This window comes from Eschrichtius robustus, chromosome 13 (assembly GCF_028021215.1).
Source record: "Eschrichtius robustus isolate mEscRob2 chromosome 13, mEscRob2.pri, whole genome shotgun sequence".
In the NCBI taxonomy this organism is placed as follows: Eukaryota; Metazoa; Chordata; class Mammalia; order Artiodactyla; family Eschrichtiidae; genus Eschrichtius; species Eschrichtius robustus.
In genome coordinates this window covers 45804650-45873099 of record NC_090836.1, presented here as the reverse complement: position 1 = coordinate 45873099, position 68450 = coordinate 45804650, and the positions used below count along the sequence as shown (strand labels likewise).

At 52.7% G+C, this 68450-nt stretch overlaps 4 protein-coding genes across 5 annotated transcripts in view; 3 read left to right on the top strand and 1 right to left on the bottom strand.

The window, feature by feature from the left end:
* ITGA5 (integrin subunit alpha 5) overlaps nt 1-8209 on the top strand; it is a 21107-nt gene extending 12898 nt beyond the window's left edge. The window contains exons 13-30 of the mRNA XM_068559605.1: nt 1-125; nt 344-389; nt 561-662; nt 859-914; nt 1050-1204; nt 1517-1654; nt 1786-1853; nt 2215-2365; nt 2451-2543; nt 2689-2768; nt 2907-2987; nt 3100-3205; nt 3738-3890; nt 4793-4879; nt 4990-5103; nt 5704-5805; nt 6359-6481; nt 7120-8209. The exon at nt 1-125 is cut by the window's left edge and continues 67 nt beyond it. Of these exons, the coding sequence (XP_068415706.1) occupies nt 1-125; nt 344-389; nt 561-662; nt 859-914; nt 1050-1204; nt 1517-1654; nt 1786-1853; nt 2215-2365; nt 2451-2543; nt 2689-2768; nt 2907-2987; nt 3100-3205; nt 3738-3890; nt 4793-4879; nt 4990-5103; nt 5704-5805; nt 6359-6481; nt 7120-7203 (1864 nt within the window). The 3' untranslated portion in view covers nt 7204-8209. The remainder of the gene's footprint in view (nt 126-343; nt 390-560; nt 663-858; nt 915-1049; nt 1205-1516; nt 1655-1785; nt 1854-2214; nt 2366-2450; nt 2544-2688; nt 2769-2906; nt 2988-3099; nt 3206-3737; nt 3891-4792; nt 4880-4989; nt 5104-5703; nt 5806-6358; nt 6482-7119) is intronic.
* A 14485-nt stretch (nt 8210-22694) lies between these two features.
* ZNF385A (zinc finger protein 385A) lies at nt 22695-31984 on the top strand. Of its 2 annotated transcripts, none has more exons than XM_068561337.1 (7): nt 22695-22823; nt 25879-25989; nt 27341-27503; nt 29411-29659; nt 30028-30197; nt 30406-30501; nt 30646-31984. In XM_068561337.1, the coding sequence occupies exons 1-7, from the start codon at nt 22794-22796 to the stop codon at nt 30874-30876; spliced, it is 1050 nt and encodes a 349-aa protein (XP_068417438.1). In that variant the 5' UTR covers nt 22695-22793; the 3' UTR covers nt 30877-31984. The 2 variants fall into 2 exon arrangements, with proteins under 2 accessions (XP_068417438.1, XP_068417439.1); XM_068561338.1 differs by lacking the exon at nt 22695-22823 and adding an exon at nt 25289-25615.
* A 3816-nt stretch (nt 31985-35800) lies between these two features.
* On the top strand, nt 35801-36991 carry GPR84 (G protein-coupled receptor 84). Its single transcript, XM_068561652.1, has one exon. It carries the CDS (start codon nt 35801-35803, stop codon nt 36989-36991), a length of 1191 nt encoding a protein of 396 aa, XP_068417753.1.
* Nucleotides 36992-47533: 10542 nt separating this feature from the next.
* On the bottom strand, nt 47534-67062 carry COPZ1 (COPI coat complex subunit zeta 1). The gene is made up of 9 exons (XM_068560200.1): nt 66992-67062; nt 55973-56041; nt 54598-54679; nt 53878-53969; nt 52605-52660; nt 51226-51303; nt 51021-51072; nt 49762-49800; nt 47534-48946 (listed from the first exon to the last, which is right to left on the bottom strand). Exons 1-9 carry the CDS (start codon nt 67007-67009, stop codon nt 48899-48901), a joined length of 534 nt encoding a protein of 177 aa, XP_068416301.1. The 5' UTR covers nt 67010-67062; the 3' UTR covers nt 47534-48898.
* Between the last annotated feature and the right edge of the window lie 1388 nt (nt 67063-68450).

Below are 68450 nucleotides of genomic sequence, written 5' to 3'. Positions count from 1 at the left end.
CCCAGGGGGCCTGGCCTCTAAGCCTTCCCAGGTTCTGCTGCCCCTGTGGGCAGCTGGCCACACGCCGGACTTCTTTGGCTCCGCCCTTCGAGGAGGCCGAGACCTGGATGGCAACGGATACCCTGGTGAGTTGTGCCAGCGGCCCCTTTCACCTTAGAATTCCCTGGTCACAGAACCCCAGCCCCTCTAATGCACTTTCCTAAGCTCCTGGGTGCAGTTCTAGGATGATGCCACCAGATGGCGGTGTCCCCTCTCTTCGGCCTCGAACAATGCAACTAGAAGGGGTTGGGAAGGATTCTGATTTGGGGCTTGCTGTAAGGGGTAGTTTCTTGACTTCTTGCAGATCTGATTGTGGGGTCCTTTGGTGTAGACAAGGCTGTGGTGTACAGGTATGAACTTGGGCAGGGGGCAGCCTGGGAGACGTGGGAACTGGGGGATTTCTCAACAGGGCTGAGTTTGGGGAAGTGTACAAACTGGGATCCTGGGGCTTGGGCATCAGCTTCCTGTGCCCAGTTTCCTGAGGAGTCTTAGTTCTTTGACCCCACATCCACTCTTGGCAGGGGTCGCCCCATCGTGTCTGCCAGTGCCTCCCTCACCATCTTTCCCGCCATGTTCAACCCAGAGGAGCATAGCTGCAGCTTGGAGGGGAACCCTGTGGCTTGGTGAGTGCGGTGCCCAGGAGACTGTGGGGATGGAGTCTGGGGGTGCTTCATCTGTGCCTGGAAGTGGGGAGGGAGACCAGGTCTTTGGAAGTGGACAAATGGGACTGTCCCAGTCTGGGTCTGTCTGGGAGGCAGGTAGGGAATAGGATGCCTGTTCCAGTTGGATACACCAGCTTCCCCTTTGGTCTTCCCCCAGCATCAATCTCAGCTTCTGCCTCAATGCTTCTGGAAAACACGTTCCTGACTCCATCGGTGAGGGAGAGACTGCCTGAACCTTCCAGGGACTGGGATGGGGATGGAGGGGCTGGGGACTCGGGGACCTCTTATCTCTCTGGATAGATTAGGAGGGAGGGGCAGATGCTCCTTAACATACGTGCCCGGCTGCAGGCTTCACGGTGGAGCTCCAGTTGGACTGGCAGAAGCAGAAGGGCGGAGCGCGGCGGGCCCTGTTCCTGGCCTCCCGACAGGCCACCCTGACCCAGACCCTGCTCATCCAGAACGGGGCTCGGGAGGATTGCAGAGAGATGAAGATCTACCTCAGGGTATGGGCCCGAGGGCAGGGTATGGACTGGCCTGGGAAGAGTGGCCACGTAGAACTGGAGGCCCCTCATGAAGGGAAAGAGACGGGGAGATTCCAGTGAAGGGCCTGGGACTTTGGGAGGCTGGGGAAGGGGGGCCCTTCTGTTGGAGGAGCTGGGGACCAGGCTGCCTCTGAAGCAATGAGCATGGTCGAGTTTGGACACCTGAATTCTTGAGGGTCCTGAGTGGACACAGGGAGATGTGAGAGGATGAGGAGCAGGGCCACCAAGTCCCCTGTGTCCCCTGAACTTGTGAACCCTCCCCCCTGGCCCCAGAACGAGTCAGAGTTTCGAGACAAACTCTCCCCGATTCACATCGCTCTCAACTTCTCCCTGGACCCCCAAGCCCCTGTGGACAGCCACGGCCTTCGGCCCGTCCTACACTACCAGAGCAAGAGCCGCATAGAGGACAAGGTGAGGGCAGGGTGGGGAGACGGGCTGGGAGGAGAGGGGCCTGGGCCGCCAGGGGTGGGGCCCTGGAGGGGGGAGCCGACAGCTTAGGAGGGGGTCGCAACTCCCCCTCTCAAGGCTGCCCTGCTCCCCAGGCTCAGATCTTGCTGGACTGTGGAGAAGACAATATCTGTGTGCCAGACCTACAGCTGGAAGTGTTTGGGTAAGTGAAGGCTGACGTCAAGCTGGGGGGTTCCAGATGCCAAGGTCTCCTAGGAGAACATGTGGAGCTTGGAAGCACCTGGCATGTGAAAAAGTAGAATAGGAACATATTAGCTGGCTGTGTGACCCTGGGAAATTATGTAACTTCCTCATCTGTATAGTGGGAATAAGAGCATCTATTTATCTGGCTTTGGGGAAGGATTAAATGAAATAATCTACATAAAGCATCTAGCCTAGTGCCTGCCATAGAGTTGGAACTCAGTAAACGGTGTCTATTATTATTATATCGTTATTGTTATGGCCCATTGTCTTGGTTTGCGGATTAATTCCCCAGTGTCCCTGACCCTGTGTGTCCCCTCCAGGGAGCAGAACCACGTGTACCTGGGCGACAAGAACTCTCTGAACCTCACTTTCCATGCCCAGAATGTGGGTGAGGGCGGCGCCTACGAGGCAGAGCTTCGCGTCACGGCCCCTCCGGAGGCCGAGTACTCAGGACTCGTCAGACACCCAGGGGTGAGAGGGGACTCTTAGGCAGGGCTTGGGAGGAGATCCTGCCAGAGGGACACCAGAGCCTTACCTGCACCCACCCCACCTCCAGAACTTCTCCAGCCTGAGCTGTGACTACTTTGCTGTGAACCAGAGCCGCCTGCTGGTGTGTGATCTGGGCAACCCCATGAAGGCGGGAGCCAGTGTAAGTCTGGGACAGGAGAGAGGACCCTAGGGAAAGCAACCGGCCTATCCTGAGCAGAGCTGTGGGATAGGGAAGGAGGGCTGCAATTGGGATTTGGCAGACGCGCAATCTAACAGCCCCCTTGTCCTCCCTCCCTGTCCTACAGCTCTGGGGTGGCCTTCGGTTCACAGTCCCGCACCTCAGGGACACGAAGAAAACCATCCAGTTTGACTTCCAGATCCTCAGGTAGGGAGTGGTTGGGGCCAGGCTGAGGCTGAGTTGGGGGCGGGGCCGAGCAGGGTGGGGCAAGGGCGGGGTCTGGTGCAGGTGAAATTCTTCCTGGCTGGGCTCCAGCACCACCTGAGCCTCTCCTCCATCCCACAGCAAGAATCTCAACAACTCGCAAAGCGAAGTGGTTTCCTTCCGGCTGTCCGTGGAAGCTCAGGCCCAGGTCTCCCTTAACGGGTCAGTGCCCGGGCAAAATGGGGCCTCTCTGGGAGGCAAGATGGACTTCTAGGAAAGGATGCATATGGGATGGGGTACCTTCCGCTGTCCTCTAAACCACCCTCCTCTTTAGTGTCTCCAAGCCCGAGGCAGTGCTATTCCCGGTGAGCGACTGGCATCCCCGAGACCAGCCGCAGGAAGAGGGGGACGTGGGCCCTGCTGTCCACCACGTCTATGAGGTGAGGAGGGACAGAGGCAGGGAGGCCCTGGTCCCCAGGTGGGCTACTGGGAGTGGAGGGCCGGACTAGAATGAATGACAGGGAAGGAGGAACTGTATGAGCGACAGATGGCTGGGACCAGCCTGAGGGATTGAGAGGAAGAGAGGGGGAGTGGGGAGTGAGAGGTAAAGGTCTGGGCAGGATCAGTGTGAGAGACTGGCCAGTTGAGCAACTTAGAAGGGAAGGATGGGGACTTCCCTGGCGGTCCAGTGGTTAGGACTCCGCGCTTCCACTGCAGGGGGCATGGGTTCAATCCCTAGTTGGGGAACTAAGTTCCCGCAAAAAAAGAAAAAAAAAGGGGGTGGGGGAAGGATGGAGCCATCTCCTCCAGGAGGGTTGGCTGGAGAGGATTTCGCCTCTGCCCATTGATTTCCTCCCTCACTCCTGAGATGGGAGACTCGCAGCAGGGAAGAGCGGGCCACCAGGACCTGGGTTTCAACAGGGCAGAATCACTCCCTCCCTTCCCACGATCACTGTGCCCTCCTCTCCCCAGCTCATCAACCTGGGCCCCAGCTCCATTAGCCGGGGCGTGCTGGAGCTCAGCTGTCCCCAGGCTCTGGAAGGTCAGCAGCTCCTCTACGTGACCCGGGTCACAGGACTCAGCAACTGCACCACCAGTCACCCCCCCAACCCACAGGGCCTGGAGGTGAGGGGCCTGGAGACTGGCCTGGGGGTGAGGGGACCAAGTCGAGGGTGGTTGGGGAAGGTCGCCGGGAAACTGGAAGAGCCAAGTAGGATGTGCCGGAGCTAGGACTTAGGCCACTGGAAGGGGGTCCGAAGGCCCACAGACACCTTGAGACCCCGGGAGGGAAAAAGACTGTTTTACGTACTACACTTCTGTCTTTCTGCCTGAAGTATCCTTCCCTGACTTCTTGCCCTGGCGTACTCCTAGGGCCCAGCTCAGCACCATCACCTCTGGAAAGCCTTCCTCAGAGCCGCTCCCCTGGGCCCCAGTGCCTGTTTTAAAGTTCGTTTACACATAAACAACAATGCACTGAACCATGTTACAGGCTCAGGAAAGATCGCACCAAACAAAACTCACAAGGTCCCCACTCTCATGGAGTTTATGTTTTAGTGGAGGGTAATAGACAATAAAAATTAAAAAGAGAGAGAGAGAGAAACAGGTATTGAGAAGTGTTGAGAGTGCAGTGCTAAAATGCTAGGGCAGGGCAGGGCTGGGAGCCTGTTTGAGTCATCAGGGAAAACCTCTTGAGGAGGGAACAGGTGAATTGAGGCATGAAAGACAAGGGTGAACCTGTGTGTGAAGACTCGAGAAAGAGCATTCCCAGCAGAGGGGACAGCCAGTGCAAAGGCCCCAAGGCAGGCACGGGGCCCTAATTATTTATTGACACCTCCTCCCTGTAAACTCCAAGGATCAAGTCTCACCCGTTTCGGTATTTCAGTGCTGAGGTCGGTACCTTGCCACAGGAGGTGGTCAGTTGTGTGGATGGAAGACCAGGTCGAAGCTGCTCTGGACCCCAGATGCAGGCTGACTTAGGGGCTGTAATGAGGTGAGAGAGGCAGCTAATGGTCCCTTTCCTCTTCCAGTTGGATCCCGAGGGTTCCCAGCACCACCGGCTGCAAAGACGGGATGCTCCGGGCCGGAGCCCTGCCTCCTCAGGGCCTCAGATCCTGGTAAGTCCTCCTGGGAATGAGGTCTGGGCCGAAGCGTTGAGTATCTATTTGCATCCTCAGAGCCACCAGCAGGGCGGAACGCCGCATTCAAGCCTCCGCTTTCTTCCCAGAAATGCCCGGAGGCCGAGTGTTTCAGGCTGCGCTGCGAGCTGGGGCCACTGCACCGGCAAGAGAGCCGAAGTCTGCTACTGCATTTCCGCGTCTGGGCCAAGACCTTCCTCCAGGTGAGGGAGCCTCACCTCAGTCCTGACCCCCGACCTTCGGGCCTGCCTGGACTGACGCTCGCTTTCCGCACTGCCCTAGCCACCCGCTTTGGTGACTGGGACCCAGGCAGCCGCGCTCCCCTCCCTCACCCTTGTTTGGACAGGGCTGTGTATCCTTGGCGCCACCTAGTGGCCACACTGGGACCGACAGCTTCCCTTTCCTGGCCCATTCAGAGGAGGGAGGGCTGGAGGGAGACCAGTGGCAGAGAATGATAGAAAACAGAGACGGAAGACATATCCATCACGGAGAGGCAAGCAGATGTAGGAACAGTGAAGAGCAGTCATTTACTGAGTGCATCCTATAGGCCAGGCATCATCCTGGGTGCTTCACCCATATTCATGATTCCAAGACAATGCTTTTTCTATTGAACATGCTGTCATCTAATTATCATAACTATTCAGTTACACATTTAGTACCTCATATAAGGAACACAGAGAGAGATTCAGAAGAGAATGAGTCCAAAATAGGGAAAGATCCTAACCAGAGCCAGACCATGGGGAGCCCAGTGACCTCCTAGATACCATAAGAGGCCACCCTGAACACCTTTCCACCACCCACAGCGGGAACACCAGCCATTTAGTCTGCAGTGTGAAGCTGTGTATGAAGCCCTGAAGATGCCCTACCGAATCCTGCCCCGGCAGCTTCCCCGAAAGGAACTGCAGGTGAGTCCCGGGCCAGAGGTCTGGGCCAAGGAAGATAGAGTGCTGGGCCTGGCACTAGCACTGGGATGCGACGGGGGCTGGCCTGATTATGGTAACAAATATTGATTGAGCATCTACTGTGTGCCAGGCACTGTGCTAGGTCGTGGGAATACAATGATAAGCAAGATGGACAGGGCAGTGAGAAGACAGTGTGACAAGTGCCAGCATGTTTATGGGAACACATCATAAGGACACTTGAACACAGGCTTGCAGAGTCGGGAAAGGCTTCCTGGAAGAAGTGATGTTTAAGCAAAACCTGAAGGATAAATAAGATCTACCAGGCTAACCAGTCAGGAAAGGAATATTCTCTGGGGAGAGGGAATTAGCAGGTGTGAAAGCCCAAAAGTAAGAGACAATAATGCACATTTTAGGAATTTGAATTTTGAAGATCAGAATTCTGTTCGCCCAAGATGGAAGGGGAAACGTGGGTCTAGGTCCAGTGGCAAGTGGGAGCCAAGTGTAGGGTGGGAAGAACTAACGGCTTTTCAGTGACCTCTCCCGACTTGCTCCCCAGGTGGCCACAGCCGTGCAGTGGATCAAGGCAGAGGGCAGCCACAGCGTCCCACTGTGGATCATTATCCTAGCCATCCTCATTGGCCTCCTGCTCCTAGGTCTGCTCATCTATATCCTCTACAAGGTCAGCCACACCCTACCTGACTTGGCCTCTCTCTCACTAGGTTCTGCCCTTGATGCAGCACAGTCCCAAGCATCTGCCTCCAGACCAATTCTCCAGCCACATGTCCCCACCTCTCCCTGGCCACATGCATCCCATCTGGACACGGCCTATAGGATCCTTTCCTTCATTCCACAGCCCCTAGCTTAGAAAAAGTTCTCTTGACTCAAGCTGATAAGTTTATTTATACTTTCAAAACCAGTGTTACTCACAAGTGGCCAGTATGTGGCATTTGTGCTGTCACTTCCTCCAGAAACCCATGGCAGCCAGCACTAATGGTTCATACCCTAGAAGTAGCCTCAGAATCCTTCTCAAGAGGCAGCCATTACTACGCAATGAGACTTAGAACTTGACTTCAAACCTATTTGCCATCTCTGGCTGAACTGGGGGCATTTTTATGGCACCAAAGCACCCCCAACCTTAGCCCTCTTAACCCACTGGACCTCTTGGAGAGGTAATCTTAACAGCCTGAATTTGGGCCACTTTTGCAAGATGGGGAGATTGGAAGCACTAGAGTTATCTTCATCCCCCCCTTGGGATAAGATCTGCGGAGAAATGGGAACCAGAGTTAACTCAACTCTCCCTTCTTTTCCCCTCATTAGCTCGGATTCTTCAAACGCTCCCTCCCATACGGCACCGCCATGGAAAAAGCTCAGCTCAAGCCTCCAGCCACCTCTGATGCCTGACTCTTCCCGATCTCCCAGACTCCCAATCCTGAAGGTCCAGTCCCGCCACCCTCAGTCTACTGACAGGGAGGGGGCTGGGCGCTTCCTGAAGGTGCTGAGGGCCAGGGAGAAGCTCCTCTCCCCAGCCCAGAGACATACTTGAAGGGCCAGAGCCGGGAGGTGCGGAGCTGGGGATCCCCTCCCCCCATGCACTGTGAAGGACCCTCGTTTACACATGCCCTCCTCATGGATGGGGGAACTCAGATCCAGGGACAGAGGCCCCAGCCTCCCTGCAGCCTTTGCATTTTGGAGAGTTTCCTGAAAACAACTTGGAACCAGAACTGGGGGATCCAATCCCAGTTCTCCGGCTCAGACGTGCCACCAGGACTTCCTGTCCAGCTCCAGCCTGCAAAGATCTGTCCTCAGCCCTGCCAGAAGCCCCCAGTTAAGAACCTGGAACCCGGGGAGCGAGACATGGCAGCTCTGGACAGCCCCCACCCCGGTGGGCCAACAAGGAACAATAACCGTGGATGGTGCGCCAGGCCCCGCTCAGGACAGATCCCACACCAGGATCCACGCTGGCCCAGAACCAGCTGCAAGGGGAATCAGAACTCGAACAGGGCCAGATCGAACCTGGGGCCTGGGGTTGATCTGGGACCCAGACTCAGACATTGGTAACCGAACTAGGCAGATCCAGGACTACATTTGAGCCTGCTCCAGACCTGGGCCTGGAGGCCCAATCCACCTCTGACTCAGGAGAAGTCAGGAATTGCCCAGGACCCTGAAGGGGCCACGATGGCAACAGATCTGGAACCTTAACACTGGCCGGACACAGGCCCTACCAGTCCCCTGGAGAAAGGGGGAGCCCGCTGTCCCCGGCCTGCAGGATCTGTGTTCGGCCCGCCAGCTGCACTGACGCTGCCCCTCCTCTCCCTGCCCAACCCTCCCCTCGCCTTGGCTCCGGACACCTGGGAATTATTTAAACTCTGTTGCAAGTGCAATAAACCCGGCCCGGTGCCCCCACTGACCAGAGCTGGAATCTGTCCTATCCCCACTCTTTCCAGAACTTTCCTGGAACCAGACCGCTTGGCGGGTAGGAAATGTGCGTGTTTCTTGCAACTTCTTTCCACCGGGAGCCAAGAGTATGACCCCCAGCAACTGTGGATCTAGTTTTGGGGTTCCCTTTTCTTAAGTGAAAGAGATGATGGAAGGGGTGAAAGAAGGGCTTGACTCCTGTGCTTATCACCCAGCCCCGCCAGATCTGGTCCCAACACCTCCAGGAGAGAAGGGAGCGGAATCCCTTCTCTTTGGGTTTGAGGGTTAGGGAAGAATACAAAGGGGGAGGTCCAAGTTGAAGGTGGGGGAGGATGGTCCAGAAGACTCACCTGGGCTTTCCTAAATCAGAATAATGAAATGGGCTGCGAGAAAAGGCCACAGAACTAAATCAGAAGAAAGCCAGTTGGGTTTTTGTTTTGTTTTCATTGCCCATTGTATTCTGGTGCGTAGAGGGAGTGTTAAATAGTTTACATACAGTATCTCATTTAATTTGATAGAAATTAAATGTGTGAAGTAGGTACAATTAACCCCATTTACACAAGGGGAAATTGAGGTCCCGAGAAGTTATGTAACTTGCCCAAGGTCACAGACTCAAATTCAGCCTTTCCTGACTGTGAAAGCCCTCATTCTTAACCAACATGGCTTTGAGGTCTTTGAAGAGAAATCAGAGTGAGGGAACCCCTCAGGATCCTCTGTCTCCTCTAGGACTGTCCTAATATCCAGGAAGAGGACGGAGAGGAGTGCTGAAATGCTAGCGGGATTGTTAGAGGCAAAGATGTTCATGTCCTGCTAAACCAGAGTTCAGCCACCAGAGGGCAGCAGAGCCACAAATTCATGGGAATTTGGGGAGGGGAGGAAATGAGGTCCTCCTCACCTTTCTTCCCCCATCAACAGGGCTATTCTTATTAACTTAGGCTCCTGCCTATCAGCACCCGCGTGGTCTCAAAATTATCTCTCCTAGGAGGCCAAGCCTGCTCCAATCTGTGACTTCTTGATAATTCCGTAACTTGGGAACTTCTTCCCAGCACCCATAAATGAAGAGGGACTGACAGGCAGGGTGAGACCTGATGAGGCAAAGAGCCACGCAGTATTTCCAAGGATGACAGCTGTGGCATAACAAGGCACTGGGAATTCTCCAGGAAGGAAATCCCATACTTGCCCTCTCGGGGGATGGGTGGGAATGGCATCAGCCAAACTCCAGGAGCCAAATCTGAGATTTCTTATACTATTATGAGGAGGAAATGAGGAGGGGAAGTGGGCTGTGAGTACTGGGCTAGTATCATGGGCATGTCTGTATAGTGCCTGTACCTTTGAGTCTCAGAGAGTGACAAGGTCTCTCCCGAGGATGCACAAAACAAGATAAGAATTCCTTGGGCTCAGCAATGCTGCAGATGTAACCCAGCACCAGCCTCTCTGTCCCTGAACTGTAATTCTCAGGCTCTGGTCTGTTTCCCCTTCCCAATCTCCCAGCCCCTCCAGAGCATGTCTGCCTCCCATCTTGAGACTTGAGTGATGCAAAGGGACAAGAGTGGAAGGGGAAGGCCTGAGTCCTAGCCTCGTCTGTGTCAGTGGAGATGGAAGGGAGGCCCTGGGAAGGCAACAGAGCAGCTGGGGGCACAGAAGGGGGAGGGGGCTCAAGAGAGGCAGCTGGCAGGCGGGAAGCTGATCTGGGGGGTCTCAAGTTTCTTGACATCAATTAGAGCAGCCGGCCTGGGCTCATTAGTAGCCCAGGGTGCAGGGCTCATCAATAATGAATTCATCCCACACATTGTCCCCCTCCAGCTGCCTGCAAGGTCACCCCGCCCTCCAACCAGCTGCCTCCCCTTGGTGAGCTAAGGAACCCCTCTTCTAAGACCTCCCTAACTCAGGGTCCCTGGGGGCAGAGTGGGAGGATGGACAAGGCTGAGGGCAAAGGGGTCTCTATCACTGATCAGCCACGCCTGATGCTGACTCTGGTTTGTTCTCTGAGTCCACCCAGGAGAAAGAATGGGAAGAGGCAAGGGGGGTAGATAACAAGGTCTGGGAGAAGCAGGCTTTGTGATACTAGGCTCGAACAGCATGGTGGTAGGTCGGATCTGGAGCAAGAGAACCTCCTCTGATGGGCTCGGAGACCCTACCTTCTCCCCCAAGGCCAGATTCAGGCAGCAAGGCCACAGTCCCCTGAGATCTCTGGGTCTCTGGATCAGAACAAGACCAAGGCATTAGCACCCCCAGAATTCACTTGCCCTTGAGCTGGAGCATCTTGGCAGGTGCAGAAACAGATCTTTTTTTCAAACCAGATCAGTGGGGTGAGGACAAGAGACTGCTGAGACCCAGAAACAGGAACTTGAACTTCCTGTACTTTAATTAGCCATATGGTCCTAAATTCCCTGCAGAACCCAGGAATGCCAGTCTTCAGTCCCCTTCCTCTTTCCTAGACTGTTCCAAGACTCCAGTGCCCCCACCCTTCTACCGACCTCTTCCTCCCTGCCTCCACTGTCCCTAAATCCCAAGTGTTCTAGTTCCTACTCACACCTCCTTTCCCTCTGGCTGGGGTTGGCCTGAAGCTGGCTGCTTGGCATTCTGGGAAATCCTCCTGCTGCCCTCCCTCTTCGGGCAGGTACAGACAGGTCCAGGCTGCAGCAGCTGCATCTTCCCCAGACACCTCGTAGACTCCCAGACTCCAACCTCGTGCTGCGGTCCCAGTTGCCTGCCTTAGAATACATCCTGTTGGTCCTTAGAATACATCCGGTGTCCTGTACTCCGCCTCTCCCCTGACGTTCTCCCCAGCCCATACATTCTGTCCTATCCTCCATCCTCCCCTCCACCTCATCAAAGACACCCTACCAGGCCTCTTCAGTCCAAGTTCACCTTAGTGGGGAATGCCCTGGATAGATGCTCCCATCCCCACACCAATCCAGGTCATCTTTACAAGGCTGAGCCTCAGTTCTTGATCTTCTGTCATCTCTGGTTGCCCTAATGATCTCAGTTGCAAGCTTCTATTTCCACCTCTTTGGGTCCACTGATTGCAATCACTTCCCTCAGACCTTCCCTAAGGACCTAGGCATTCAGACCCCAGCCAGAGATCAACCTGGGGTCCATCTTCAACCCCACATTTCACCTCTGAGACCCAGCCCCCAGGCATCCTGCTCCAGAGCCAGGGAAACAAACTAGTACCCGAACATTCTCTGCCCCACCGTCCGCTCCGGCCCAGCCCATCACTCTGGAGAGGACTCAGGTGTCCCATCCAGCCAGGTCCCATCCCTCCCCAGAGTACTTAGGCATTCCCCACCCGATATAAGCCTGTGACCAGACTTCCCGCCCTCAGACTCAGCCCTTCCCGGGATCCCAGGCATCTTAGTTTCCAGCTTCCTGTGTCAACACACACCATCCTCTAGATGCCTTGTTCCCCCAGCCCTGGCTGCAGTGACACCGTAAATCCAGGAGGCCCAGGCAGCAAGTAGAAGAGAAAGCGGGAGGGAACAAGGAGCCGTCAGGACGCCCTCTCCTGGAGCCCTGTGTGCCCGGGTCCCCCCTCCTCCCGTCTTCACCTGCTGCGGGCTCCGCCCCCGCTCCGCCTCGGCCGGCCTCTGCTCCTCCCCCGACTCCACCCCCCGTACCCCCAGCCCGGCCAGAACGGCCCCCGGGACAGAGCGACGCGGAACCGCGGGCGCCTGGGTCCCCAGCATGATCCTCGGTGAGTGGGCTCTGCGGCTCCGCGGCTCCAGGCTCCTGGGTCCCTCTCAGTAGGTCACCCCCCCCACCTCCCGCACCGCGGTGACTGCGGCCGCCCGTCAGCCACCGGTTCCCCCTCCCCCTTCATCTGGCTCCACATCTGGGGCCCCCTCTTTCCCTCTTCCCCAAACTGCCGCTTCTTCTCCCGGTAATCCAGGGAGTGGTAAAGGGGGAGACAGAGCCGAGTGAGACCCCCGCCCCATAATGAGAACATTGCGTATTCATGAGGCTCATGAATATTATATGACAGTCTACGAGAGGCTGGGGGAGGGGCTGGTCCTGGCCTGGTAGAGTTGAGCGAAAGGTTCTGACCCGTCCCCCCCTTCCCCCGCCCCCTCCCCGGGGCCTTCCCCCACCCTTAGCTCAAACACTCCGACATCCTTCTGGGCCCAGGATAAGAGGGAAAGGAGGAAGTGAGGGGCGGGCGGGGGGAGAAGATGGTGGGTGTAGCTTCGAGGTGTGTGGTGGGAGGTGGGAACCTGAGGGCTGAAGATAAGGGGTCTGGGGAGAAAAAGGGGTGGGAAACTGTCCATCCCAGGGCCCCTGCGGCACGGATCCTGTCTCCGCAGCCATCCTGCCCCAACACGCCGGGACCTGCCCCTCTCTCTCCCTGCTCTGGCTGCCTGGGCCCTTCCTTCCCGGCTGCCTTCTTCTTCCTTCTTCCCCACCCCACCCCCACCGCTGCCTTGGGCCGGGGGCACCAGCAGAGGAAGGGGCCCCGGGGAGCACAAGGATGGCGGAGGGAGGCTCCCGCGGGGCTCTGACATCCCTTCAGCCACAGCCACCCCAGCCTCATGACCTACATGGGAAGGAGCCCCGGGAGGGGGAGGAAAGGACTCCTCATCAATCGGGCTCCAAGCCCCTGCCTCCACAATAGTCCACAGGCCTGCTCTGTCCTCTGACCTCTGACCTCTGCCCTCTGTCCTGGCTAGGCCGGTTCCTGGGCCCTGTTTGTGGTGGGAGACCCCCCACCGGGCCCAGACACCTGTGGTCTCCCTGCCCCCCACGGGGGACACCTGGCTGCATGCTGGCACCCCAGGGCTCGCCTGGCTCCCACCTCAGCCCTCTGCTGGGGCCCCCTTGGCTCTTTTGCTTTTCTTCTTTCGTTTGACCCCTATTGACTCCCACTAGGTGGCTCTCTCCCCTTCTGCCCTCCTTCCTCCATCTCTTTCTCCCCCCGCCCCCCGTAGCTCCTCACTCTCACCACTCTACATCTGCCCCCCTCCACCTGGCACCCCATCAAATCCATTAAATGAATGAGCCAACAGAGGCACGAATGACTGGTTGCCTGCCTCCTTCCCAGGAGTGTCCCTAGCAGGAAAGAGACTCCAGGCCCATCTATGAAGACTGTCCCGACCCTAGCGTGACCCCCACCAGCACACTTGGACTCAGGTCCCCAGAGCACAGGCTCCATATTCCTCCAACCTGTGCAATCCCTGCACCCTGGCCCCAGCCTGGGCACGGGCCCCAGAGGCAACATCACGCTTGTCCAGGACAGGCCAGTTTGAGCCGTGCTTCTCCGGGTCAGTAGGCCTTGGAGAGGACCTCGGGAACCTGCTCGAACCAACGCAAGATCCCACCACAGGAGGAATGCCAGGGGCCACCAACTGGACGCCCACCACACCTCCCTGAGGACACTGCAATTAACTCCCTCCTTGTGCCCAGCCCACAGAGGGGTGGGAAGCCTGGCGGGCCACATACCTTAACCCTCTTTGACGAAGGAAGGCAAGAGGGAGGCAGCTGCCGGCCAGGCCTGAGGCCCATTCTAAGGTTTTCAGGTTCTGAACGCTGAGGTCCACTGAATCTGTGTGCAGGTGCTCTGCCCGGCAGGTGAGGCCCAGCCTGCCTGCTCAAGAGCCAGACTGTGGGCCCAGGTTTAAGGTGGTGGTTCTGGGCTCAGGTTCACCGTTCTGAGCTTTGCTTACCCTCCTCTCCAACTGGGCCCTTGGTGTGGTGTGCGGGGCGGGGGCATTGAGGGAGGCTTTCCCCATCAGGCTGGGGAAAATTCCCCAGGGGTCTTCCTTCTGCCTTTCCTGGCCACCTCCCTGCTTTAGGCCCTGCCCCCGCCCACATCTCCCCCGGGGTTATTAGGCATGATGTTTTGAGTAGTTGTTCATAATCATCCCCTTGTTGCTTTCATCTTTGACTTCAAAGCCTTTCCAGCACTCAGCCTGCCTCCTGCCAAGAAGGGGGAAATTGAAGCAGAAGGGGACAAATACCTCAAATACCTGAGACTTGGTCAAGAAGGCACGATCTAGGGGTTCCAGGCTCTCCCATTAATCCCCCAGTTTTAGGCATTTCTGGGGTTAGAAGAGGCCAAAAGGCCTGAAGTGAAAAGGGGATGGATTAGAGATGAGATTCCAGTCCAGACGCCAATCTCATTTCTCCTTGGGCCCCAGAGCCTAATTCCCATTTTAACCCAGTGCTGACCCTATGTTTTTCACCACCTTGGGCCCTAACGCTACTTGCAACCCTATCCCCAATACCTCTCTGTGATCTGAATCTCATCTCGGCCCAATCTCCAGACCAACACTAACCTGCAGCCTTACCCTAACATCCTTCCTGGCTCCTGTTCCTACCCAGACGCTGCCACTCCCAGAGCCAGCTCACAGCAGACACTCCCATTCTTTGCCACAGGGGCTTCAGGCCCTAGGCCCGACCTGAGATAGCCGAGGCACTGGGACTCCCACCTGGCCAGAATTTCTGGGGAAGAGAGGAAGGAAAAGACCAGCTCTGAGTGGGATGGAATGAGTAAGGAGTCAGACCTGGCTTGGTTGTGGCCTGGTGCTGGGGGGATACCTGAGCAGGATCAAAGGGCCTAGGTCCAGGTAGGGTGCAGAAATGGACAGATGGCCGTCCATCCAAGGGACTGAGACTTCACCCCCCCTAAAGTGGTTGGGAACTGTCTTTAATAAAGCATTTGGCAGCTCCCCATGAAGCTGGGTGGGGCTCTATCTGCTCGAGCTAATGAGCTTCCCTCTGGAGTGGCCTGTCCCAGCCAGGCCTCAGCTCCTCCCTGCCATGCTTGACACGGTGTGCAGACCCACACGCATGCGCGCGCGCGCACACACACACACACACACACACACTCCAGTTTGCTCTCCACCTCCTCCTCCAAACCCACCTGAAGCCCTCACCTAACCAGCCATAAGAAGCCCTGGATTTCCTACTTCATTTCCTCCTTCACAGCCCTTATTATATTCCTGCCTTTTCCCCCCTCCAACCCTAGGAAAGTGTGGTGCCTGAAAGCCCTGTCTGGAGCCAGCCAGACAGGTTCAGATCCCTCACTAGCTGTGTGACTTTGGTCAATTAACTCGCCCTCTCTGAGCTGATGGTCATCTATAAGATGAGGATTCGTTTATTTACCAAACATTTATTGAGCTTTCTTTGTGGCAGGCCAGCACTTTACATGGATTTGTTCAATCCTTTCAACAACTCCACAACGCAGGTACCGTTGCTCTCATTTGACAAAGGAGAAATGAGACAGAGAGGGTTCGGAAACGAGCTAGTCACCCAGCTAGTGAGCAGTAGAGCCATCCGCGGGGGCGCGTATATGTAAAGTGCCTGGCATACAGTGGGCCCTTATTATTCTCAGGATGGCGGAGAGGGGACTGAGGCGTGGGCTACCTGACACCAAGGGCCCAGCTTCTCCCCACTTGGTCCGTAAGTTGCCATCTGCCCCCTCCCACCTCAGATCTCAGTGGAGTGGACCCAGGAATCTGGGAAAGAGACACATGAATCTCCAGTTGCCCACTTTGGTTCCTTGCCTCACTCCATCCTTCCTTCCTTCCTTCCTCCCACTTCCCCTTCCCTCCCCCGACCTCAGGGCTCCTGTCAGTGGAAAAGATGAGTTGCTAGCTAGAGGGAACTGGCTGGCTGCTACCTGTTTTCCTCCAACTCCAGGAAGGACATGAACTTGTTCTCCCCTTCCTCTCCTTGGACAAGATGGAAGCCTTTCTCAGATCTCTGCTGAATTCAGAGTTAAATTGGAGCCCTTTGGGGTTGTGTAGCAGAGAAAGAGGGTGACAGATCTTGATGGAAATCCCAGCTCTGATATTTACAGGCTGTGTAACATCAGCCAAGTCTTTTTAAGTTCTCTGAGCCTCAGTTTCTTCAAGTGTCAGATGGTTAAAAACTAGTATCAGCTGCCCCATAGAACAGTTACCTCAGAGATTAAATGTGCTACTACTCAGAGTGCTTTACCTGAAAACATTCTTTTTTTCTGTTGCCTTTTGTGGAACTCATCTCTCTCCTCTGAGGTGGTTGTTTGAGGGGTGGGGGCCTGGAGAGTTCAGAGCCAAGAAAGGGTCAAGGAGCTGAGCTGCCTCCCTCTCTGGGGCCGGAGCAAGTGCCAGCCCCGGACCAGCTGCCTGGGGTGGGTGCTGGTTGCCGGGGACTCTGGGAGCGCTCAGGTTTCTCTCACCATTCCTGATTCCGCCTGGGACTCATTAAGGCTGCCCTGGCCTTGTGTGCCAGGCAGGAGGAGGTGGGCACAGAGGGGAGAAGCCATGGGGGGACAGAGGGGAAGGGGAGATGGTCGCCCTGCCCCATCAGTCTGTCGGTCCCTCTCTCTCCTCTCTCCCTCTCTCGTTCTCTCTGTTCTCTGTCCTCTGGTCTTTCTGCCCTTGTCTCTAGCTCTGTGTCCAGCTTCTCAGCAGTGTCTCTGTTTCTCTCTCATTTCACTCTCTTCATCTCTCCATTGTCCCCTGTCCTCTTCTCTCTCAGTGTCTATGTCCCTTTTCTCCGTCGCCTATTCCTGCTTCTGTCAGTCTTTCGCATTCTATCCCACTCACTTTTGTCTGTCTGTCTGTCTCTCTCCTCTGCCCCCTACCCCATCGCAACCCCGAGGTGGCAGAGGAGGGAACGGACATGACATACGGACCCCTAGCTGTCCAAGGGCCAAAGCCAAGCATCCTGCCCTTCTCCTTCAACCCTTAGATGTCTGCAGCCCAAGCTCCCAGCAGCCTTGACCCCTCTCTGCCTCAGGCACCCTGGCCACCCAGTCGTAGCAGTGGGTGGAAAAGACAGACCCCTCCAGACCTTCCTGGACCAGCTCCCTGCCCCCAGCTGTGCCTGAGCCCTCCCTGCCCCCACCCTCTCGCATCCGATTCCCCTAATCCCTGCTCCCCCGCCCTCCCCTCTGCCCCACTTTTCCAGGACTCTGATTGGCTGATTCTACTGACTGGACTGGGGGGGAGGCTGGCAAGGGAGGGGGCAGGGGGCAGAACCAAGGGAAGGGGACGCTGTCAGGCCCAGGCCCCTGGGGGGCCAGGGCCAGGCCACTGCCTGGGGGCAGCAGGCACCAGACACTGAAGGTATGAAAAGGGGCCCTCTCTGGAGGGAGTAGGAAAGGATCCCAGGGGGACCCTCTGCCCCAGTAAGGTCATGGGAGGACGGGGCTAAGCTTGCAGCCTCCTGGGTTTGCCTTTGTTCCTGGGAACCCCTGTTGCTGTCAGGGAGTTGCTAGAGCCATGAAGGGCAGCCAGAGTTCCCTGACTGGTTGACAGAGAAGTCGCAGAAGGGAGCTGGGCCAGCAGAAGCCCAGAGGGGTCCTGAGGGCCTCTGGGCCAGCCCTGTGGAGCCTGGCAGGGCTCCTCCCGTGGCTCTGGGGTAGGAGGAGAAGGTTTCAGGGACGGTAGTGGAGTGGCTAGCCTGGAGTTTCATTTCCCCTTGGGGTCAGACCCAGGCGTTCCCCTCCCAGCGGCTGGTCGCAGTTCCTCCCGCAGAGCCTGAGCTGAACATTCCCGCAGCTGACAGAGGGACCTGGGGAGGACGGGAAGGTTGGGAGAAGGGGCTCTGAGAATGGCCACAGGCAGTCCACCTCCCAGATCGAAGGCCACTTTCCTACCCCGAGACATCGACAGTTAATTAAGAATTACGAGTGGGACAAACTCATAACTCTCTGGGGAGCCTGAAAGATCCAGCAGCCCTCCTCCAAACACAGGCCTCAGTATTCCTCTCTAAGCAGCGGGATGAATCACTCACCTGACCGTTCTCCCTGGGGTAAGACTTAGCCTTTGGGATTCCCTGGGGGAAAGCAAAACCAGAAGAAGGGAGTAGCCAGGGGCGTGGGACCCCGAGTCCTTGTGGTCCAGCAGGCGGCCTGCAGAGAAGGCCTGTGATCTCCCTGGGTCTGTACAATGCCTAAAGGTCTTGGGGGAGGGAGGCTGGAGAAGGGGGAAGTGAAAATCACCCAGAAGGGAAGAACAACAGGTCTGTGCCCTCCCCCAGGCCCACAGGGCACCGTGCTCCACTGCTCCGGAGCCAGCCTGCAGGGGACGTGTGTGTGATGGGGGTCACACTTCTGAGTGTGGGCCCCCAGCTGCGGAGCGGGACTGCCAGGCTTGGGTTGGGCTCCCGAGCTTCAGTCTTCCTGCCCCACATAATGCTTTCTCTGGCCTTCAGGCAGCTTGAGCCGGGCAGGGCCCCTCCCTCTGCTACGGCAGCCCCCCGTCATGCAGCCCCCACTGGACCTCAAGCAGATCCTGCCCTTCCCACTGGAGCCGGCACCCACCCTGGGCCTCTTCAGCAACTACAGCACTGTGAGTAGCAGCCTGCCTGCCTTCCCCACCCTTCGGCCACCCCGGCTCCTTCTCTCCCTGCCCTCTTCTCCTCTTGTATCTAATGCCTTATGTCTTCTTAGGGCCCCATCTCCTTTACTTCTAGTCAGTTACAAGTGTCGTTGGCTCTCTGGCATACTACTGACAACAATAACAGTAATAACTAATATTCACTGAAATCCGGCCAGACACTGTGCTAGGTGTTTCATATGAATCATCTCATTCAGTCCACCATCGAGAGAAGTCACAAGACCTAGACGGGTGGTAGTGAGCACAGGGAGGTGGAAAGAGAGACTCTTCAAGGGCATAAGCAGCCTGTTTGTAAGCGCCAGCTCTCTGGAGCCCACCGTTGGGTGGGTAGGGTAGGATCAGCGGGGTAGGGCTTGGAGGGCTGGCAAAGTTGTCTAGATTTAATCACTGTGAAATAGGGAGCCATTATCCATTCTTGAGCAGGAGAGTGAGTTGGAAGGAGCAGCGTTTGAGGCAGGTGAGTGGGGCAGCTGGATGGAAGGGAGCAGAGACTGGAGGATGGTGGCCAGTTAGGAGGCTGTCCCAGCAATAAGGGCCTGCAGGGGAACCTGGAGAGCCAGACCGGGCCCATCGCATCGGCAGAGTGAGTGAAGGAAGGGGGGTGGGTGAGGTGTTTCCAAGGAAATATTGACAGGCCACGGTGACCAACCAGGGTTTGGGGGTGGGGGAGAGAAGATGAGTCAGGGGTGACTGCAGGGTTCAGGCCTCTGCGACTGGGAGAAAGAAATCACCTTGCCAGGGGTAGGGGGCTAGAGGAGGAGGCTGGCCTGGGGTGAGGCTGCTGAACTCACTTTAGGACATGGCGAGTTGGTGGACCAGTGGGACATTGAGCCAAAAATGTCCAACAGACAGTTGGAGTTTGGGTCCTGGAGAGTGGGCTGGAGCTAAAGGTTTGGGGGAAGTCAGCTTTATTCAATTCAAGTAACCCACCGTCAAACCATATTCAGTTACAAACACGTATTGAGCATCAACTATGCACCAGGCACTGCAGTAGATGTGTTTTTGTGTGTGTGTGTGCGGGTTTTGTTTGTTTGTTTGTTTGCCTGCACCGTGTGACTTGTGGGATCTTAGTTCCCCAACCAGGAAATTGAACCTAGGCCCTCAGCAGTGAAAATGTGGAGTCCTAATCACTGGACTGCCAGGGAATTCCCTGCAGTAGATGTTTCTATACTTGGTCTCATTTAATCCTCACCACAACCCAACAAAGTAGACATTATTATTCCAGTTTGACATACTGGAAGACAAAAACTAAGGCCCAGAAGGGTTTAGGAATTTATCTAAGTTGATGCAGTATGTGCCTAAGGTATGACTTGACGCAGTACGTGCCTAAGGTATGATTTGAACCCAGAGCATCTGACTCCAAATACAGTTCTCTTTATACCTGCTGCTTCCTCCAAACTCCTCCCAGAGAATCCAAACCAGCCATTTGCATTGCGCTTTGAGGTTTACAAAGCATTTTTCATATCTCAGGTTTTATAGCAACTCTATGGGGTAGCTGTCGTTTTATCCTCGTTTTACAGACGAGAAAATTGAGTAATGACTGTCAGGAAGGCGCTGTCCTAGATAAAATGGAGACATGAGGGTAAATATGACATGCTCCCATGCTAAAGGCGCTATATTCAGGAAAGAAGTATAGATGTGTATGCAGTGATCTACAATGCAAAACAGAGGAAGGGTTATAAATATTGTGACAGAGACACTAACAAAAATTCAATTGAACAAAAAAATTTTTGAGCACCTACTATGTGCTAGGCACTGGTATCAGGGACACAGGACTCAGTCTGTGCTTGGAGAGCTCACGGTGTAGTAGGAAAGACAGCAAGTTAGCATATACCCTATAGTGTGAGAAGAGCTGTGCTGGAGGCATGTAGCTTGTAGGGGAGCCCAAGGGGGTGTCAGGAAAGACTTGTTGGATGTGGTGAGGGACCAACCAGAGCTGAGCAGGAAAAAAAAAAAGAAACAGCAGAGGAAAAAGGGATTGAAGCTGGAGCAGGTGACGTTATGAGTTGGGCTTTGAAGAACCATTAGTAGGATTTTAAAAGGGATTTCAGAGAACACTCCAGACTGAAACAAGGGCTAAAAAAGAGCACTTGAGAAACTGCAATTGACTGGGTGTGACTGGAGCAGAAGGTGCTGGGAATAGTTTCCCCCCGGTCTACATACCTGATTTACACTTAACCTTGGGTCTCCTATCTTTGTCCCCATTTTATAGATGAGGAAACACTGACCCAGAGAGGTTAAGTGACTTTCCCAAGATCACAAAGCTACTTAGTTGATTCACGTGGATAATCCCAAGTTTCTGACTCCCCAGGTTCATGGCTCCACGGCCTCTAGTGGGGACAAGCTATTTAAAGCCATGAGAGTGGATAAGCTTGGAGAGAGTGTGGCCAGGTGTTGAGTGATACCAGCTTTGGCATCAGACTGGCAGGATTTGAATTGATGTTCCAAAAGTACTGGCTGTGTGACTTTAGGCAAATTACTTAACCACTCTGAACCTCAATTTTATCAGCTGTAAAAGAAGACAGTAATAGTATCAACTCGCAAGGTTGTTGTGAGAATCGTATTACATAATCATAATGCCTAGCACCTAGCACAAAGTAAGTTTTCAATCAGTGTAAACTGCTATGATTATTACGTTATTTCATTGTTTTTATTTAATAGAGGATCAGAGAGAGAAAGGTAGTTACCAAGGCCCAAGCCTTGGGGAATAAGCAGAATTAGGCAGTGGGAACAGGAGGAGGCCCCTGCAAAGGAAATGAAGGAGCCACAGGAGGGGGTGGGGACAGAACCAGGTTCCTAAAGAGTTGGAGAAGCCAAGGGAGAGAGTGTGGCAGGCTGCATCAATAGTGCCAAATTCTGCAGGGGAATGAGGACTGCAGAAAAGCTGCAGACATGCCTTGGCAGTACTGTGCAGCAGTTAAGTACAGGGCTTTGGAGTCAGGATGCCCGGGTTTAAATTCAAATCCCAGTTCAGCCACTTACTAGCTTATGACCTTGGGCAAATTATTTAGCCTCTCTAAACCTCAGTTCCCTCATCTATAAAATGAAGATAATAATAGTACTTACTATTATAATAGTGGTTGTAAAGATTAAATTAGATAATCCATGCAAAGAGCTCAGTCCAGACGCCAGCACATTCCAAGGGCTCAATCAACATTAGGTGGTGGTGATGGTATTATTATTCACGGAAGAGTCTCTCCATCCCTGCACTAATACTTCCAGATCTCTCCTACTCGGGTAGTTCCTACCCCTTAGACCCCTCCCTGCATTATGCGTCCCTCTGCCCTTGGACATCCCTCACTGTCTCCCAAAGACAGCCTCTCTCTCCATCCAGGCCCCTGCTTCGCTCATCTCTCGGCCCTAGGTGGAATGGAGGGGATGAGATCCAGAGATGAGAGAGCCGGAATCCTAGGACCTATCCAGAGAGGATAAGGAAGTGTTTGGGGCAGTGGGCTGTTCTGCCCTCCTGTCCCTCGTCCCCCAGTGCTGCCCCCACTCTACCGCCAGAGGGCAGCAAGTGCACGAAGCATAAGCCCTTCGGGAACCTGGTTCTCCAGCAGGTGGCGGGCGAGAGGAGGAGGTGGGAAGAGGTTAGGGATGATGTCCCCAGTTTGAGGTCGCTTCTGCCCTGGGCGACCCCAGCTCCACCGTTCAGAGGAGTCACCAAGAGAGCAGTGCCTGACACCTGGGTACCTGGGCTCGGTCTTGCATCCCTAGTAGGGGAAGTGACGTGTATAAGGGGCACAGGGGTCGTGTGCAGAGGGAGCAGGGGAAGGGGTCGTCTGCGGACTCGAAAGAGAAGCTGTCAGCAGAAGAGCGAGGGTGGAAAGGGTGAAAGAAAGGAGAAAGGTCCAAGCTGGAGAAACAGGGTCGGCCATTGGTAGGGATACTGGACCCAGCAAGGGTCCCCAGTGGAGGAAGCCCAGTGGAGCATCTGGTCAATGCCCCGTCGCCAGGCCGAGCGGCCCTTCGCCAGGACCAGGTCTTTCTGGAACGAGTGTCTGGACATGGACACCCCGTCCTCTCTTCTTTTCGCCCTAGCGCCCCTTCATGCCTCCCGAGCTCCCTATCTCCGCCCCCGTCCTCGGCCCCGCCTCTGGGGCGGGCTCCGGGCCGGGCCGGCGCCGCCTCCCCTTCTCCGGGCCGGCCCGGCCGCACAGCCCCGAGCCACCCGGGCAACGAGCGCCGCGTCCCCGGCCTGCCCGGCCCGGCCAGGCTCGGCCTCCCCGCCCGGGTCCGCCACCCCGGGCCATGGAGCCGCGTCCCCCGGGGTCCCGCAGGGTAAGCCACCCGGCCCCTCCTCTCTCCCTGGCTCCCGCCGCTGCCGCAGCGCCCCCCCACCCCATCCCCGCCCGCCCCTGCCCGGCTCCCTACCTCTCCCTTCGCCTGGTCCTCGGGTTATCCAGCCCATCCCCCACGACCGGCGCGGCCCCAACCAATCTCCGGATCCCACCTGGCGCCCCCCAGACTGCTGCCACCATACTGGATACCCCGGCCTCTGTTTCTCAGATCCTTGAAGTCCCCCAAATTTTCAGACTTCCCATCAGGTCCTACACCTACCCTCAAATTGCCACGCCGCCGGTCAGATCCCTTATGCAGCCCTGACCCCATCTCAGCCTTAGTCCCCTTCCTAGCGTCCCTCCCCCACCAGCTTCCACCTGCTCTTTAGACACCCTCTAGCTCCCTCTCTTTCCTGTTTCAATCCTTCCTGTCCCTCAGGTCTTCCCATCCCTGAGATTCCATCCCCCTTCCCTTTTTGCCTTTATTTGGGGTGGGGGGGGTGGTCAAACAGGGGCAGCGGTGCCATCAGATAAAGGGCAATGGAAGGAAATATAATCATAGCCCCTCCTGGTGTTCCTGATCTGGTTTCCCCCTTCCCTCCCCCTTGCCCTTCCTGATTCATTTTACCCCAGCTTAGGGGAGCGATTCCCTTTCATGTCTGCTATTGGAGGGCAGGTGGGAGGCGGCTGTTTTGTGGACCTTTCCAGACAGTGTCTAGGCCAAAATCCTAGGGAAGGGGCTCTGGGAGATGCTGGCCTTCACCCCTCCCCAGAGAGCCCTCATCTAGGTCACCAGGGCCTCTTGACCTTGGCCTGGAGCAGCACTTCAGTGGCTCATATTCCACCTGCGCAGGGATTGGGCCCAGGAACCCTCACCTTCAGCCTGGTGTCTCCTCCGTTCCTGGAGGAGAGGGTGGGAAGGACCCACCAGACTGGGTTGCTGCCCTCCTCTCTGCCCACCTCCCACCCCTAGTTGGTGTTTATGGACTTAAACCTGAGGAGAGGGCTGTGCAAAGGAAAAGGCTCTCACCCTGGAGGAAGGACCCAAGCAGGACAGGGACCATTTGCAGGGGATGGATGCTGGGACAGTCAGCTCACAGGTCATCCTCAGGGCACTGGGTCCTCAGCCACTCTGGAGAGCAGGCTGGGGTCCTGGGGTGGGGCACAGACAGAGCCAGGGACCTCTGCTTTCCCCTCTCCATCCCACTCCTCTCTCCCTACCATTTTCATCGACTTAGGTTTCCTGGCCCAGATTGGGTTTCTGTTTAGGCTGAATTCCATTCCCTACCCAGCATGTGAGGACGTCCAGGGGCTATGGAGAACCCTGGGGCAGAGTTGGGGGTCCCTGGTTAGGGAGGACTGTCGCCCGGAGGCTGGGAGCTGAGTGCAACATCTGTCTCCCCTTTCTGATTAAAGCCTGTCTCCAACTTGGTCTGTCTTCCTGCCCGACACATCATACATTCACACCGATAAACACACAGCTGAAGATTGCACAACCTGACCATTCATGGCTTCGGCAGAGCCCCCGGCACAGAACTGTTGATACAGAAATGATGTACACACAGCACGTGACACGCCTTCACACTCCACCCCTGCACAGATTGATCATAGACTGCCTAGACACACACAGACACACCCAGTCTTCCCCTGTTTGGCTTTTCCCTGAAAAGGACCTGGGCTTCCAGGAGGAGAAGAGTAAGCCACTGAGAGGGGCTGCTTCCAGCCAACGGCAGGGCAGGAAATTGACACTGGTCTGTCAGACTGGTTATCTGAACCTGGCTCCTGCCTCTGCCGCCGCCAAATGGGATGGCGCATTTCACAGGGATGCTAAAGCCCCTTTCCTGACATTAACCCCAAGCAGCCAGTGAGACAACTTTGGGGAGCAGAGGGGAGACAGGATGTGTGGGCTTTCCAGACCGCCTTCTTCCCCCTGCTCCATGTTCCTGTCTCTCACCAGTGTCTCATGGGGAATCATGAAGACCTGGGCACAGGGAGGGCCTCAGCTGAGGAGCTAAGGACCCCCAAGTCTCCAGCAACTTTTTTTTCACTTGATCCTTCCACCTAGAAGATAAGGTTTCAGCTCTAATCTGGTTCCATGCTTATGAGAGATCCCAGCCATCACCCAGTTCTGCTCAGCCTCAGCTGCATTCCAGGCTCGCCTCTCCCTGGCCGCCTGGGGGCCAGAAGGGAGGAGGACAGGGCAGGGAGGCAGCTTTCATGCCTCTAGGCCCCTGGCTTTATCCCCATAGCAGAAAGCCTCAGAGAGAAACTCCCATCCTCTTCCTGCCTCATGTGAACTCCTGGCAGGAGACTGCAAAGACATCTGCTGACCCAGGGTGGGGGCAGAGGCCGTTCCTAATCCCTCCCAGCCCCATAGCCCTGCCCCAGAAGCCCTGTGACCAAGGGGAGGGAGTTCAGAAGATCCCTGGGCTGCGTCAGGCCAGCCCAGCTTCTTACGTTCTCTTACTTATTCCTGCTGGAGCCACCTACTCTCTCCTGAGTTCTTTTACTCCCTCTAGAAGCTACTGCTTTAAGAGGTCCAGGGAATGAGTGTGTTAGGACAACCTGGGGCCCAGAGATGCGAAGCTGGGAACATCTGTCTCCTGGGACCAGAAGCTTGGCTTGGTTGATGGTCGTGCCCCAGAGCAGAGGCCAAAAAAGGCTTCAGCTGAGGGCCCTAGGATCTGGGATGCTTTGGGACTTCCTGAGTGGGCCTCTGGTGGATCAGCCCAGGAGAAAGGTCAAGGTGACAGACCTTGATCTTCATGGTATAACGGATGGAGACGAGTCCAGGTTCAAGTCCCAGCTCTGCTATTAAGTCATGCTCTGACCTTGGGCAAACCACTTCTACTTTCTGTCAAATGCGAGCACTGGGCCAGTGCTATGAAGATTGGGCTAGGAGGGAATCAGGGAACTGAGGCTCAGAGCCCTCTGGCATGCTGGGGGGTTGGGAGGAGGCTCCGGGGACTTTGGTTCAACCCAGCTGCTGCCAGTGGGGTTGTGATGGACATGAGCTTGTGCTGGGGTTCCTGGCTCACCCCAGCCTGCCTCCACAGATGGACCCTGTGCAGAAGGCTGTACTCTCCCACACTTTTGGGGGACCCTTACTCAAGACCAAGCGGCCCATCATTTCCTGTAATGTCTGTCAGATCCGCTTCAATTCTCAGGTAAGAAACCCAGCTGCTCACCCATCCACTGGCTGGGGCAGGGACGACCAGGGGATCTTAGGGGAGGGCAGGGTCTGGGAGCTCTGGGTGAGGGTCAGGGATTAAGGAGATATGAGGGGATACTGCAGGAGAGGCAGGGCTGATGGAAAGCACTCGGGAGGGACAAGAGATGGCTGTATGTATCCCTCCCTTGGGGACTGAGGCATCCCTGGCTCAGAATTTCTTGGAACACAGGTGGCCATCTGTGTCTGGGTGGGAGTGTGGCCTCTGGCCCTCTGGTCTTGGGTACACGGCTGAGTTACGTCATTGGCCCCCTGCAGAGCCTGTGCCCTCCTTGGCCTCTGCTAAACTCCTCCCCGGCTCATCCATTTCCCGCTAACCTCCTGGCTTCCTCCTCTCTCCACCGTCCTCCCTCCACATTACACACAAGGCCTGGCCCCCACTGCTCTCCCAAGGGAAAGTCTCTCCCATGGGAGAAGCCACCCCAAACTCAGAACCTTGGTGTCTGGCCTCCCAGATTTTCTCCCTCGGAGGTTCCCTTGGGACTTCTGTGTGGGTCTAGAGGGGGCTTTGTGGCATGCAGGTTCTGAGAACTTTTGGAGAAAAACAGCAGAGCCTCGTTCTGCTGAGTAGGGAAAAGAAAGCATGTTCTGTTTCTCTACCCAGTACACACACACACACACACACACACACGCCACACCATGCCGCCAGGCTCTGCACACCCCTGCCCCACCCTCTTTTTGCCCTCCCCTCCCCTCCCCCGCCAAGCGCCTCTGTTTTGACAGCTGTCTCTGCTGCTCTCTCTGTCTCCAGAGCTGGGCTTGGGGCCTGGGGCCAGGGTCCTCCAGGGTGTCTGCAGAGGCTTCAGGGAAAATGAGACCCAGAGGGGAGTAGTCAGGGTACAGCCCAGGCTTCAGAGCTCCTGGGACTCCCAGCTTGAGGATGGGGGTCCCAGGAGCAGCAAAGGCTGGATCCTGGGGCCAGGGGACACAGGCACAGAAGGCCCGGGGTCGAAGAGGATGCGGACTGGCTAGATTGCTCGGCCCCTCCCATTTAGGGTTCTCCTATAGGTGTGAGGTCCCCTTCCCTCACCCCTGGACAAGGTGGGAAGCCTGAGTCAGCAGGCAGGCCCTGGGTGTGGTGGTGTGGTAGAGCCTGGGCTAGGTGGGGACCCAGGTTCCCAGCGACTGAGTAACCAGGGCTCCTCGACACGGGGCTTTACCTCGCCCTGGTGTAGGGAGAGATTAAGTGCAGCCTGCTGAGGCCACCCCAGGACCTGAAGGAGCTCCATGGGGAGAATGTTCAGATGAAAGACGATCTCAGATTCCCTTTTCTTCCTCCATCCCTAAAGAGCCAGGCTGAGGCACACTACAAGGGTAATCGCCATGCCCGAAGAGTCAAAGGCATCGAGGCTGCCAAGACTCGAGGCAGGGAGCCCAGCGTCCGGGAAACAGGAGATCCAGCTCCCCCAGGCGGCACACCCCCAAATGGAGAGGGTGTAGCCCCCCGTCCAGGTATGTCTGACTCCCCCCCAGCATCCTTCAACTGATCTTGTCTCCTCCATTCTGTCCCCACTTCCCAGAACTCTCCTCTGCTTTCATCTCTCTCTTCCTCGGCTCCCACCCCAGCCCCACCCAAGAAGAGTCCTGCAGCCAAACCCAGTGACGCAAAATTTCCATCCTGTCACCCCCACTGCCGCCTCAGCTCCTCTCAGCAGAGTCCCCACTGTCTGTCCTCCCCACTGCCCAGTGACTCAGACAGGGGCCAGGGTGAGGCTACCTGGCAAACTTCCTCAAGAAAAACGGAACCACCAAATCCAGGGAGAGACCATTTCATCTTGGGGAGAGGGGCAGGGCAGAGAATCAGGATATCTGAGGGCCTGCCCACGGGAGCTCCCCCCAGGGAGGACTGAGCCCAGGAAACCCAGGCAACTCCCTGGGTGATCTTGGGTAGATCTTTCGACCTCTCTGGGCCAGAGTTTTTTGTCCCTCGGAAATGAGGGAGTGAGACTTGAAGATCTGTGAGGTCTTTTCCGGGTTTACAAAAAGCAGCTCTGAGATTCTTTCTCCCTCGTGGCTGGTGGCCATCCTCAACCTTACTCCCAGCCAAGAAACTGGAAAGAAGGAATATCAAGACAGGACGATCCGAGCCACCCCCATCCTGGGATTACCACATCAGATGTCAGTCATGGCAACTCCAGAGAGACCTGACATCCCCATGTCCTCCTTGTCCTTGCCTGTCCTTCCTGCCCTACCCTAAGGAGAATGAAAACCAGGGAGCTGCACCACCAGCTTGGGAAGCAGACCCCACTCTCACCACACATACACACACAAACACACACACCGTCCCTCAGGGATGCACAAATAGGGTGAATGGGTGAGCTGAGTTCTAATTGTGTTCTGGCTGCTTCTTAGCCTGAACATCTTGGGTTAACTTGGTAATGTCTCTGTCAAAGGGGGATGATGATGGTGGCGGTGTAGCTAACGTTTCCTGTCTAGCACTGTTCTAGGTTCTTGATACATATTACCTCACTTAGTTCCTAGGGCAATCTCCCTAGGGAGGTAAGGATACCTGCCCTGCTTTTGAAAGCCAGGAGGTTCTGTCCAGATAGAGATGTGAGTGTGCTGTCTGGATTGGGATGGAGATAAATGATGTCAGAAATGAGAAAGAGAGAAAAAAAGGAAAGATCACAGGACAGACCAGCAAATGGACACCTGCAGGGCTCAGGAGGTCCCCTCCCACCAGCTCCCCAGCCCCACCCCCGGCCTCCCCCTGACCCGGAAACTGGATCAGCTGCTGGAGCAAGAATGGGAGCGCTAGAGTTTCCCCTGTGCAGAGGCCAGAACCCAGCGCTGAAGCCTGGGGCCTGTGCATCTTTAATCAAGCCATGAATTATAGAGCAGCCCACATCCCTGTTTCTTCCCTCTCTGGTTCTGCTGTTTCTGTTTCCCTTTTGCCATGTCTGTGTCTGTCTCTCCCAACCTCTCCTCACCTCGCTTCTGCCCCTTCCTAGGGTTCTTTGGCATGCCTCCCTGGGGACTGGGCAGGCCTCTGAGAAGGGGCTGGCCGGGCGGGAAGCCCAGGCTGGCTGGCAGGCCTTGGAGGGGAGGTCCCTTGTTCCATGCCCCTCTCCCCCTCACCAGGCTGGCTGCCAGCTTCACCCTGGCTGAAGGAGAGGCTGGTGGGGCTGGACCCCTCAGCCATTCCCAGCTTATGGAGAATGAGCCAGGCACTGGAGTCTCACACCCAGCCTGCGGCAGCTGGACCACATCTGGCTCTGGTCCAGGGCATGAGAGCATGCATGTTGTCACAGGGTGGGGACTCCTGGGCCCTTGCCCTCCAGGAAACGGGGCTAGGTCTCCTCCACATAAAGAATCTTCTCCGAAAGCCATCTGGGATGATCCCTATGTTTCTCCCCCAGTGACAGTTTCCATGGAAAATGGACTGGGTCCAGCCCCAGGATCCCCAGAGAAACAGCCTGGCTCCCCATCCCCTCCCAGTGTTCCGGAGACTGGTCAGGGTGTAACCAAGGGTGAAGGGGGGACTCCAGCCCCAGCTTCCCTGCCTGGGGGTAGCAAGGAAGAGGAGGAGAAGGCCAAGCGGCTGCTCTACTGTGCTCTGTGCAAGGTGGCAGTGAACTCCCTGTCCCAGCTTGAGGCACATAACAAAGGTATGGGCTCCCCTCCCCCACGCCCACTCCCCTGTCCTCATCCCCTCCTGCTTCCTATATCCTAACTCTCCTGCTTCCAGCATCCCTGGACCCTCTAAGACTCACCAGCCTATCTCCCTCCCTAATCATCTCCCTCATTCCTCAGCCCCTTACCTCCTCAGTTCCCTCCCCGCCCCCGCCCTATTTCTGGTAACTGTGACTTTTCCCTGACCCACCTTGTGTCTGGAAGGGTCCCAAGGGCCTTGGAAAGCCCCCACGCTTGATGTACCCCCCCCCCAATATAGTAACTGGAAATGTGGGTATTTGAGGTGTAGTAGGCCTGGAGAATTTTTTTCCACCTCTTACCTCCTGCCTTCTGCGGGCTCCAGGTACTAAGCACAAGACAATTCTGGAGGCCCGAAGTGGACTGGGCCCCATCAAAGCTTACCCTCGGCTGGGGCCTCCCACTCCCGGGGAACCAGAGGCCCCTGCCCAGGACCGAACCTTCCACTGTGAGATCTGCAATGTCAAGGTCAACTCGGAGGTCCAACTGAAACAGGTGGGTCCAAGGCCCTTTCCGAGAATTCTGGAGAGTGTACCTGCTGAGAGAGGAGGGAGGACAGGGAGCTTGGGTGAGACTCTTCTTCAGGGTCATCCTTTGGTGCCACAGAAGGGGCGGGGCCTGGTGCTGAGGTGCGATCACCCTGCTCCCTGGCGGTTGCTCCTTTCCCCGTGGTTCACAGCCCCCCACCCACTGGTCCCTGCAGCACATTTCCAGCCGGCGGCACCGAGATGGCGTGGCCGGGAAGCCCAACCCCCTACTGAGCCGTCACAAGAAGCCCAGGGGCGCCGGGGAGCTGGCGGTGAGGCCTGGACGATGGAGAATTCGTCCAAGGGGCAGGGACCGGAGCGGGGAGGAGAGGGGATGCAGGCTGGCCCTGGGAGAGGTGGAGTTTGCGGGGCCACAGAATGACTTTTCCCTCTCCCCGCCCCTTTCCCCCCTGCAGGGCACTCTGACTTTCTCCAAGGAGCTGCCCAAGTCCTTGGCCGGAGGCCTGCTCCCCAGCCCCCTCGCGGTGGCTGCGGTGATGGCAGCGGCAGCAGGCTCCCCGCTGTCTCTGCGCCCGGCTCCCGCCGCACCTCTTCTCCAGGGACCGCCGATCACCCACCCCCTGCTCCACCCGGCCCCCGGGCCCATCCGAACTGCGCACGGACCCATCCTCTTCTCCCCCTACTGACCTGAACCCTGAACCCCCTCCCATTCAACCCCCCCCACCTCCAGCCGGGACCCAGGCCTCCGGGCTCCCAGTCCGTCCCTCCTCCCGGCACTCCCTGAATGATCTCTCTCCTTCCCCCCCACCCCGAGGTACGGGGTTCCAGGAAAGGGGAGGGGTAGCGGGGGAGGGGGGCTTCAGAAGGGGGGGAACACCCCAGATCTCAGGGAACCCCGCCCCCTGCCCTTCCCTCTCCCCTAGAAAAGGGGGGGCTGTCTCACCCCCGAGCCCCCTTGGAGACACCCCCCTCCCAAAAGCCATGTGCATCCAGCCCTTCCCCCCCAAACCTAGCACAAAATGGGGTTCACAAGCCATGATCGGGGTCCAGGGGGCAGAAATGGATTTTCTTGGCAATAAGCGGACTCTGGGACTCCGGCCCCCTACCCCCAAACTGAAGCGCTTCCGTGAACACCCCCGTCCTCCGCAGGGGGAGGGGAGCAGGCGGGATCCTGGGTCCCTCATAAGCACTTTGGTTTTACCGCCTGCAACCTCACTGTGCCCGCCCCGCATCAGGCCCCAGCCCAGGTCTAGCCGGGCCCATGGGCAGCACTTGGTGGCATCTCTGGCACTTGGGTGGGACCAAGTAGATGCGCCTATAGACCCTTCCCTCACCTTCTTCCTTCCCAGTCCGGATTCCATTCTTTTCACCAGCACCCATCGCCCAAGGGGTACCAAGGGGGGCAAGGGGTGTCCAGTCCAAGCCCACCCCCGCCTCGCCTTCCGCAAAACTGTGAGCAAAAAGCAATAGAAGCCTCGCCCCCGCCCCGCCCCTTTCCGCAGGATTTGCAGAGTCTGTAGCCTACCCCATCCCAGCTCCTAGACCTCATGGCTGTCCCCTCCCACCAGACACCTCCACTGCACAACTCGGGCGGGGTCGTGACCTCCCTCCCCCCCTTGTGGTTTCCTATCGTCAGTCCTTCCAGCACAGACCCGGGAGGGGGACAGGCCCCCACTGGCCTTCCCCTCCCCATCAACTCTTTCTGCTTGACGATGTAGCAACCCCGGCCCCCAACCCACGTCTTTCCCTTTTCCCCCTCCCTGACAATAAAATCTGGATTCGTTGCCCTCCGTCCCTGAGACTCAGACTCTCTATCTTTGCCCGCTGATTTGGGAGCAATTCCATCAGGGAGTGTAAGTGTATGGTGAGGGGGGCCGGTACACAGGAAAGAGGGCCGGAAGAAGGAGGGGGACGGGGAAACGGGGCTGGGAGGAGGCAAGATCCAAGGCTTGCTCAAAGTGAGCAGAGCTCCCCATCCCACTCACGCCTACTCCGGCCCAGCTCAAGTGTCAACTTGGCCCTGGGGAATCATTTCGAGTCCAGGTCTCGGATTGCAGCCATGGCTGTTGAGAATTCGCCGCAACACCACCAGGCGGCGCCAACGACATGGAAAAGGAGACCGCTAGGCTCCAGTGCGTGTCTCTAGATTCTAGGCAGACAGGTCTAGACCCGGTCTCAGACAAAGGAAGAATCCAGGTTTTTGTACCTCTGGTGGGAAACGCACGCCAGCAACACTCAAGGCATGGGAATAAGTGGGGGCAGGGACTTGGGAAACTGAGCTGTAGGCTCTACTCGGCCCCATATAAGCAGTGACCTTGGGGTTAGTCCTTACCCTCTCGAGACCACAACTTCCCCATCTGCAAAATGAGCAGGTTTGAGTCTCTTAAAAGTTCATTGAGACTTCATGGATCCACGACTAAAGTGCTGGGACCGTGCCATTTACAGATATGCTAGAATGCCTTCTCATCTGGTTCCCTAAATGGTCTATGGGACAAGAGGGCACACATCGCTCACTGCCTCCAACATGATGCTGGGGGAAGGGGTCTCTTCTCTGTCTTCAGAATTCGACTCAACCACACACTCACAAGAGCAGCCAGTGATTCTGTGACCCCCCCTCGCTCTAGTCCAGCTGGGCAGCAGAAGGTCAACAAGAAAGGCCAGACCAGAACCCAGCCTCTACACGGGCCCCTCCTGAGTTGCATTTTCTTTGCTCACTTCCACCTCTCTACCCACTTCCCTGTCTTGCAGAAGAAAGGGGGAGGGAAGGTGGGATGACGACTGTTAAAGAGGAAGGAGAGGGGGAAGAGAGGCCTCCTGAGTTAGTCAGTTGTGAAGTTGGGGGTGGGAGTTTGCTGTAGGCTCAGAAACGGAACCCAACAAGGAGTTTTGGGGGTTTTTTTGTGTGTGTGTTTTGTTTCGTTTTGTTTCAGGTCGATCTAGCTCAAAAAAAGACAGAGACTGGAGATCTAGAAGTCTGAGGGGCAGGAGTGGCTGAATAGGAGAGTGGAATGAGAAAAGCCGGGGCTGGATCACATGCGGGGAGAGAGAGGGGGGCTGGAAGAGATCGGGGTTAGAGGGGCTGAGATATTAGCATGTCCCACAGGTACTTCAAATCTGGTATAAAACTGAATTCATTATTTACCCCCTTCCCTAAGCCTGCTATGCTTCCCACATTCCCTATCTCATTGATTAAGAGAACCACCATCCACCTGGAAAACTGGGAGTCCTCCTAGTCTTCCCTCTTCCTAACCCTTTATCTAATGAGTCATTAAATAAATCCTATTTGACCTCTTAAGGACCTATGGATCCCGATCATTGTTCTCTATTCCCACAACCGCTGCTCTAACCAGGACCGGCTACATCATTTGTGGGGCCCAGTGCAAAATGAAAAAGCAAAGTGTTCAAAAAGGATCTCAAGGCTGACTGCAGAGCATTAAATCAAGCACTGGACCCTTCTCAGCACAAGGCCCTGTGCGATTACACGCGCAGGTGGCATGCCCACCAAACCAGCCCTGGCCCTAACTCAGGCCCTGCCCGCCCCTTGTCTGAACTGGTGCCTCTTTACTGGTCTCTCTCCCTCTGGCCTGCAGGCTTTCGCTCCTTACTCACAGCTCTCCAAGTGTAAATCTCCTCCAGGATATAACCCCAACTCCTCAGCATGGCACACAAGGCCTTCCTTGATTCTGACCCCACTCACCTCTCCAGGATCGTCCCTCTTGCCCCCTCCTTCACATGCTTTGTTCGCCTCTACCTAAACCTCTGTGACTCTCTGCATCCTGTTCCCTTTATCTAGAATGTCCTTCTACTTATCCGCCCAAAAAACTCCTGTTCATCACTCACAATCCAGTTCAGGTGTCTCTCTGTGAACCCTTTCCTGATCCCCTCCTTGGCAGTTTGCTCCTTTTCTCTAAGTCTCTGATGTACTTCACAGAAGGGTCAGCAAACTTTTTCTTAAAGGGCCAGATAGCAAATATTTCAGGTTGTATTGGCCAAGAGGTAAAATTGAGGGTATTATGTAGGCACCTACATAGGTAACCATTTTAAAATGAAAGAAAACATTCTTGGCCCGTGGCCCATATGAAAATACATAGTGGGCCAGATTTGGCCCAAAGGCCAAACTTTGCTGACCCCTGCTTCAGAGGACCAATTAGGCATTTATATATTTACATATCTGTCTCCTCCCCTAGACTACTCACAAGGCCATGCAGCATCCCCAGGGTCTAGCTCAGAGTCCAGTGCATAGTAGACACTCAGTACGTTTTTGGTGAGTGAATGGATGAATGAACCAATGATAGGGAGCCTGAGCCCCTGTGAGGCGGGAAGCCAGAATCCTAGATGCTTCATTTCCCACCTTTCTTTGTCTGAATCCTTTTTCAGATGTGAACCATCTCCAAGTTCTGGAGAGAGGGAAGGCAGTGTTCTCCCAAAACAAACCCAAGGCTTCTGGGGTGCCTAGAGTTGCTCCTAGAACTTGGTCTTGTCCTTTGGCCCCTTGAGAAGTGGCCCAGATACTCTGATGCTCTGCCTCCCTGTCCCAACAATTCGCGGCAATGATCTTATGGGTGTCCTGCCATGCAAAGAGAGGGAGGAAACAAAGCTTGGGTTTCAGGAAGGAGAACTGAAGGAGTGATAAGACTTTGGAGTAAGTAGCAGGGAAAGTTCAACAGAGAAGCCCAGATTTCACTAGCTAAAGCAAAGTGAGTAGGACCAGAGGCAAGGGAGGAAGCAAGGGAGGAAGTGGCTGAGGTTGTATAACTGGGGAGCTTCTTGTTGTTCCAGTCTAGTATAATAGGAGACAGGAGAGCAGAGCACCTCCTGTCTGAAGCCTGACTGCCCACCAGAAAGGACTGCTCTTTGAGTGAGTTGGACGTCTTCCACCAGAGAGAGATTTGAAGGCTGGGAGACTCAGGTGAGTACTTTGGTGGTGGGAGTACTTTTACATTCTCTGTCTCCTCATCTCCCAGATGGTAAAAACAGAAAAAACTGAGGCCTGGGACCACAGACAGAGGGGACTATTCTCCTGAATACAGAGGAGAGGGGACTCCTGGGTGGTCTTAAGGGACAGGGAAAGAGTTAGAGAGGTCGGAGGGTGCTGGGGTTACTGAGAGTATCTGGATGGATATTGAAAAGGCTGGGAGTTTGGAGTGGACCGAAATTAAAGTTAGATAAAAATTTGGGAAAATCTTTGAAAATGGGAAAGGAAGGGGTTGGGGATCTTGGGATGAAGAGGCCTGGGAATGGCTCAGGAGGCTGGTGAGATCCTGGAGTGGTTCAGGTGTTCAGGAGCCCAGAGTTATCCAAGAGATCTAGGGACTTCCCTGGTGGTCCAGTGGCTAAGACTCCATGCTCCCAATGCAGCGGGCCCAGGTTCAATCCCTGGTCAGGGAACTAGATCCCACATGCTGCGAGTAAGATTTTGCATACCGCAACTAAAGATCCCGCACGCCACAACAAAGTTTCCTGCGTGCCTCAACTAAGACCCAGAGCAGCCAAATAAATAAATAAATAATTTTTTTTTTTTTTTTTTTAAAAAGAGAAAGATCTAAGTTCAAGGTCAGGTTCTAACTCCCTCTTCCTCTTCCCCCCACCCCACCCCTTTCAGCCTCCATCATGTGGAACACCTCTGATGCCAATTTCTCCTGCTACCATGAGTCTGTGCTGGGCTATCGTTACGTGGCAGTTAGCTGGGGCGTGGTGGTGACCGTGACAGGCACTGTGGGCAACGTGCTGACCCTGCTGGCCTTGGCCATCCAGCCCAAGCTCCGTACCCGCTTCAACCTGCTCATCGCCAACCTCACAGTGGCCGATCTGCTCTACTGCACCCTTCTCCAGCCCTTCTCTGTGGATACCTACCTCCACCTGCACTGGCGCACTGGTGCCACCTTCTGCAGGGTCTTTGGGCTCCTCCTTTTTGCGTCCAACTCTGTCTCCATCCTCACCCTCTGCCTCATCGCCCTGGGACGCTACCTCCTCATTGCCCACCCGAAGCTCTTTCCCCATATTTTCAGTGCCAAGGGCATCGTGCTTGCACTGGTGAGCACCTGGGCGGTGGGTGTGGCCAGCTTTGCTCCCCTCTGGCCAGTCTATGTCTTGGTGCCCGTAGTCTGCACCTGCAGCTTTGATCGCATTCGAGGCCGGCCCCATACCACCATCCTCATGGGCATCTACTTTGTGGTTGGGCTCAGCAGCGTCGGCGTCTTCTATTACCTCATCCACCGCCAGGTGAAGCGAGCAGCACAGGCGCTGGATCAGTACAAGCTGCGCCAGGCGAGCATCCACTCCAACCACGTGGCTGGGACAGATGAGGCCATGCCGAGTCGTTTCCAGGAGCTGGACAGTGGGCTGGCATCAGGAGGGCACAGCGAGGGGATTTCATCTGAGCCAGTCAGTGCCGCCACCACCCAGACCCTGGAAGGGGACTCATCAGCAGTGGGGGACCAGAGCAACAGCAAGGCAGCTAAGCAAATGGCAGAGAAAAGCCCTCCAGGAGAGCCTGCCAAAGCCAGGACAACTAAGAGAGACCAGGGAGCTCAGGGCTCTCCGTCAGAGTTTGGGAAGGTGACTCGGATGTGTTTTGCTGTGTTCCTCTGCTTCTCCCTGAGCTACATCCCTTTCCTGCTGCTCAACATCCTGGACGCCAAGGTCCGGGCTCCCCGGGTTGTCCACATGCTTGTTGCCAACCTCACCTGGCTCAATGGTTGCATCAACCCTGTGCTCTATGCAGCCATGAACCGCCAATTCCGCCAAGCCTATGGCGCCCTCCTAAAACGAGGGCCCCAGAGTTTTTGTAGGTTCCATTAGAACTATGTCCCCAGTCACCAGAATCTGGAAATGTCTCCTCCAGAACTAAGGTGGCCAGCTGGTATAAGAGTAGATGAAAGACCTTTGGGAATTTCCACAGACAACCTCTCCCCAACCCCCAAACCAGGCCTCTCCATCCCTCGCTCAACATTTCAGCCCTAGGCTGCTCAAGGTGCATTATTAATTATTAATAAACAAAATCCATCCTTTTCACATTCAGGTGTGATCTTTGGGGAAGAAGGAAATAGGCCAGGGTTGGTTTGCAGCTGGAACTTAATAGTTGAGGGTTTGGGGGGACCTAGGTCAGAGCAGGGAGGGGCAGGAAGCAGAAGGCCTGGGACACAGCCTTCAGCTGAGGGGTTTCCAGGTATAAAACATGTGAGTTGGTTTAAGAGGATTAGCCTGCCTTTTGTTTAACTTCCCAGAAACGGTCCCCCCTGCTGCCAGGATCCCCCATCACTGCAAACAGGTTTCTTCAGCTCAAAAAAGTTTTGAAATCCAGCTTTGATAGCCCCTCCAGTGAGTCCAGCCTCCTGGCCCTTGCCCTATGCAAAGAGAATGGTCACAGGGAAGAACTTCTCGCTCTGTGGAAATGGAGCTGAGCTTAGCTGAGGCAATGGCAGAAGGGTGTTCTAGCTGCCCTAGCAAGGTCATGCTTGTTGGAGCTAATTCACCTGGGTCCTGGCCCCTCCCTTCCCCCAGACTTGCTCTTGTCGTCCTGGATTATGAAAGCCGAACAGAGACCCTAGTTAAGAAGGTTCAGGGGGCTTCCGTGGTGGTGCAGTGGTTAAGAATCCACCTTCCAGTGCAGGGGACACGGGTTCAAGCCCTGGTCCGGGAAGATCCCACATGCTGTGGAGCAACTAAGCCTGTGCGCCACAACTACTGAGCCTGCGCTCTAGAGCCCGCGAGCCACAACTACTGAGCCCGTGTGCCACAACTACTGAAGCTCGCGCACCTAGAGCCTGTGCTCCACAACAAGAGAAGCCACCACGATAAGAAGCCCCCGCACCGCAACGAAGAGTAGCCCTCGCTCACCGCAACTAGAGAAAGCTGTGCACAGCAACAAAGACCCAATGCAGCCAAAAATAAATAATAAATAAATAAATTTAAAAAAAAAAAAAGAAGGCTCAGGAGCCAAGCTGAGGGGAGAGCATATCATTCCCTTCCTCCAGTGTAACTGGCATCCTGTCACCCATGTGCTCGCGAATGCACATGCACGAATTTAAAGCACCTGTGGCCACCAGGTGACGCTGGTTCTCTGTGTTTCCTTTCTGGCTTCCCTGTTGAGGACAGAAGGTGTCAGCAAGACTGGGAGTCCAGAGATATCACCACCCTCCTGGCCAGCAGGGGTGGAGACCCAGGAATCCGCACCCCTCCCTTTTCCCCAAAGCTTAGGAAGAAAAGTGAAGAATTAGACACTTATTTTTCATGAGATATTTATTGTCTACCTGGTTGGACTGGGGGGAGCAGGGTGGGCACTGGGGATAGAATGTGAGAGTCACGCTGATGGTGACACTGCTCTGGCTGTGTGCCGTCCCTTCCCTGCCCCCAAGTCCATGGTTTGAGAGAACAAAGTCCAGAGAGATTAAGACAAGGGCAGAAAGAACCATAGTCAGGGTGGACAGATTGATACCTTCACATTCAACACACTTCCAGGGCCCAGGAATCCTGCCTCCTAATGAGGAACATGTGCTTCGGAGTGTCCTCCTCCCGCAAAAATCACAGCAGCCTATATTCCGTCAAATTCAGGTGACTAAGGCAGGGGTCCAGACAGGTGGGGTGAACGGCAGAACCAATAAAGAACATCAGCCTGGGAGTGTAGGGACCAGGGCTCCAATCAAGGCTCTCTGATAATTAGTTCAGTGAACTGGAGGAGGACCCTGGATCATTCTGGACCTCAGGTTTTATCATCTGTACAAAGATGGGGGTGGGGTGCACTCTTATCATGTGCTTTGTGCTGTCCTAAATCCTGTAAATATATATTTTTTTAAATTAATTAATTTATTTATTTATTTATTTTTGGCTGTGTTGGGTCTTCGCTTCTGTGCGAGGGCTTTCTCCAGCTGTGGCAAGCGGGAGCCACTCTTCATCGCGGTGCGCGGGCCTCTCACCATCGTGGCCTCTCTTGTTGCGGAGCACAGGCTCCAGTCGCGCAGGCTCAGTAGTTGTGGCTCACGGGTCTAGTTGCTCCGCGGCATGTGGGATCCTCCCAGACCAGGGCTCGAACCTATGTCCCCTGCATTGGCAGGCAGATTCCCAACCACTGGGCCACCAGGGAAGCCCCTGTAAATATATTATTTTGTGTAATCCTTACAAAATTTACCAGAAGGTATCTATTATAATCTCTTGCTTACAAATGAAAAAAAATGAAGCACAAATAGGGTAAGCAATTTGTCTGAAGTCCAAGGGCTAGTAAGTGATATGATCATGATTTGAGGGCCGAAAGTCTGACTTTAGTACCAGCCCACATGTCTAACCACTATAGGACAGCAGCCTTTTTTTATAACTAGAATCAAGTGACCAGATGATCCCTAAAAATCCTTCCTGCTCAGACGTTCTAAGATTCTGAAAGTTGAGAGTTCTCTGAAGGGTTGTAAAGTGAAGGGCTTCACTTTTCATATTCCTTGAAGGCGATTCAAAAGCTTTGGCAAGTAGAAAGGAGAAGCAATAGGGATTGAGGTTAGACCTCTGGAGGGACTTCCCAATCATCAGTTGCTGGGAAAAAATGACTCAGGGAACACGGAAGGAAACCCTGGAGTCTGAAACCAGAGAGGACAGATCATAGCGAGAAAGAAACGCCCTCCTCTCTCACCCTCCACAGCCCACACACCCATACCCCACCCCTAATCTCGATAGGCGCTGAGTGAGGGAAAAGAGGAAGATTATCTCTCAGGCTTTTTCTCTCTTGCGGGTGTGCACGGCGCGCGTGTGTCCCTCGTGGTGCGGAGCTCACGCGTGTCTCGGGGAAGTGTATGCATCTGTCTTGGGGAAGTGGGTCACGGGGGCCCTCCTGAGGGTGTCAGTGTCTGTCTCTCTTTTCTCTTTATCTCTGTCAGTCTCGGGCTCTATCGCGGACTTTCTGACGCTATCTCTCAAGGCTTCTCTGTCTCTCTCCATCTGTCCGTCTCTCCTGTAGGCTGTCTTCATCGTTTGTACCTCCGTTATCGCCTTTTTTCTCCCGAGCTTGTTCTCTCCCGCCTGCCCCCCGCCAGCTCTACCCCGCGCCCCCTCCCCAGTCCCCCACCCCGGCGACTGTCGCTCGTCCGCACACTCTCTCTCTTTCGCTGTCTCTTACAGGCAGATTTATGGTCAGCCCAGGGCCTTTCATTGGCCAAGCGCTGACAGGACTTGATTTAACGCCGCCTCTCATTGGCTGAGCTTGACAGGCCGATTTACGAGTCACTCTGCCATTGGCCAAAATGCCTTGGCCCTGATTTATGGCTCGGTGGCGGAGGAGAGAGGGGGACGCCGCTGGGGAATGAGGTTGCCCCTCCCCTCTGCACCGCTTCCGTCTTCCTATCCCCTGCTTTTTCTCCGCTTGCTCTCCCTCCCCTCAAGGAACCGCACTCCCTCTACCTGTTCCTCAAGCCCTCTCCTCCTCTTTCATACATTGGGAGGGGAAGATGGGGCGTGGTGGTGGTAGGAACTGAAGCAGACGAGGAGGTCTGAAGGGGTAAACAGGAGCTGAGGAATCTGAGGGGTAGGATGGGGTAGAGTAGGGAGAGAAGAGGAGATTGGAGAGGGAGAGAGAATCCTGAGCTGAAGAGCGAAGGGGAAACTGAGGGTGCGAAGGGGGTGACCGAGGAATAGGAAGGCTGAGGAGAAAAGGAAGACTGAGGGAGAGAAGGTGGGGGGGGGGCGCTCTGAGGAGAAGACGGGAGAGACTGAAAAGAAAGGGCGTGTATGAGGGGGGCAAATGGGCGGAAGCGGGGAGCTCCGGGCACGGAGAGAGACTTTTCTTTTCAAACCTCACTATCCAGACCGAATAAGAGACGGAAATTTCCTCTTCAGACAACGGTTCTGAAAAGGGGGAGACTTGGAGGAGCAAACACGTAGAGAAAAGCGCCGCAGAGAGGGGCGAGGGGCGCAGGAAAGAACTAGAAGGTAATAGCAAGAAAAGAGAGAAGGTGAAGGATGGGAAACTAATGGAGAAGACAGAACTAAGTTTGGTTTTTATTTGGGGGCGTGAGAAAAGGCTAATCCCTAGAGGAACGATGGAGAGCCACAACTCCGCCTCCTCCTCCTCTCAGTGAAGAACCATAGGCGTCTGCCCGGGGGCAAGTCAGACACCGCCCCCAGGAGATGTTCTACTTCCTCAAGGGTTCAGTAGGCTCCCCTTCCCTACACCTCGCTCCTCCCGCTTGCCCACCTCCCCCGTTAAATTTATGAGTTCAGGGCTGGCCTTCAGGAATTAGGAATATTTATGCTTCTTTGAGAGTGAGGTTTGGAAGGTGACATAAATAAGGGGCCATGGAGGGGCTGCAGCGCTGGGCTCCTATGTTTAGCACGGATGCTTTCCCAAGGCCCCCACCCACCAGTTCCCTCTCATCCTGAGCCAGAGAAAGGAGCACTGAGTGAGGTGGGGAATGGCTTTCAGATACCAGAAAGGGCCTTTGACTATCCTGGAGAGCCCCTCAGAGGACTGCAGAGCTTTGCAGCAGGAAGGATTGAAGGCAGATGGGGGAGGAACTTTCCAATCATCCTGGCATTCTTATCACCCCTCCTCGAGTGCAGTTACAGCATTTCTGCAGAAGATGGAGAGAAATGGGGAGAAGCCAGTTTCCCCTCTGCCCCCCTAAACTCAGTTGCTGGGGAATAAGGGAGAGGAGCCAGGAAATTCAGAGGCAGGTTTCTCTGGCTTGTCCCCTCGCTCACTGGGAGAGGAAGATTTGAAATCCTCCACCGCCCCACAGACCACAGCCTGGGTCCCTGGGAAAGGAGGCTGGGAATGCAGGGCTCAGGGCATCTCCTAGGAGTCTAAGCCCCCAACCTGTCCACCCCCACTGCTGGCTGGGAATTAAAAACAGCCAGTAGTTCACGATACCCCTGGGCCTCCAGGAAATGAGGGAGGGAGAGAGGATCTGTCCTGTGGATCCACATGACTTCTCCAGCCCTCAGCTCCAGGAGCCGTGTCTGTGACTCCCAGCCCAACCAGAGGGCTTGCTCTGGCTTGGGGAGGTAGTGAACAAAGAGGGGGTCCATGATATAGGGGGACCTAAAGAGAACAAAGAGAGGTGGGGAAGAGCTGCCCCCTCCGTCCACACGCACACTGTGCCTCCCATCCACTGTGGCCTTAGCAAGGACGGCCACAGCGCACACGCCGGACTGTGCTGCCTGGAGTGGGAGAAGGGAGGGAGAGAAAGGTCTAGACTGGCCCTTTAAGAGCCACTTAGGGTCAGAGAGCCTGGGCTACAGAGAGGGGAAGGAGCTGATGTCAGAAGACGGATGGGCAGCAAGATGGGGATTGATGCTAATGGGGGAGTTAAAGCTAAGTACCCAGACACGCAGAGGGCAGAACTGCAGATCTGTCTTCCTCACGCTCACCCCCCTCCCCAAACCAGGGCTGTAAATCTGCCTTCTCAATTGGGGGATAGAGGGAGCGAGGAAAAACGAGATGCTCACTTCTCCCTTTTCCTGTTTTTTTCCTTACCCTGTGCAAATCCCCACCCCACCCCCCAGTTCTTTTGTCCTCTCCCAGTCTCTCCTCCCAACCCATGAGCGCTTCCCACTGAAATTTCCAATTTTTGGCTTTCCATCAAGAATTGAGGGAATGGTTTCAGCTTGCAGAAGAGTTTAAAAAGAAACCACGAGAAGGTCTCCCTCATCAGCCCCTGGGTGGGAATGGGTTGGTGGGATTGTGGTGAGAGGCTGATAGACAGGAAGCTCCCAGTTGCCTCGGTTTCTCTTCCCTCCATCCTCTTTTCACTTGGAGGTAACTTGAGCAGCCTTCTCCTGGGACAGTAGGGTGAAGGCGGCAAGCGGGATGTTGGGTGCCAGGAGCTGGAAGGGGTGCAGCTTCAGAGTTGGGTTTGCAGAGGCCCCTGACACACTGAGATTCTGGAGGGGCTAGTGGGCCTCCAGGGGTGGCTCGGGAAGCTGCAGGAGCTGTCCACTGAAAGATATATGGTCTGGTTTCTCGGAAACTCCTGGATCATACCGTTCCCTCTCCTTGAGCACACACCCTGCCTGCTGAGTGGAGACAATTTCGGGCCAATAATCTATTTACTGTAAAGGCAGGGTCCAGCTGCTCCTCATCTTCTCAGGAGGCAGTTGGAGGTCTCAGGGAGGAAGACCTACTTTTTTTTTTTAAATCCAATCTGGTGGTTTTTTTTTTAAAATAAATAAATGTATTTATTTATTTATGGCTCTGTTAGGTCTTCATTGCTGTGCGCAGGCTTTCTCTAGTTGTGATGAGCGGGGGCTACTTTTCGTCGCTGTGCGCAGGCTTCTCATTGTCGTGGCTTCTTTTGTTGTGGAGCACGGGCTATAGGCGCACAGGCTTCAGTATCTGTGGCACTTGGGCTCCGTAGTTGTGGCTCGTGAGCTATAGGAGCGCAGGCTCAGTAGTTGTGGCGCACGGGCTTAGTTGCTCCACGGCATGTGGGATCTTCCCGGACCAGGGCTCGAACCCGGGTCTCCTGCGTTGGCAGGCAGATTCTTAACCACTGCGCCACCAGGGAAGCCGGAGGAAGGCCTTCTCACAGTGGCTGGAGCTAATAACCCTTGGGGAATTCCATTTCTTTCTCTGCTTCCAGGTGAGACAGTATCTTCCATCTTTCAGGACCCATAATCACCTTTATCTCCCTCTTTATTGGCAATCAGGGCCTGTTCTGGAGAAGTCCTTCTAGATTAGGGGAAGTTCATCTTGTTTCGCCTGTTGCAGGGCTAAACCTGAACTCCTTTCTAGTCCTGGAAATAACTGATTCTACCTGGTTTCCAAATCCTCCCCAGTATCCATAAGAGAACGACCCTAAGACACCAATCTCATCTCTTCCCTCCGCCCAGGTTTTCCTTCAGAGGCCTAAAGCCACCTCGAGGCCATCGTCTCTGTTTCCTCAGTCTTCAGGGACAAAGGAGAGAGCAAGGTTATAGTGGGAAGGGGTGGGGGGTGAGGGTTGTGAGCAGGAGCCATTGGAACCCAGGCTTCCTGCCTCCCAGCATCTGGCCAAGCACTCCCTCCCATCCAGGGAGGTCAGCCATTGCCCTCAGCCCTGGTCTTGGGGATGCTTCTCTATCCTGGTGATAAATCCTGTCTTTGTCTTCCCTCCAACCCAGGCCCCAGGTGGCTGGGGGTCAGAGGCTGGGGGAGGGGTCAGTGTGGAGGAGGGAGAGGTACAAGGAGAGTGGGAGGAGAAGACGGACAGGAGCAGCTGGTGAGCAGGCATGGGGGTGGGCAGTGAGGGGATGGGGCCTCTTGATGCTGCAGATCCTGACTGCACATTCCAGCAGGCCTGCATTCCAAGTGAAAAAGCCAGGATTCCTTGGAATCCTGGAAATACCTTGGGGATGGCCCCTGGAGCATCAGGAATACTAGGGGTGGGGGGGTTGGTATGGGGTGCCTCAAGGAAGGAGGCTGCTGAAAGAAATGGGAGAATGAGAATATTGTGGGGATCATCTCTATCCCCACTAGACACCCCTCCACGCCTGTGCCCTGCATGCACGTGCACAGATGGACCGACTGACACACACACACACACACACGCGCGTACACGCAAGATTTCTGGCCCAGCAGTGTGAGGGGGCCCAGGAGGGCCAGCCTGCCCCTTGCCTGGCCCCTCTCCAACTGCCTTCTCTTGCTTTGACTTTCCTGTCTCCACCTCTCCATTCTTTCTCTCTGCTCCCAGCCTTGCTCTCTTTGTGTGGGTTTCTCTCACTCTTCCAGTTTGCTATGCTGGCTTTCTGCTAACCCTCAGCCGCTGCCCTCCTTGTCTCTCAGTCACTTTTTCTCTTTCCATCTTCCTGTCCCACTCCTCCCACCTCTCCTACTTCCTTGGACTCTCCATCGGCCTGTCCGGCCTCTGCTGCTCTTCAGCCCAGCCATCCTCTAGCCCACTGCCACCCCAGAGCCCTCTGTCTGGCCCGGGGGGACAGTCAGATTGCAAAGAGGGATGGCAAGGAGAAATGAGTGACTCTGAATGAGTCTCTGCTTTGATGGGAGGTCTGGGATCATACTGTGTTATTACATGGGATGGATGGAGGTGGGGGAGGCCACGTGACTGCGAGACAAGTTCGACAAATTGAGGAGGGTGAAATGGGAGGGAAGAGAGATTGGTAGAGAGAAGACACAGAAGGGCAAACACTAAAGAGAGACGGGTAAGGACTAAGGGTTCCCTTTAAGTGTGTGTTTTGGGTCAGTCTGAAGGTGAGGAGCTGAGGGGCATCTACTGAGTCATACTGAGACACAGATCCAGAGACAAGATCTGGAGACCCAGCCAGAGAAACACAGATGCGATGTCCACCAGGCAGCCAAACAATTCGAGCTCTCTCGCCTACCTGGGAAGGTCTCACAGACCTCTTTCTCCTCTGCAGATAGTCCTGGAGAGCCAGTTCCCTCTCCACTCACCTCCTCCTCCCCTACCCACTCCTGCCCCACCAGTGAGAATGACATCAGCTCTGGCTGCCACTGTCCTCAGCCCTGCTGATGTACTCTCCCATGGGTGAAACAGAGGCCAATCACCTCTGCCCCACCCATTCATTCTCCAGTCCAGGAGCTGGGGCTTACACAAGCCAGCACCCCGGGGTGGGAGTGGGAGAAGGCTGTACCAGGAAAAAAGGGGGGGCATGGGCACCAGGGGGAGGGAGAGGAACTGGAGAGGGGTACTGAGGAAGAGGGGCTGCAGCACTAAATCACTCTGTTGAGGGGGCTCCCTCTGCTCAGTGGGGTGGGGAGAGGATAGACATTTGGGGAGGAGTGAGAGAAGAATGGGAAATCGCCACATCTGGCAGGCAGGTGTCTGGCACTATTCAGGCTGTAGTCACTTTCCCAGCCAAAGGGGAGGAAGGGGCATGGGGGAGGAGGGGTTCCCAGGATCCCCTGGGGAAGAGGGAAAGGCTCACAAACAGAGACAGAGGCCCAGAATCAGACAGAAAGAGACCAAGGGAGGGAGACAGTCAGACCCTACTCCCCAGTCTCTGCTTCAGTCCGGGCTGGGAATGGGTTTGCTCAGAGTCCTGAAAGCAAATTGTTGGCCAGAGGGCTGGGTAGGCCCGGGAACTACAGTTCCATTCCTAGTGGGAAACAGACAAGGCAGGGAAAGTTCAAACCAGGCCAGGCTGGGGAAACAAGCTCAGAGAATTCCAAGTCTGAGAACTGGATAGAACACCATTCTCCACACCCATCACTGATCTGCAGCCCTCACCTCTCAGACTGACACGGCCCACCCCCCAGCAGGGTCAATGCTGGCTGATGAGTAGGAAGCTTAGGACAGCGATCTTAATTACTGAACACTGCTTTTCCCCCACCTCAGGGGGGCAAAGACAAAAATCCCTAGCCCTCATCCAGCCCCCTGTACCCTAACTCTCAATGCAGGACTGCAGGGTGCCATACCCAAGCATTTTTCTTTTTCTATCTGCTGAGGGTGACCCTGGGCCCAGTTGCCCCACAGTTGCTGAACTGAATTGCTAGGTTCTCAAAGAGCAGGCAAGACTGGACAACTGTAGGTTTCATGCCTTGGTGCTGGAGAGGCTTCCCCCTCTGGTTACCTTTCTTCCCTCATCCTTTCCTATCTAAGGTCCCAATGCAGTCTCTCTTGCCTAACCCCAGAATTACAGGCCTATCTCACGAGCAGTAGAGGTGACAGAGACCCTTCAGATTGCAGTGCAGACAAGGGCTCCCCACACTCCCCCTCTCCTTCAAATCCTGCAGGGGAAGGGGTAAAGAAAACCAAAGCATTCTCCTGTCGCCGCGGCAACCATAAAACCCCCAGCTAAATCCATCTTGTGAGCTCACCGCCCCATTAAGATGCAGGGCCAGGCTCTGCGCCAACCCAGCCACATTCATTTGTGCGAAGAAAGGTGGAGGAGGGGGAGGGGAGCAGGCTCTGGAGGGACGGGGAAATGGCGAGGAGAGGTTATTTACACCACTGTCCTGACCTTCTGGAGCAGCACTGGCTCCGATAAATAACCCGCTCAGCGCCATTTCGGAGCGGGAGAGGGAGGTGCAGGGAGGGAGCCGGGGCTGCAGGCGGCCCCCACGCAGGTGCGCGTCTCCAGGTTACTAATGGCTGAGGCGGGAGCAGGCAGCTGGCTTCGGGGGTGGTGGGGTAGCACTCAGTTCCCTGGGACTCCCACTGAGAAAATACCATCCCTACCCCACCCCTGGCGCCAATTTCCAGGCGAGTGGCCGGGGAGATGCCAAGGAGGCAAAGAGCCCCGTAAATTAGGGATGTGGGGTGGGGGGCAGAATGCTGGGGATTCTCTGAGGTGGGAGAGAAGAAATATTATAAGAGGGGGAGCGGGCGTTGGGGGGGGGGTGTTTAGAGGAATAGGAGCAGCTGCCAAGAAGAGAGGAAGAGGAATGGAAACATCACACAAAGGCAGTTTGGAAAAAGAAATGTTTTATTCCTCTTTGCGCAGAGCAGTATATGAAGCTGGCTAGCATCCTGACTCCGTACATCTCTTACACAAAAACGCCCCCTCCAGGATGCCCAGTTATCCGCCCCACTTGCAGAACTGGCAGTTAGTGGGTGGGGGCAGAACGCTAAGTCTCAGGAAGGTTTCTTGAGACATTTTTGTGGGAAGTTTTGGGTCAAGGGGAGAGATGACCCAACAGTGGGTGTCCCATCCTCCGTCTTCCTGGGGAAATCCAAATCCCAAAGGTCTTCTGAAGAAAGGCACCTCTCTCAGCGACCTAGGGAAGGGAGGCGCCCAGACCTACCGCCCGGATGTAAGGCTGAGGCAGAGAGAGGACAGGGTTAGGAAGCAGAGATCGCAGACCCAAGGCAGAGGAGTGAGGTGCATATGGGAGAGAGAAGGGGACTGAGAGAGCCCAGAGGCCCAAGTCATAAATTCCACCCCATCCCCAGTTCTGAGCAGAAACTCTTCTTCCCAAGACTAGAATGGAGTTTTAGATCAGGGACTGGCTTGGCTCCAGAGCACAGACAGGGCAAGCCAGGCAGAGCTCGCACGGGTGGTGAAGGTGGAAAGTTAAGGTATCAGACCGAGAGACAGACACTCCCACAACGAACACTCACAGACCACAGCAGTTTTGAAGCTATAAGCCAGGATCAGGGTAAAAAATGCAGCTGTGTCTGAAATACAGAATTTTATAAGCCCTCTCCAATAAAATTTAAATCACTGCTCCTTCCACTCTGTCCCCTGCCTATGAGCTGTTCCCAATCTTTTTTCCAAGGCTGGAGGCCTGGGCAGTAAGAAGGAATGGGAGAAAATACCGAGGCCAGAAAGCAGGGCTGTGGCTGAGACTTCGTATGCCTCTCCCCACCCGCACTCCTTCTACAGAAAAGAATTCTCTCTCTCTCCCCTTGCTGGACATAGGGGCTGTTGGGATGAAGGCAGGGTAAAGGCAAAGGGAGGAAAACACTCAGCACATTCTTTCTCCTGCTTTGATCTGAAGTGTAGCTGCAGCAAAGGGCACAGAAGTGGAGGAGAAAATATGGGGGATAGGAGAGCACGGGAGCATAATCCAGTCGAGCAAGGAAGAGGGTGCTTCCCCTGCCCTGTGTCCAAATCTGCTGAGAGCTTTACTCCCAGGACTGCAAAAAAGAGTGAGAAGGAACGGGAGGCGTATACGGGTTTGCGAGGGGGCAACCACAGACAGGATGGAGACTTAAGGATCCCTGTTATCCCCGAGATGACCCTGAGAGCATCAGTTGGGGGGCCGGATGAGAAGTCACAGCAGACATGTGGATTTTTTGAGGGGGTGAGGAGCCAGGAACAGTGGGGTCTTCACCGAAGGAGTGACCACTTGATCTGTTCTTTGGCTGACTGCAGCACCTGCAGGGACAAGGGTGGCATTGAGGGGCTTGCTGGGGGGTGGGGGTGGGGGCATGGGTCTCTCCTTCCCCTCACTTGCCATCCCTGTCCTTAGAAGATTGGCAAATAGAAAATCCCCAAGGGTAGAGGGATGGGAAGAAGCTCTCTAAGGCCCTAGAGGACTATCAGTTTGGGAAATTCCAAAAAAATTCAAGTCCACTGGGGGGATGAAGAGAGAAGAGGTATACCTGGGAGGTAAGAAAAAAACTGGGGGTTACCGGACATATGTTAAAGCGGGGTGGCGGGGGGAGAGTTTTACCACAACCAGATGGACTTCTTGGTAAGAATTCCAAGTGGGTAGAAAACAGAATCCCTCCCTGGCCCCCCTCCGCATCAGGCAGACAATCTCTCTGCAAAGTAGCAAGATCGATCTGCAAAACCTGCAAATTCTAGAATATGCATTTCCAGCTTAGCCCTCATTTGAATAATAAGAGAAAGACAGAGAGTGTGTGTGTGTGCACGCACACAGATCATCTGCTTAAGGCAAGCTTCTGCTGGGGAATAAATCACTGAATGAGGCATCAGGCAGGGAGGGTTTGAAGGGTACAGAGCAAGGCTGACAGCCTACTGCTCATAGGAAACTGGGATAGGAGTTGGAGTCGGGTAGGGAGTGGCGGGCTATATGAGCCCGTTTTCTGGACTAGGAGGGAGCCCAAGAAGATGTGTCTTCAGTCTCTAGTCTCCTGAATTCAGACTTGATGGGTTGGGGTGGAATACTATGCTAGCCTCTTTAGTGACCCAGTCCATCTGGAGAGGACGAAGGAAGACAGTCATACCTGAGACACGGTCTGCTCCGTAAGGGGGACATCTTCTCCCTACAGCACAGAGAGACAAGCATTCAGCGTGGAAGAAAGCTGGATTAAGACCTGACTGAGGTGGGACAATGGAGAAGGAAGAGGTGGTCCTTTAAACTGAAGCAAAGGGCACATGGCCTAACCTTCTCAGTCCCTCCTAGGGACTAGTTAGTACAGCCACAGTTTTACTTGGCCAGAGGGACTGTTGAGCAAAAAAGGGTCATCTCATCCATCTTCTGTTTTAAGGCAGGAGGACTTCTTAAAAGATTTATTCCATTCCAGGTAATCAGCAGGTTATCTGATCCTCAACTTGAGGATGGGAGACCAGATTCCCTAGTCAGAGAAGACCTTCCCCGAATATCAGTATCGCTAGGGAGAGGATAAGGGGGAGCCCAGGGTAGTTTAATGGATCCCGCAAGGCCTTATGGGTAACGACAGCATGTTAATTTGAAGAAATAAACTGCTGCAACAGCAGCCTGAGAAGGGGAAGGAGGGAGCTGGTGAAGGCGTGGGGTCGGGGGGGACCTTCTCTCTTGCCACATAGAGACATATGTTAGAGGAGAAGATTAAACTATGCAAATGGAGCCCACGGCAGTTAAGGGAGAAGATTTCCCATTACCCGGCACTGTCAGCCTTCACTCTGTGGAGGTCAGAGCCGGGACATTCTGTGAATGGAGAGACTGGCTCTGCTCAGGCATCTCTGCACCCCTACAATTTGCTGGCAGGCTCTCTCTGCACCCAGCAGACTTGGAGCTTTCTCTAGTTAACTCAGAGGCCTCTTTCTGCTATCACTAGCACCGAAGAGGACAGAGGTTCTGGCAAATAAGTACTTCCTGACGGAGAGGTACTGTTCTCAGTCCTAAAAGACTTTAAAAGACAAGTAAGACATTCCTCTGCCTCAGATAATTGGGATTCATCCCCACAGGAAGAAGAAGCCAACCTCAAATTCCTTTATCATTTCAGAACCATCAATATTAAAGTTCCCTTTATTTCATCTTTGATTTAATAAGTATGTATTAAATGTCCACTCTGTGCAGACTGTATGAGATGCTAGGTACCAGGTGAGGGGCAGAAATATATTCCTCCTGCTTCCCTTCTTTGAGACAATGAGAATTTGAAAGGGAAGGAGACAGTATTCTACAAGTATGTATTCTACAAGCCCCAACCCTTAGATCATTTAGCAGGTCTGGCCCTGGAGGGTGAGTAGATGGGGGATGTAGAGGGGAGATAGTTCTGCTTACCCTTAACGCCACCCGGTGTACCACTTGCTGGGGATCGCTCTCCAGGATCACCCTGAAAAGACAAAAAGACCATTGTTCACTCTGTCCTGAAGAACCAACTTACTGTGGGGAAACTGGTCACTCGGCCCCCTTGCCTTCGGACAGGGGCAGTGGCCCCACCCCTCACCCCAGATCCAGGGAGGTCCAGGGAGGTCCGAGCACTCACCCTCCATCTACGATTTCATCCACAGCCAAGAAGAGCCCCTCCATGTTCTCCAGCAGAGCTCGCTTTTCTACATTTTTCCTGAGTCCCCGAGAGAAGAGAAAACCCAGCCTGAGTGTGAAAGGGATCCTAGGACATTGTCTGAGCTGGGGAGCCTAAACTAGACCAATATATGTCTCCACGAACCACACAAAGAAGTAAATAAGCACTTTCTGGCTAACCCATTCTAACCCCCTTCCTACTCTTATTTGCTGAGTAACGACCAGGGATGCCAGGAAAGAGATTCAAAATACACACACAGTCAACTTCTGACTATTCAAGGGCTGATTTCCAGAGCTACTGTTTCTTTCCTACCTGCCACGCTGCTGCTCACAACATTGCTCATGAACACTGACATCAGTGGGTGGAAAAGAGGGAACACACAGAGCTAAAACCCAATCTGGAGGTGGCGGGAGGTGAGGAGGGGCTGAGTGCAAACTCTGTTTGCACTCAAGCTCTGACAAGGCTTCCAAGCTTCTCTCTGCTCCCACCACCAGCTCCCCCAGCTCTGCTCAGGCCTTGAAAAGAAGCCCAGCTAGGGGGCTGGGAACTGCCAGGGCCCGGCATCCACCAGCCTCAGGTCTGGTGGTTGGTGCATATGGCCAGTCACATCCGTCAGTCTGACTCTTTCACTAGATCACCGAAATGAAGTCTATTCAATCACCTGGCTAAGAAATAAATCATCCCCTTCCTGAGGAAATCTGAGCCGTTCACCCTGCTGATTCTGTGGGGCTGAGAGCACCTGCCGATTCTGCTCTGTCCGGATGGCTGTCTGTACTGGCTTCACTTGGGAGCCCTGGATGTTTTCAGGAAAAGTATTTTGTATCTCTTCTATTGCCCATCTGCATGGGGAACAGAGGGCTGGTGGGGAGGTGGACGGGGAGGAGAGGGTAAAAGGCACATTCTTCCTGCTCTCTAGAAGGAAAAACTAAGGGCCGGACGTGAAAAATTGTGAGTGCTGCCTCCATTCCCAGGGTGCTGCTGTTGCATCTGGGACATTTCCCAATGCTTGCCCTTTCTCTACCGTGAATGTAAAGAATGAAGCCCGGGAAAGCACCTTGAGGGTGCTTGGAACTCTGACAGAGCCACTGGGGGATGCGAGAGCAGACACAGAGGCAAAGATTCTGCTCCTTCCCGGTCCCTTTTCTCAGGAGAATTATTCCACAGGAGTAACACACTCTCCCATCCAGTCCGCCCCATCAGTGCAAATTACTCTGAAATAATAAGCCCGACTTCTCCAGGTAAATCAACGCCCCAGAGCCTCTGCTCATCCCCCACAAATCCCTGGACCTGAAGAACAGTGACTGTCCCTCGCAAACAGATGTCAAGAATGGCCTGCTCACCTCAGCATCTGGCTCAATGAGTCGAAGAGGCAATTCAGAACAGCCATGAGCATCAGCTGTTTGGAGACAGAAGAAGCAGAAGGATAAGGTTCAAGGCCCTGAAAGCTGCTACCTGAAGACAAAGCCCTCCAACTCATTAAGCATCAAAAGACACAGGCTTTCACAAAGGACCAACAGCATAAGGTGGAAGTGAGAGTAAAACAGGAAGAGGACCCGTGGCTCCCCACAGAAATAAATTCTGCTTCATGACCCCATGATTTTAGGTCTCTCTTTGACCAGACTGTTCAAACAGAACTTTCCTGTCACAGTCTTCTTCACGTCTTTACCAACTGTATATGTGTTACCCTATGTCTTCGGTAGAAAAATCATTAACCAAGCAATAGCTGAGGTCAGACTGTTGTCAAAAGAGAATGGACTTTGGAGTCAGACAGATCTGGGCTTAAATCCCAGCCGAGCCATTTCTAGATGTGTGACCCTGGGGAAGTTATCAGTTTGAACCACATGAAACTGCCACTTTTGTAGTCCGACAGTGGTCAAATATAAGTAATTTCATATGGTTCCTCAAGGTTTAGTTTCCTCACCTATAAAACAAGGGCACTAATGCCCAAAACTCACAGAAGTGCTGTAAGGTTTAAATAACAATGTATTCTACAAAGCACTTGCAGCAATAAGAACTCAGGAAGAGTTGGTTCTCTCAAACTTTGACTTTTGCCTCAAATTATGTAGGGGCTTATTTTTACCTACCTACTCTCCTAGAAGTTGTGACCTAAGGTAAATAGCTTTTCCTGAGTTTAGGAAGCAGGTTAGGACTACACCCACAGTCTTCAGAGAGCCACTCAGAAGGTATGGCTTCGACGTGACCCACAATGTTGCCTAAGTGACCCGAACTCAGTCAGGTGTGGACCCTGCACAGCAGGAGCAAGCATCCCCTGAACCCTGACCACACCTCAGAAATCCATCTTAAAAACACCACCCAGGGAAGGCCATTGGTATTACACATTAGTATGTATCAAAACATAGATAGTATGTATCAAAACATAGATGGTGTGTCCTACATGGACACAGAAATCTGGGAAAGCTTCCATTCTAGGTTGATTCAGTTGCTTGGCCGTGTCTGTGAGGCTGACAGGGATCTCCGACAACTTCGTTAGCCAGCCAGACGCCAGAGGGACACAGGGACGTGGCAGTCCTAGGGTCCAGAACCAGTCACGAGGTCCTGCCGGTGGTTCAGGAGGGGAGAGCAGAGACAGCAAAGAGGGGTGGGGGTCCTCACCTCATTTTCATAGGAGCTGCCGATCACATAGAAATAGAGATCGATGCTGCTTTTGTATACCACTGTCAGGCCTTCCAAGAGGGCAATTTCACCTGTGGGGGGAACAAAGGTGGAAACGGTGGGTGGCCTGAGACAAAGAAGTAGGAAAGAGGGAGTTACCATGAACTCCTGGTATCCAGCTGTGTGGGGCTGAGGTGAGGCAGGTCTTAATGACCCCCAAAGACTGAAGTGGACCTGCTTTTTCTTTTCGGGTGGTAGCAGAGGGCGGCAAGTGTAAACTTGGGGGAGTCTAAGTATCTTCTCCTCTAACTGCTCCTGCCCCCCAGCCACCAGTAGCCTTATTTCCCTCCTTGTATACGAGACAGGATACTAGTCAATCCTTCGGAGGTGAAAATGCAGAGCGGTCACCTTTACAGACTTCCATTTACCTGCCCTAATGGATGCGGTACAATAAGCAGAGCTGCAGTTAAATTTGTCAAGTGAGGCTCATAAATCCGGGGACTAGACAGGTAGCTAACAGCCAACCTTCTAGCACGGTATTCCCGCGTGAGGTACACTCACCTCTCCATTACATTTCTGAAGAGTTTATTATATGAGGGGAGGAGGAAGAAAGAGAAGAAGGAGGCAGAGTCATTTTGCCCTTTCTCCGCCGCCCCGCCGCCGCCCCCTTCCCGCTGTGGCTCTCCCACTGCAGGGAGTAGTGAAAGGAAGACGACATACTGTCAGTCCGGTGGGTCTTGTTGAAAATGTTCTTCTCAAAGGCCTTTTGCTCCTTGACACTGGGGTAGGTGTCGTCATAGTACTGGTCAGAGGGAAAGGAGATGAGTTGGGTCATTAGAGCTGGGAGCCCAGAATGACTAGTGACTGTTTTGCCCTGGATCTTGGATTTCTCTCCTTCAAGGCGTGGGGTGAGGGAGAAATACTGACATGAAGAAGGGAGAACTACAGAGGCAGGGAATGGGCAGTGAGTAATCGGATACAAAACGAGGTTTTTCAGGACCCTGCTACAAGCCACCCCGCCTCACGGTTCTCAGACTGGAAGGGCAAGAGGCCTAGCAGCCCTGTGATGAGGCTCTGCCCCGTCTGCATTCTAGGGCAGCAACCCTGAGGCCATTCCCAGGCGCCACCCCAGGTCAGGGCGCACTGCTAGAGAACACGAAAGGCACCAGGCCCTCACTATGCAGGGCTGAGGAATGGGGAAGGGCTGCAAACACCTCCTCTACAGAAGGGCAAGCCCTGCCTGTGCTCTCTGATCTCCTGTATCTTAGCTTCCTTTCCAGCAAACTGGAAGAAGTGGGAGGCAAGCTAGCACACTGTGGAGCCCACTCCCAAGCTCTCCCTGGCAAGGGGGTGGAGATGCAGGCTGCTAAATCGCTCTGCTCTTTAGGGGCTAATCCATTGCAGTCAGCTGAAGACCTATAACAGGCCTGGCATTTAGTAACTGGATAACTGTTTCAAAAGGTGTCCTGCATAGTTACATCCAATTACAGGGAGGAACAGCTGGTGAATTCTAAACTAATCTCTACCTGCTGATTGATTTATGCTATGCTCGCCCAGAGTTAATCCACCAGGGACGGAAAAAATTTCTCCAGGAGGGGGAGAATATGGAGGGCGAGGAGAGGGGTGTCCTTTCTCCTCTCTTTCAATAGATCCAAAGTTAGAAACATCCCACTGGGGAACTCAGGAGGTAACAAGCTTGGTGGTGACTGGAGACCTAGGACTGGAACCCTGGAGCTGCAAGAGAATTCCCTGGAAAAACCCAGGCAGGATGATGAGGTAGAAGAGAAAGGGACAGGAGTGATGGGCATGGGCAGGCTGCTTCTCACAACTAGACATTGCTTTGTTCAGAAACCAAGGTTCCAAAGCTTTTTCCTGTTCTGATGTTGATGACAGGCAAGTCTAAGGATGGCAAGTAGGGAAGCAGGGCAACTAAGAGACAGGAGCAGTTTAGGTTTTATCTGGAGTAGTCAGAGGTAGATGGAAGAATTCTCAAAATTATGTGTGGATGAATATGAGTTAATAGGGCCAGTCCCAAGATCCAAAGCTCAGAAAAAGTCTGTCTTTGCTCCTAAACTAATCTGAAAGGGAATCTCACCTTGGCAAAAAGTCGATCTCCATCATTGTCCAGAATCAGGATGGCTTTGACAGTATACAGGGAGGGTTCCTGAAGAGATATGAACATACCTTCAGTCCTGAAGGCTTTTGCCACCATTAGCAAACCAGATACCTTCCCCTGGTCCCACTGGGGCTGCAAGGGGATACAGAGGTGCCTCTGTAGGTCCCCTATCCCAACCTGGTTAGATTTTGACATTTCCCACTGAGAATGACCAAGTGGTAAATGAACTGAATTGAGGGAGGGGACATTTCAAGAAAGGACCCAAAGCAGCACCAGAGAAACAATTTCTATGAGCCAGACTCACAGAGGGCTTAATATTTCTTATTTCCAAATATTATGCTACAGTTAGTTTCCAAATTACTCCCCCTCCCTGGTCTCCCACGCACAGGTGGGTATGGAATGTGGAATGTAACCAGATTAATTAACAGGCACTGCACGAGGCTCTCTGAAAATAGCGTTGACTGCCCTAGTGTACTTGGAAGTTCCTGCAGTCCCGATGCAGTAGCAATGCAGAGGCATAAAGAAAGACTTCCCTAAACCACCCACATACTGAGCAGATGGAAACAAGCACGCATGCACGCACATACTCACACACAGACACACCAGTTCTGAATGCAGCCCAGTGAGACATCCATCTTCCAAGACTTCCCCTAGGATCTCAACTCCTCTACTATACCCTGACGACCACCACTTAACTTGCCAAGACAAAAAGCAATCTGAATTTGTGGTAGTTAAGAAGCAGTTAAGAAGAGGCTCCGTCTAAGAAACACTCTGGAGCCTGGAGACAAGGAGCAGGAGTGGAGTGTTCTTTCACTACCAAAAAGCAACCTTTGAGGAAACTGGCTCCCAAAGAAATCAGGGGCTTCCCTGGCGGTCCAGTGACTAAGACTCCGCGCTTCCACTGCAGGGGGCACGGGTTTGATCCCTGGTCGGGGAACTAAGACTCTGCATGCTGCATGGCATACCCACAAAAAAAAAAAAAAGAAAAAGAAAAAGAAAAACAAAAGAAAAAGAAATCAGAGTCTCAGCCTTAACAGTTACACTAAAACTCTAAGCATATCACTTTGCAAAAGCTCCTCCACTCCTGCAACTTCCAGGGAACCAGCTAACAGGAAAGGAAGAAGAGGAAAGGAAGGGAGGCCATGGGATGTGTACGGAAGGCGTCTGCAGGCTCACATTCCTTGACTTTCTAATCAGCGTTACTTACCGTGGATATCCTTCTCCCGTGCTTTGAGACAAGGCTGTTGCTTTGCTACCTCCGTTTCCTGGCCCTACTTAGGAAACCCACAGCCTTCACAGGGCCAAACATATTCTCCGAGCATATGTTTAACAAAGATCCAAAGGTGATGAGGAAAGATTCACTGCCAAGGATCTGCAGCCTCTACAAAGGTAAACTATCCCATAAGGCTCCAGGGGGTTTATGGTTCCATGCAAAGAACCAACCTTAGCTCAAGGAGTTAAGAATGAGAGTAAAGGGAACCCAGTCTTTTGAGAACAGGGTGATAAAGAATGTAAGCTTTCCCCACTTGGATTCTTGAGGACAGAAATTTTTGTTTCTTTCACTGATTTATTACAAGTGTCCAGAACAATGCCTGACATATACTAAACTCTCAATATTTATTGAATGATTATGAGAATAAATGAAGTTTGAGAGTAAAGTAGAAATTTATTGCTGCAGTAAGCATCTAGGGGATTCTCTTATAATTAGACATCCACGTACAGGTAGAATTTTTGGTGTGGCCATTTTGGGTGATATTACTACCAAGTCATCCTCCTCTGACAGACATTCCTTAAAGATGCCCATGCTATACACATTACTCTCCGGAACACTCTCTCAAACTAAGGGACTCTGTCTAGCAGAAGGACGTCCTCTAGAGTCTCATCTAAAAAGTCACAAATAAAGCAGCTTTCCTAACTCCTAATTCCCCACAGAAAGATCTTCCCATAAAGCAGGCTCAGTTCTATAGCAACTTGGATCCTCGATTCACCAACAGGGAGACAGTCTTGGGAATGAGTTTTCTTAATAGAAGAAAAGAAGTCCATAAGGAAGGAAATTTAGAAGAAATCATTTTTCCCACAACATTTTCCCTGGAAATCTTTGGCTCTGTTTCTCTATCCGCATTCACAGCAACCTTAGAGAGTTTCCCAATGGTTGAAACCGGGCATTGATCTGGCGCAGGTAACTCGTGCCTGCAGCCACAAAGTCTGGCATCTCTAGAAAGAATGGGATCCCAAAGCAAAGAAAAACCCTTATGGCAGGACTTCCCTGGTGGTGCAGTGGTTAAGAATCCACCTGCCAATGCAGGGGACATGGGTTCGATCCCTGGTCCAGGAAGATCCCACATGCCGCGGAGCAACTAATAAGCCTGTGCGCCACAACTACTGAGCCTGTGCTCCAGAGCCCGCGAGCCAGAGCTACTGAGCCCGTGTGCCACAACTGCAGAAGCCCGTGTGCCTAGAGCCCGTGCTCTGCAACAAGAGAAGCCACCGCAATGAGAAGCCCACGCACCGCAGTGAAGAGTAGCCCCTGCTCACCACAGCTAGAGAAAGCCAGTGCACAGCAACTAAGACCCAACACAGCCAAAAAATTAAAAAAACAAAAAACAACAAAAAAAACCCTTATGGCCACCAGCCAACTAGGACAGTCAGACAGTCCTCTGTGGCCAACAGGGTGAGAGAGTGCCTAAAACAGCCGGCAAAGAGAGAGACAGATTCCTGGGTCCTGCTCCTGGCTCTTTTCACTGGCTTCCTAGAAGACGCAATCAAGGAAACCCCCAAAATAGAAACATGGATCTTCCTGGGAAGGATAAAATACAGGCAAAGGCAGGCAAGGAGAAGACCAGGAGGGACCCTAAGTATGAAAAGGGTACGATGGCACTAGAGAAAAGGCTGGTCATTTTAAACTTCCAAAGAAATGACCACACTAAATAAAGCTGAGAACTTAGGCAAGAGCTTAAATGCTGCTTTAATTCTCCACTCAGCTACAGCCAGAACTGGCAGCTTCTCCTTTACTTCTCCTGCCACCTCCTGACTGCAGCTGGTTCCACTTCAGCCTGGGGCCTTTACCTCTCAGGAGTGGGGAGGGCCTGGAGCTCCTCTCATATCATAAAACCAGCCAGTTTAAAGGGCCCAGAAGCCATTACTGATAATGTAATTTCATTTTAAGTTTTTTGCAAAGGGCAAGTTTATAAATAACTCCCAGCTCTTGAGAAATGGGCTTCCTGGACAATGGACTAGGCTTGACCTTGTAACACATTAAATGCTGATTATTGAGAAAGACACTACAAGCTCAGGGCCATGTTCAAAGGATTTTAAAGGTCTATTCTTCCCTCCCATTCCCAAATGGGTAGCTGCTAGAAAGCTTTCGAGACAAAGTTCTGTGATGCACTGACTTTCAGAGAGCCACAGCCTGAGTGTATAACAGAACTTCACCTCAAATGCTAATGGTGCCTGGAAATGATGTGCAGGCAGATTGGTTTTGGGGATGGTGGGTGGCTCAGATAGATTTTCATGTCCATTTTTATTATCAAGAAAACTAGACTGGACTCCTCAGGAGAGCTGAAACAACACCGAACAAGCAATGAGCCTGCTGCAAACAAGTCTTTTATCTCAATCAGGGGCTTCTGAAGCCTGGTGAAAAACATCACCATCTCCCATTATCCCCTACCCTACCCCAGCACACAGAGGACTAGAAGGGAAGAGTTGTTCCTCGTGCTGCCCCCTGTGGGCCTTCGGATGACCTGCAGCTTCCTCAGCACTATAGTCATTAGCAGAAATATTAAAAAGGCAGCTCTGGAGAAAAGCTCTCTAGTTGTGTGTCTTGTAAGTCAAACTAGGAGAGATGGGCCCTGAAAAAGCACTGAATTAAGTCTATCCACAATGTATATAGTAAGAGGACACTCTGGGGTAACATCATGATACGCCACCAGAAGAGGACTAGGGTAGTGTTTGGAGCAGGTAGACAGGATATTTGAGGCTTACGACTAATTATTTTATTTGATCCTTTGTGGGGGATGGAGGAGGAGGGAGGGAGCCAAGAAGTCTTTGCGGAGTTAGAGGATGCTATCCACAAAGCTGAAAGGACACAAGTAAGAATCTGGTTGAGATTCCTAGAAAGTTCTTCATTCCCCACTTGTAAAGAAATCTTTATGGCCATGCCAAAAAGTAGTACCCTGGCTTGGCAATGGGTCTCCATCAACTAGAAACAAGATGCTCTTCCCTCAACCCTATTTATAAAGTAAAACCAAGACAGTAAAAACTAGGAGAAATTTCTAGATACCACTCCCAGTTCCACATGGCTAAGCAGGTATTTTGCTCCCTGATTCTGTGCCAATTTCTTTAAAATGAAAAGCTCCTCTGGGATTGAGGGCTCCAATTTGCCAGCCACAAGCCTGGGGACTTCAGATGAAAAGAAAAGAAGAATTAGCAAAGGTTTTGCCAGAGAAGGGCAGTTTTCACATACTCCCCAGGGGTTTGCTTAGATTCAGGCAGCACAGCTCAGGAAAGAATAGGAGCCAAGGTACCACGGAACATTACCCATCTGACCTGAGACCAAATATTGGTTATTAAGAGGAAACTGAACACAAGTCTTAGGAAGGAAGAACTGTTGGCAGAAAGAGCCACCTAGAAAGAATCTTCCTATCTGACAGATACAAACCATGAAAGCACGGTCACCAGAAGTCTGCCACTAGAGGAAAAAATGTCTCTAAACTCCTAAAATCCTTTATTATAGTCTGCATCAGCCATTAACTCAAGTTCTACCTTTCTCTGGGACTCAGCTTTCTCATCAGTGAAATGAGAGGCCTGAGCTAGATCAGTTAAGGTTAATAACTCTGCTGAGTTACAGCAGACCCCCTTTGATAAGCTGACGAAATCTATGGACCTTGTTACCAGAAAAATACACATTCACAAATTTTTATGATTTCAAGGAGTTCATAGACCTAGGTTTAGAATTAAATGAGATTCTCTCTGAAGACAAAAAGACGGTGCAGGGAGGGGAGGAAAAAAGGGGGAAATGAGTGATACTTTTGTAAATCACCCCCTCTCCTCTGCCAGGCACCGAATAATGACTTCAATAAATATGTGTGTGGCCTTAATAAATTAATAAATGATTGAGAAAACTAACACAGCCAGCAGGGGGAGCTAAGCTCAGCACCACACCCCTCCAGCTTTCAGTATTAAATTTCGCGGCCGTGAGACAGGCAGGACAAAGATAACCAGGCCCCAAGCTCTTCAGGAATGCAAAGTCTCAGGTCCTTTCTTAAAATTCCAGAAGCTTGTCTGCTAGAGAATTTTTTGCCCAGGGGGGTCACACAGTCCCTAATTCTTCAACTATTCTGGAAATGAAAGAATTACAGAAATGAGGGACAAAGCGAGGAGCACTGCTGGGAAGAGATGAACTGAACAAGCAGAAATCACAGTACTCTACACCTGAGGCCTGAGAGCAACATGAGAACTTCCTGCCTGCCCAGTTTGATAACCCAAGGGCTCTCACTGAAATATCATGCAGCAAAGGGAAAAATCAAATGGGGCTAGATCTATTTCTGATGAGTCCTTGGTCATGATTTGTATCATAATTTACTCCCCACCCCACCCTCCATCTGCTTCTGAAAACAAAAAGGTAGTCTCTGAAAGACTGAATTGACAGCCTCTGTGTTCATCTTTCAGTCTACTTGCTCCCCCAAATCAACCCCCGAGACAGAACTGCTATCCTCTCCCCTAGTTTCAGCCTCCCTCTAAACACTACACAAATAGTAGAAAAGGAGTTGGAGAAAATTGGTAGACAGAGCTGTCCAGGCCAACTGGCTGTGGATGGGGATATCTGCCTTAATAATGGGAATATTAAAAATCCAAAAAAGGAGATGTAGGCTTCATCTGCAGCATGTAAGACTTAGGTTACACAACAGGAAAGACTTCCTGAAGAGGTGAGGGTAGTCAAACACCAGAAGAGGTGACACAGGCTAGGGAATCTAAGGATAGGAGAACTCCTCTAATAATCTGATCTGAGGGAAAGCCTATTCTGTGCAGAATCAGCAGAGGCAGAATGTGAGAAGGCCCTTGCCAGTACAGATCTCTTATAATGTGCATGGACCCAACCTCCTAATCCAGCTTCATCAGCTGCCCATGGGCACTCTGCCTTCCATCTTCCTAGTTACTCTAGCATAAGTGGGTAGGTAGGCACTAATTCTTTACCCCTGTTCCATCCTTTATTTGCTTCTCTAGCTCCCCTTTCCATAACTAGTTTTCTTGTCAGTATCCTGACTCTAACCAAGTCACGTTGATGGAGTAAAGTAAAAAACAGTAGCAAAAATAAAAAAAAATAAAAAAAAAAAAAAAACAGTAGCAAGTATCTAGCTGAAAAAGACCCTAAACCTGCCACTAGGCTCCCTCAAATATCTGGATAATTGCATTCATCCTCTGCCTCCCAGAGAAGACCTGGCTTCTCAAGGGTCTGGCTTTCTTCACATGGAGGCCCCCTCCTCCTCTTTTGACCATGTGACAGCTCCCCCAGACCTCTGATATAATTTATACCTTGCCGGGGACCAACTCTTTCCCACCACTGTGAAGGAGAGGGAAAAAATATATATAAATACGTTGGAAATCTATAACGAGGTCTTCTTGGAGGGCAAGACATGGGGAGAGTTAGAAGCAGCGTCAATTGCTCTTTAGGGGTTTTAGTTCAAGCCGAGGTCTGCTTCCAGCAATCAACCATTAAAACAAGCCGGCCAGAGTAACAGCACAGTTTATTCTGATCATTTAATTTGAAGTGTCAATAAATTAAACTTCAATCAATTAAACTAGGTGTGCAATAACCCAGATGGACACCCCGACACCAACATAATCACAATAAAAATTTTTATGGTTGCCAGGGACCTCACCGGGGGCAGTGCTGGCACTGCTCGCGCCCTAGCTGAGAAATATATCTCCACAGTGCAGGAACGAGGAGACTGCTTCTAACGAAATGGACGGGCCAGGCGCCGGCAAGGACGCAGCTGGGTGAGGGGCACAGGGGACTGCCAGGAACGAGATGGGAGTGCTTTGGGGGCTTAATGTAATTGATACCTTTGCCCAGAGCAGGGGGAGGGGGCATTTAGGCCAAGTACCTCTACTGTTAGTGCCAAAAGAATTTAACAAAAGCCCCATTAAGATGATTCAGGAAGCAAAGGCCACAGAGCAATATCAACCTTTAAGAGTCACTGATGTATTCTGCATAGTTTCTTCCTCCATATATACACATACTCTTGTGCACTCTGGATGCCCTGATTTTTGAATGAGGCTTAGAATTCAGGATCTGGTCATTGTTTTAGGATAGAAATTTATTAAAGGGAGAGTAAGAATAAAATTAAGAAGTCTAGTCCAAAAAGCACTGGAAAAGCACTCAGAAAGTGAATCCAGAGAGGATTAGGAAAAATGAAACCTGTGAGGAAAGATTTAAGGATCTAGACTGCTAGAGTAATTCAGTTTTGAGGAAAAAAGGGTAAAGAGGGGAAGGAGGAAGGGGATAAGTCATTATCTTTAAGATTCCATAAGTGATTAATGGAGAATGGTGACCTGCAGAGATCCCTCTCTATTCACAACTAAGAGAGAACCAGCAGAAGACAGCAGGAAAGAGGAAGCTGAGTCCAAAGATGCGGGCTGGGGGCATTATTATCAAGCACTGGGAATGGAAGGAGATGAAAAGAGACCCAAGAAAGATCAGACAAATCTGCTTGAAAGGTAGGGCTGGATTACTTAATTCAAGAAAGAAACTCACCCACTGTAAAGTACCTAAATGAAGGGAACCTATTGGTATTTAGAAATTCCCATAATCAGATCAAATTTCAAATGATGGTTCTTCTTGCCCCCCTCTAGCTTACTCTTCCCTTCTTCTAAATATCCTATGGCTATGTGTCTTGTAGAGGTGAGGACACAAGAATATGCTTTGATCAGGTTTCCCCAGAGGGCCAGCCAAACCAGGAAACAGAAATGTGAGAGGAGGAAGCCTAAAGGAACTTTGGAAGGTACCTGCCCTCTCTAAGGAGTGGTTTGTTAAATACTATCCAGGCACAGTAAACTCTTTAGCTCAGCAGAGAGCTAAGGTAAAATCCAGGGAATTCCTTATACTTTTCATAACAAAGATGGTGACCTAAGAATTAGGGGATGCCGCTGAGTACACAGAGCGGATGAGATAAAAAGGAACAGTACGGAAGGGTGATTCTGAACCAGACGGAGCTAAATTTCGTGGGCCAGTATGTGAGGGTAGTGAGAAGAGAAATAAAAACTTAGGAAATACACCTGATTCTCAACCACGGTTCCTCATCTGAACCACTGAATACTGAAAATTATTTAAATACTATTTTGTCACTTCTCCCAAGGATAGTACAAAACTAGTGTCACTGTGTAAACAGAGAAGCTGATCTATTACATACAGTGACACCTTAGGGCATTAGGGCTTAATTCTCCCCTGGAACTCCAGTTGAGAAGGGCTGGAATGGTGAGAAAGGTACATAAATTCTTAATTGGGGGCCCAAAATATATTGAAAATAGTAAACAGCACACACACACATACACACACACACACACACACACACACACACAAATGTTGGGAAGGGCTGACACAGAGGAAGGAAAATACTAATTTAATATCCTAAGAACTCTGGTGACCAGCACAAGGACTGATACCTATTGGTACTTTGTCCCCAGCAAAAGCTTTATATAACTGACAGTTGAAAGTACAATTTGGCATGTTGAAGATGTGGAAAGCCCATGATGAGATAACATCAGAGAGACACTTGGTCTGGGAGGATTAGGAGTCAAAAACTAATCCTAGTCTTGATCGTGCTTCCTTGAGGAAGCCCTTTGCCCTAAACCTTCGTTTCCCCTTACCCCATCAAACAGGTTCTTCATGACAAAGAATCAGTAAGGTTTCTAGAGCAAACTTCAGAGGTACCTGACCAGGTCAGCAAGGATCTGTGAATGCAGCATCTTAGGTATAGATTAAAATGGATATAAGGAAGAAGCAGGTTGAAACAGACTTCGCTGAGGAAGCAGAGACAAGAATTGAGGTAAGAGAAAATGTGAGAGAGAGAGACTTTCACATGTAACTCCCTCAGTTCAGCACTACACACAAATCCCTTGTTAAAAGGGCTCCTCAAGTAATATCACCCTCACTCCTTTACCTCTAGGCAGGCTCCCTTCTAAACAGATCTAGGGGGCAGTCTAAAAATTTCTTAAACTTCCAAAGAAACTAATTCCCTAGAATTTATCCCAGTCTGTTAACTGGTTAAGAATACTGGTTAATGGCGGGGGAGGGGGGGTGGGGGGATGAATTGGGAGATTGGGATTGACATATATACACTAATATGTATGAAATAAATAACTAATAAGAACCTGCTGTATAAAAAAAAATCAAATAAAATTCAAAAATTAAAAGATATAATTCACATACCATTTACTCATTTAAAGTGTACAATTCAACTGTATTTAGTATATTCATAAAATTATGAAACTCTCACTATAAGCTAAGTTTAGAACATTTTTATCACCCCAAGGAAACCCCACACCCACTAGCAATCACTCCCCATCACTCTTCTCCTCCCACTAGCACTAGGCAATTACTAATCTGTTTTCTGTCTCTACACATTTGCCTATTCTAGACATTGGATATAAATGAAATCATATACTATGAGGTCTTTTGTAAATGGCTTCTTTCACTTAGCATATGTTTTCAAGGTTATCCATTTTGTAGCGTGTATCAGTGCTTTATTTCTTTTTATTGCCAAATTGTATTCCATTGTATGGATATGTCACATTTTGTTTATCCATTCGCAAGGAGATGGACATTTGAGTTGTTTCCACTGTTTAGCTATTGTGATAAAGCTGCTATAAATATTCATGTGCAAAAAAAAAAAAAAAAGAATACTGGTTAACTGCTTGGTACAGAAAATGTCTTTAATAAGATTTTAAAGCTTTCTACCTAGACTTAAACAATCCATATGATGGGAAGGAATTATCCCTATCTTTGCCATTTTGAAAGAGGGGAATTGAAACCTGTTATTCTCTTTTACCTGATGAGGATCTGGATGTGTACATGTGAAGAGCTGAAGGAAAAAATAAAGGCCTAGAGTTCAACTCAATTAAGGAAGGAGCTGGGAGCTAAGTCCCTACACCCACATATATATACGTTAAAATCCCCAAATTGAAAGGGGGGGGCGCTTTTTTGAGAGAAACGCTCTGGTTCAGTTCTAAAGAAGGGGTAATAGTATTTTATTTTTTTGAACAAGCGAAAAGGATCATATGGACAGGGGAGCGAAAAGGTGCCCTTTAGCCACCAAAAGTTTTACATAACCAGAGGAATAGTTGGCATCCCAGATCCTACAATAAGAATTCCCAAAGTTTAAATGAAGAGAGAAAAGGAGAACAGAATAACGAGTCCAGAATAAGGAAAAATATTCCACAATCCATGCTGACTCTATCAGGTATTCCAGAACTCTGATGGAATACTGATTCCTCATGATGACAAATCTACATAGCAGGAAGCCGAAGAAGAAAATAGCTTTTTTTGAAGGAATATGACGGGGAATTATCAACGGAGAGTCACACTGTGACAACTATCAGGAGGAGCCTATGATGACAAACACCTGCACTCTATTCTGACAATTTGAGGCGAGTTTGGAGTTTTGGGGAAACTCAAATCAGGATTATCATCCACAATGATCATAATCAGAGGGAATCTGAAGGACCCCAATCCAGTACGCTCATGATCCTATGTGTCCTAAGGACTCCATGTGCTCCCTTCAACTTTCCACTGACTCTGCCCTCTCCCCGGCAGAGCTTCCTACTCTAAACCGAGGCTTTAGCTCCTGCACTAGGCCACAGGCCTATTCCAGGGACCGGCAGAACATTCGGACCCCGAGGATTACCCGGAACTCCCCTTTCTACCCCCTCCCACTCAGGCTGAACCCCGACTCCCGACCCCTCTGGACATCGCAGCATCTCGGCCACCCCTCCAGCTCCTACCAAAATCAGCGCCTCCATCTTGCCCCGCAGCTGGTGCCGACGTGGAGCCGCAGAGACAACGCCGCCGCTGATTGGCCCTAAGTCCTCATTGGATCCCGCCCAGAATGAGGGTTATTGGACTCCCAGGTGTCAGCTATTACTTCATTGACCAATCAGTGTACTAGCTTACTTAGCGGAAGCAAGGTGTCCAGCCAGAAGGCGCAGATATTTGATTGTCAGTTTAAACACTCAATAAAACAACAAAGCCTCACTAATGAATGAGGCGGGAGGGTCAGTGGGGCGGGGTTGTTTCCATGGGGAATAAAGGAAGCGATTATTAATTTTCAATTGGCAGGGCTGAGGGCACATGATATCGTCGGCCGGATTTAGCAACTTTAATTCGCACTCCCTTTAGGGAGCGCTGTGTCTCTTTAGCCCTTAACACAGGCAGCTCTCGACAGAATCCTACCCTAATCCCCATCCAGAGCCTCCATTAGGTCCCTGATGTCCACGGTTGCTTTGGGAAACACTGCTAGCTCTTCCTTCAGACTCGCTCAGATCCCTCCAGCATACTCGCAGAAAGTCTGCACAGCCATAGAGTAAAGGCACAAGATGCCCAGCGTGTTATTTAGATAAACCAAGGCCTCTAGAGGTTGATTGCTAACAGTAACAATCTTCCCGAGGTGGAGTCCTAGACTTTGCTTGACCCAGGGAGTTTCTAAAAGCAGATTTTCTTTGGCCGGACGTGAAACGGGATGTTAGAGCTTTGGAGACTAGAGAGGGGAGAGTAGGAAGGACAAAGGGATAAAGAGTCCAGGATAAGGAAGGGTATAGGGAACAAGGTCTGCGGTTTTCCAGTAGGGACAAACCGTTGCAAAATGAGAAAAGAGAAGTTTACTGAATGCAGAGATTTCACAATAGGGAAGAATTTTGATGAAGTTTAGCTTTCCCCCACCCCTCAGTTCCTTGGTCCCTGACCCCCACTTAGGTCAGGGACACCTTCTATTGCATTATACTGTCCTCCAAAGGTTTTTGTGGGGTTTTTTTTTCTTCCATCTCTAAAAATTATGTCTTTAGGAACTCTCCAAGAAGAGCATCCAAACCCAGAAGTTTTTCTAATAATTTCAGAGCAGAGTCAGAGTGCCTAAGAGAAAAGTATAGAACAATACAAAACAAACTACAGAGCTAACATATGCTATGAAGGAAGATATATGATTTTCTGGTAAAGTCCCAGGTGACAAGCCCCAAATCTGGAAGAAGCAAGGGTATATCCTTTATCTATTCCCATGAGGAGTCATTCAAACATTTAGCATTGTGCCTGGAATCACAAGATAGTCCTTGGCTTGGCAGTTTAATGATAATACTAACATTTATTGACCACTTTCTATGTACCAGGCGCATGCTAAATCTTTGAATACATTATTTAATATATTTTTTAAAAACTTATGAAGTAGATGGTTATTACTCCCGTTTTACAGAT

Coding starts and splice junctions, on each gene's coding strand:
- ZNF385A (XM_068561337.1), top strand. CDS start 22,794: ATGGAGCCGCGTCCCCCGGGGTCCCGCAGG. Junction 22,824..25,878: donor GTCCCCCGGGGTCCCGCAGG/GTAAGCCACCCG, acceptor CTGCCTCCACAG/ATGGACCCTGTGCAGAAGGC. Junction 30,198..30,405: donor CGGAGGTCCAACTGAAACAG/GTGGGTCCAAGG, acceptor TGGTCCCTGCAG/CACATTTCCAGCCGGCGGCA.
- COPZ1 (XM_068560200.1), bottom strand. Junction 53,970..54,597: donor CAAGACCCACCGGACTGACA/GTATGTCGTCTT, acceptor TTCCCCCCACAG/GTGAAATTGCCCTCTTGGAA. Junction 48,947..49,761: donor CGGAGCAGACCGTGTCTCAG/GTATGACTGTCT, acceptor TTGTCCCTGCAG/GTGCTGCAGTCAGCCAAAGA.
- GPR84 (XM_068561652.1), top strand. CDS start 35,801: ATGTGGAACACCTCTGATGCCAATTTCTCCTGCTACCATGAGTCTGTG.